General features: G+C 47.7%; 3 protein-coding genes across 6 annotated transcripts; all 3 read right to left on the bottom strand.

The window, feature by feature from the left end:
* Positions 1-19,570: 19,570 nt before the first annotated feature.
* LOC127000564 (cuticle protein 7-like) lies at positions 19,571-20,864 on the bottom strand. The gene is made up of 3 exons (XM_050864382.1): positions 20,830-20,864; positions 20,278-20,418; positions 19,571-20,141 (listed from the first exon to the last, which is right to left on the bottom strand). The coding sequence occupies exons 1-3, from the start codon at positions 20,839-20,841 to the stop codon at positions 19,830-19,832; spliced, it is 465 nt and encodes a 154-aa protein (XP_050720339.1). The 5' UTR covers positions 20,842-20,864; the 3' UTR covers positions 19,571-19,829.
* Positions 20,865-29,118: 8,254 nt separating this feature from the next.
* LOC127000565 (pro-resilin-like) lies at positions 29,119-30,918 on the bottom strand. Its single transcript, XM_050864383.1, has 3 exons — positions 30,892-30,918; positions 30,313-30,453; positions 29,119-29,724 (listed from the first exon to the last, which is right to left on the bottom strand). Exons 1-3 carry the CDS (start codon positions 30,901-30,903, stop codon positions 29,413-29,415), a joined length of 465 nt encoding a protein of 154 aa, XP_050720340.1. The 5' UTR covers positions 30,904-30,918; the 3' UTR covers positions 29,119-29,412.
* Positions 30,919-34,048: 3,130 nt separating this feature from the next.
* Positions 34,049-51,809, bottom strand: LOC127000557 (uncharacterized). 4 transcript variants are annotated; one of them, XM_050864328.1, is made up of 4 exons: positions 51,782-51,809; positions 51,265-51,405; positions 50,669-50,848; positions 34,049-34,314 (listed from the first exon to the last, which is right to left on the bottom strand). In XM_050864328.1, exons 1-4 carry the CDS (start codon positions 51,791-51,793, stop codon positions 34,141-34,143), a joined length of 507 nt encoding a protein of 168 aa, XP_050720285.1. In that variant the 5' UTR covers positions 51,794-51,809; the 3' UTR covers positions 34,049-34,140. The 4 variants fall into 4 exon arrangements, with proteins under 4 accessions (XP_050720285.1, XP_050720283.1, XP_050720287.1 ...); XM_050864326.1 differs by lacking the exons at positions 50,669-50,848; positions 51,265-51,405; positions 51,782-51,809 and adding exons at positions 35,217-35,357; positions 45,902-45,930 and having other exon boundaries at positions 34,049-34,494; XM_050864330.1 differs by lacking the exons at positions 34,049-34,314; positions 50,669-50,848 and adding an exon at positions 42,629-43,032.
* Positions 51,810-70,000: the final 18,191 nt, after the last annotated feature.

Genomic DNA, 70,000 nt, shown 5'->3' with positions numbered 1-70,000 from the left:
GGAAGGGAAGAAGAGGGAAGGGAAGGGAAGGGAAGGGGTAAGAGATGAAGGAGAAGGAAGGGAATTGTTAGCGAAGAGGATGGGGAGGGGAGAGAGGAAGGAAACTGGTATGGGATATATAGGGGAGGGAAGGGATGGGAAAGGAAGGGAAGGGTAAGAGATGAAGGAGAAGGAAGGGAATTGTTGGCGAAGAGGATGCGGAGGGGAGAGAGGAAGGTAGCTGGTATGGGGTGTGTAGGAAAGGAAGGGAAGGGAAGGGAAGGGGAGGGGAGGTAAGAGATGAAAGGGAGAAGGAAGGGAATTAATAGGGAAAGGTAAGAAGTAGTGAGGGGATGAGAAAGGGAGAGAGGAAGGGAACTCGTATGGGATGGGTTAGGAAAGGTAGGGAAGGGAAGGGAAGTGAAAGGGAGGTAGTAGAAGGGAAGGAGAAGGAAGGGAATTAATAGGGAAAGGTAATGAGGATGAGGAAGGGAAAGGAAGGGAAGGGGAGGTAGGAGAAGGGGAAGGGCAGGAGTAACAGGTCAAAGAGAAGGAAGGGAATTAATAGGGAAAGGTAGTGAGTGGATGAGAATGGGAGAGAGGAAGGGAACTCGTATGGGATGGGTTAGGAAAGGGGAGGAGTAACAGGTCAAAGAGAAGGAAGGGAATTAATAGGGAAAGGTAGTGAGTGGATGAGAATGGGAGAGAGGAAGGGAACTCGTATGGGATGGCTTAGGAAAGGGAGGGAAGGGAAGGGAAGGGAAGGAGTAAAAGATGAAGAAAAAGGAATGGAACTGATAGGGAAAGATAGGACGTAAGGAGAGGATGAAAAGGGGAGAATATGAAGAGAAAGAAGGTGAGAATGAGGCAAAGAGAGCAGGATAGGGTGAGGAGAGGGTGAAAATTGGAAGAGGAAAGGGCGGGGTGAAGGGTGAGGGAGGAAGGAAGGGGAGGTGAAGGGAAGAGAAGGGGAAAGAGGTGAGAGAGGAAGGAACAAAGAAAGGGAAGACTAGGCTAGGAGAGGGAGAGAGATGCATGTTGGTGTGGAAGGAGGAGGAGGAGGAGGAGGAGGCGGCGGAAAAACAATAGTAGAGAGGAAGAAACGAAGAAAAGAGAAATAGAAGGGAGGAGAAGGAGGAGGACCCTTGATGATGATGATGATGATGATGATGATGATGAGCTAAAAGCAAACATTAACTACATCAGAATCGTTAACAAACCTCCACCATACACCTGTACACTTCTACTTTCCTCTTTCCTCTCTCTCACCTGTACCTTCACTAACCCACTTCCTCTTCGTACCATTCCCTTGATTAATAAAAAAAGGAGGAGGAGAAAGGGATGGGAGATGGTCAGTATGGGCAGTATGGGAATGGTGATGGATTGAGGTAATGGGCAGGTGGGATAATGGGAGGGAAAGGGAGAGGGGGTATGGTACAAAGGAAAAGGAATTAAGTAATGGAAAAGAAGGAAAGTTAGAAGAAATATAAAAGGGAAAGTGTGAGAGAGGGGAGGCAGGAGGGAGGGAGAGGAGGTGAGAGAGGGAGAGGCTGTGAGAGTGAGAGCGTGGAGGGGTGTGTGTGGGGGTGACAATGAAACTAATCGCCCCCCTCCCCCTCTGTTCCCCTCCGCCCCGCCCCCTTCCCCCGCCCCGACCTGATTTTTCCACTTAATGAAGTTGACCCAGTTCCGTGCACGCTGAGAAAATGATGTTGTTGTTGTTGTGGTTGTGGTGGTGGTGGGGAGGGTGAAGAAGAGGTTGAGGAAAGGAAAAAGAAGAGGGAAAGGAAAGGAAAAGAATTTGGATGTAGGAAAGGGGACGTGAAGGGAAGAAGAAGGAAGAATAAGGGGAAGAGGAAGGAAGAGTATGATGGAAGGAAAAGAAAGGGAAAGAAAGGGATATAGAGGGAGTGAAGGAACGGGAATGTGGAGGCAGAGAAGGGAAAAGTAAGGGCAAAAAGAAGGAAGAGTGTGATGGAAGGGAAGGAGGGAGAAAGGAAAGATAAAAGAATGGAGTGAAGGAATGGATGGGTTGTTGATAGATGTGGAGAAAGTAAGGTGAAGAGAAGAGGAAGGGAAAGAAAGAGAAAGGAAAAGGATAAAGATAGCATGAAAGGAAGGGAGGTGTGGAGAATGAGGAAGGAGGGGTAAGGGAGGGAGGAATTAAGAAGGAAAATAAATGATAAAGAATAGAAGCAAGAGTTGAATTTACAGGTGTGAAGAAAGAGGAAGGAGGGGTAAGGGAGGGAGGAAGGAAGAGGAGAATGTGTTAATTAAAAAGGAAAAAAAATGATAAGGAAGAGAAGCAAGAGTTGACTATACATCTACTTCTTACTGTACCTGAAGTGACATAAACCATAGAACTGACTTACCTTGTATATCCAGACAAAAAACAAGCACTTCTTAAGCCCATATTACAAGCATTGCTATTACCATTATTACGCCACACCACCTTATTTCGCGGTATTATAAGCTCTCCCTTCCCTCGGCCATTCCGTTGAGGTCAGTTCCAACGCTATCAATCAGCCAGAAGCCGGTCCCTATATACGAGCTTTCTGTGAACCACTTGTACGGGTTAATGATTTTCTGTGTTTAGTAATTGTATGAAGGAAATAGACAAGAAGGTAAAGTGGAAAGGAGAGTGCGATGGAAGGGAAAAAGAGAGGAAGGAATCACGAGCTCTCCCCTTCTCGACCATTCCCCTGAGGTCAGTTCCAACACTATAAGTCATCCAGCATATTCAGTCTCTGTGTTTAGTAATTGTATGAAGGAATAGACGAGAATAGAAGGTAAAGAGGAAGGGAGAGTAATGGAAGGGAAGGAGAGAAAGGAAAGGGAAAGTTTACTCCGGTTTCTTTCCTTTTTTTTCTTTCATATTTTTTCCAGTGTTTTAAAAGCGTTTTATTTTCTTTACTGTTTCAAAAGTTTTATCTTTTTTGTAACTTTTCACTCAGTATGGAATTTTCTGTTTCTTTGTGTTTCTTTACGTTTCCGATTTTTTTTCCAGTGTTTCAAAATGTTTCATCTTTACCATTTTTTACTCATTTTGGGATTTCCTTTCTTTGTTTTATTTGTCTAAGTTTTCGATTTTTTTCATTTCTTCCTTTGTTTTCCTCCAGTGTTCCAAAAGCGTTTCATTTTCTTTAGTGTTTCAAAACGTTTCATTTTTTACTATTTTTCACTCATTTTGGGGCTTCCTTTCTTCATTTTGTTTGTCTTAGTTTTCGATTTTTTTCATTTCCTTTTTCCTTTGGTTTTCTCCTGTGTTTCAAAAGCGTTTTATTTTCTTTAGTGTTTCAAATCGTTTCATCTTAACCATTTTTCACTCATTTTGGGATTTACTCTTTTTGTTTTGTTTGTCTTAGTTATTGATTTTTTTCAATTACTTTTTTCTTTCTGTTTCTTTCCAGTGTTTCAAAAGCGTTTCATTCTCTTTAGTGTTTCAAAACGTTTCATCTTTAACCATTTTTCACTCATTTTGGGATATACTTTCTTTGTTTTGTTTGTCTAAGTTATCGATTTTTTTTATTTTCTTCCTTTGTTTTTCTCCAGTGTTTCAAAAACGTTTCATTTTCTTTAGTGCTTCAAAACGTTTCATCTTTAACCATTTTTCATTCATTTTGGGATTTACTTTTTTGTTTTGTTTGTCTTAGTTATTGATTTTTTTCAATTAATTTTTTCTTTCTGTTTCTTTCCAGTGTTTCAAAAGCGTTTAATTTTCTTTAGTGTTTCAAAACGTTTAATCTTTTACATTTTTTTTTCTCTCTGTTTCGAATTTCATGCCTCTGCGTTCTCATGTGTTACCGATTTCCTCCTTCGCTTTTTTTTCCTTCTTATTTTTTTCCTCCTCCTCCTCCTTCTCCTTCTCCTCCTCTTCGATATTGCAGTTTCCTCTCTTTGTGTTTCATCAAGTTCACGTTTTTTCTCTCCTCTTTAACCTTTTCATTTCCTCTTACACATTTTTTTCCTTCCCTCTTCGGAGTAACAATGGGTGGCCCTCCTTCTTTCTTTCTTTCTTTCTTTCTTTGTGTCTTTCTTTCTTTCTTTCTTTCTTTCTTATTTTTCGTCTCCCCTCCTCCCGCCCTAATAACCTTCCTCCTTTATTCCTTCTTCCTTTCTTTTCTTTCTTTCGTGTTGTTTTATTTTCTTTTTCTTTGTCTTTCTCTTTTTTTTCTCTTTTTCTCTTTATTTTTTTCTTTCTTTATCTTTTTTATTTTTCCTATTTTCTTTTCTTTTTTTACCTCCTTCGATTCCTCTCCATTTTTCTCTCCCTCCCTCCTTCCTTCCCTCCCTCCTTTCTCTTCCTTCTTACTTTCCTTTTTTCTTTTTTCTTTCTTCCGTCTCTTCCATCCTTTTTCCCTTCTTTCTCTCTCCCCCCCTCCTGCCTCCCTATCTCTATTCCTTTCTTCTTCCCTTCCTTCCTCCTTTCTTTCTTTCTTTCTTCCTTCCTTTATTTATTTCTTACTTTCTTACTTTCGTGAATAAAGGTTTCAATCAATCTCTCTCTCTCTCTCCCCTTGACCTGACCCAACACACTGCAAACACAAGTCCGTCAAAGAAATGGGTCATCTCTATGGTTGACCTTGCTTTCTTTCCTCCTCCTCCTCCTCCTCCTCCTCCTCCTCCTCCTCCTCCTCATTCTTCTTCCTCCTTCATCCATTGTTCATCTGGTCTTAATTCTTGGTCTTGTTTTTTTCTTTTCCTTTTTCTTTTTCTTTTTTTTGCTCTTGTTCTTTGTTTTTCTTTTTTATCTTTCATGCTTTTTCCTTCCTTCCTCTTTTACGCATTATCTCCTTCCTCCTCTTCCCTCCTTTCTCTTATCTTCCTATCACTTGCCTTCCCTCTCCATTTTCCTCCTCTTCCTCACTTTCCTCTCCCTTCCTCTCCCACTCCTCACTTTCCTCTCCCTTATCACTCCCTTCCTTACCCTCCCCATCTTCGTTTCAACCTTCCTCTCTTCCCTCCCTCCCTTCCTCCATCTCCTTTCTTTTCCTCCCTCCACTCCTTTCTCTTTCCTTCCTTGCCTCCTTTTCTCTCTTCCTCTCCTTTCCTTCCTCTCTCTTCCCTCCCTTTCCATTTCTCCTTCCTCCCTTCTCTCCCTTTCCTTTCCTTCTCTCTCCTCCCTCTCTCGCATTTTTCCTCGTCCTTTTTCCCTTCTCCCCTGCTCCCTTCCCTTTCCTCCCTTCCCTTCTCCTCCCTCCCGTTCCTTCTTCCTCCTCCTCTTCTTCCTTTCCTCCTTTTAATTCCCTCCTACTCTGTTATTAGAAGTCACCAGACCGTATCAATCCTCCTCCTCCTCCTCCTCCTCCTCCTCCTCCGGGCAATCAGTCACGGTCATCAGGTCTTCGTGGGTCATCTTAGGTCATCGGACGCTTTCTTGACCTCGCCACCTGACCTCAATGACCCTCTGGTGGTGGTGGTGGTGGTGGTAGTTGTGGTGGTGGTTTTGTGGTGGTGGTAGTGGTTGTGGTGGTGGTGGTGGTGACGACGGTGGTTGTTTTATTACTCTTCTTTGATCAATCTTCCTCCTCCTCCTCCTCCTCTTCCGTCTCCTCCTCCTCCTCCTCCTCCATTATCGGTCGCCATCTTGCGGCCTTGGCGTGGTTGCCGCCTTTTACAAGCATTTGCTTTTGTAGTGTTTGTAATGGTTCTCTCTCTCTCTCTCTCTCTCTCTCTCTCTCTCTCTCTGCCGGTGGTCCGTTTTTCTTCCTTTTTTCCGTTTTTTGTTTTCTTTTCCTTTCTTCTTCTTCTTTTTCTTCTTCTTCTTCGTTTTATTTTTTTTCTTCGTTTTATTTTTTATTTTTCTTCTTCTTCTTCTTCTTCTTCTTCTTCTTCTTCTTCTTCTTCGTTTTATTTCTTCTTCTTCTTCTTCTTCTTCTGCTTCTTCTTCTTTTTCTTCTTCGTCTTCTTCTTATCTTTATAAATATTACGTCTTTTCGTACGTGGAATTTCTGTAATTGTTTCACCATCACCTCCTCCTCCTCCTCCTCCTCCTCCCCTCCTCCTCCTCCTCCTCCTCCTCCTCCTCCTCCTCCTTCTTACATCATCACAATTGTCACGGTCATCAGTTTTTCCCACACTAAATAAAGGTGTCGTGTAAGAGAGAGAGAGAGAGAGAGAGAGAGAGAGAGAGAGAGAGAGAGAGAGAGAGAGAGAGAGAGAGAGAGAGAGAGAATGAGTATAATTAGAGAGGCAAAATAATCAATACACGACATAATAATTGAGAGAAAAAAAAGAGACAGTAGGATGAAGAAAAAGATGACTTGTGAATGAAAAAAAAATAATGACAAGAAAACAGAGAAAAAAGAAAACACGTTGCTGGTGGAATAAGACTGATGATGACGATGATTGATTGTAATTTCGCGAGTGAGACTGAAGAAGGAATATTAGAAAAATGGATAAAAGAAGATAAAAGACAAGAAATAAGAGAAGCAACAACAACACATTGATAGATAATGGCAAATAATGATAAGGAAAGGATAATTAAGAGGAAATGATGAAGATAGAAAAAATAAGATAATTAGAAAAGGATAGAGAAACGAGACTAACGAGAAGTGAAAAGATATGTTGCTAGTAAACGAAAATAATAATTGTTGATAACGAAGATTGATATAATGCGAGGAGATGGAACAGATGGAAATACAAACAAACAAACAAACAAACAAACCCAGCAACAAAAACAAAAAGAAACGAAACTAAATATAAAGATGAAAATAAGTTGCCAGTAATAAAGATGATACTAGCTGATGATAATAACAAATAGCAGATGCCGAGGAGGAAGAAGAGGAAGAACGCACGAAGATGGAGGAGGAAGATAATGTTAGAAAAAAAATAGTTAAGTTCGAACGATGAAAATGCGTAGATAATGATGACTGATATGAAGATGAAGAGGAGAGGATGAAAAAAGGTGAATATGAAAAAAAAGTAAGTTAAATAAGATATAAAGGGCAATGAAAAATATAAAGAAATATATGAAGATTGAAGTAGTCGGGTATAAAGATGAAAAAACGTAGATAATGATGACTGATGTTATGAGGCAGAGGAGGAAGGAGAGGAAGAAAAAAGAAAGATAAATATGGAAAAGTAAGCTACGCGAGATATGAAAATCAAACAAAGAAAGAAATATATAAAAAATAATAGATGAAAATAGTTGGATATGAAGATGGAAATACACGGAGAGAGGAAGATAAAAAATGGAAGATGAATATTAAAAAAATCAGTCAAACAAGATATGGAAAAACTAGAAAAAGAAAGAAATATATAAAAGAAGATTAATGATAGGAAATTTAATGGTATACAGTAACATGTCCTCACTCATTAAAAGATTACAAACAGAAGACCGAAGGAGACAAACGTATCATAGAACGTAATGAAAGTAAACAAAACAAAGAAAGAAATATATATAAAAAAATAGATAAAAATACTTGGATATGAAAATGGAAATACACGGAGAGAGAAAGGAAGATAAAAATGGGAGATAAACATTAAATAAGTCAGTCAAACAAGATATGGAAACACTGAAAAATAAAGAAATATATATAAAAAATTAATGGTAGGAAATTTAATGGTATACAGTAAATTGTTCTCTCTGATTAAAATAATACAAACAGAAGACCGAAGGAGACAAACGTATACGAGAATGTAATGAAAGTAAATTGCTCTGGTAAAGGAGAGCAAGACAGATGAAGGTAAACTAAACAAAACCAAACAGTGGAAAGTTAATACACACAGTTACATGTTCTTGAGCCTTCGAAGGGGTTAAAAGAGTGAAGAAAGAGAAAAGGAGATACACGTTAAATAATGATATAATGAGAATAAATATTGAAGAAAAGAGGGAATAAAAGAAGAGAAGGAACAGAGGAAGAAAAAAGGGAAGGAGGAAAGGAGACAAAAGTTAGATAATTAATATATTGAGCGTAAGAAAAAAAAGAAAAGGTGGAATAAAAAGGAGAAAAAAGAAGTAAAAAGAAAAGGAGACAAGAGTTAGATAATAAAATAATGAGTAAAATTGTAGAAGAGAGGGAATAAAGAAAAAAAAAGTGAAGAAAGAGAATAGGAGACAAACAAAGGCAATAAAAGAAAACAAGCGTTGAATAATGACATCATGAGAATAAAAACAGTAGAAATGAGCGAATAAAAGAAGAAAAGGAGCAATAAAGAAAACGGAAGACAAACGTTAAGGTATAAAATAATGAAACTAAAAATAACAGAAAACACGACAGGTGAGAGTGAAGTAATTTGAAGTGATGCAAGGTTGAAATTACGGTAACATGTCCTCGTATGGTCTAAAAAAAGAAAAAGAAATGAAAGACAGACAAAGGTAAAATAATAATGTAAAAACAGTGGAAATTAAAGAGAAGAAGACAGGTGAAGGGAAGATAATGTAACTTGCTCTCCTCGTAAGGTTGGTAATATATAAAACGAAAAATAGAGTAGATAAAGATAATAACAAAGTAAAAAAAAATGACGATAGACGAAGATAAAAAAAAGATGAATAGAAAATACACAAAAAAACAACAACGAAGAACATTATGGGTACAGTAAGAAAAGAAAAGATACATAGAAAACAAAAGAAGACAAACAATAGGTGAAGACAGAGAGATGACAAAATGAACATAGAGAAACAAGGTGAATATTATTGGCTTACTTAAGAAGATAAACACGAAGACGACCAAGAGAAGACAAAAAAAAAAAAAAAATAGAATAAGATATGAAAGTAAAAGTGAAGAGGAAAACGAGACCAAGAAAGACAAACAAAAGACGAAGACAGAAAGATGACAAAATGAACATAGAGAAATAAGGTGAATATTATTGGCTTACTTAAGAAGAAGATAAACACGAAAACAGCCAATAGAAGACAACAAACTATAATAAGGTAATGCAAGTAAAAAGGTGGAGGAAAACGAGACCAAGAAAGATAACGAAAAAAATTGAAAGATGACAAAATGAACATACAGTAACATGAGTACTATTGGCATTGTTAAACAGAAAACAGAAAAACAACAACAACAGGAGGAGACAAACAGATGATTAGGTAATGAAAGTGAAAGTGTAAAGCAAATGAGAGCAAGAAAGATGAAGATAAAGATTAATGATAAGAGAGACAGAAACACCGGAATTAGGGAAAGAGAGAAAAAGGGAGAACGGAAGGAAGGAAGGAAGGAAGAATATGGTGATGACAAGATGAGCATACAATATCAAGATGAATATTAAAGGAAGGAAGAAATGAATGAATGAATGAAGGAAGGAAGAAAGGAAGGAAGGAAGGAAGGAAGAAAATGGTGATGACAAGATAAGCATACAATATCAAGATAAATATTAAAGAAAGGAAGAAATGAAGGAAGAAATAAAGAAAGGAAGGAAGGAATGAAGAAATGAATGAAGGAAGAAAATGCTGATGATAAGATAAGCATACAATATCAATACGAATATTAAAGGAAGGAAGAAATGAATGAATGAATGAAGGAAGGAAGGCAGAAATGAATGAAGGAAGAAAGAATATGCTGATGACAAAATGAACATACAGTAACACGAATATTATTGGCATAGTTAAGAAGGAGACAAATAGAAGAACAAGAGAAGACAAAACACAACATAACGAGGCAATGAAAGTAAAAGTGTAAGGAAAATGAGAACAAGAAAGATGAAGACTAATGATAACAAAGACAAATAACGTGCAGGAAAAAAAATAAAAAAATAAAATAAAAATAAAAAACAAAATACATAAATAAGATATAAAAAGCGACAATTGTTACTCTTATGGAAGTCAAGAAAGTGAGAGTTTTAATATAAATAAATAAACAAATAAATGATAAAAGGAGGAAAATGGATAAACGTAAATAATAAAAAAATAATAAAAAACTTCAATGCAAAAGAGAATGAAGAACACAGGGAATAAAATGCGTTGTAAAGAGACGTAATAACCTACAATTTACCTCCCCCCCTTCTCTCTCTCTCTCTCTCTCTCTCTCTCTCTCTCTCTCTCTCTCTCTCAAGAATCATTACAACACATGACTGAGGAAACAAATGTAACGTTTTTTTTTATTATGGTTTTATTTGATTGGAGGAGGAGGAAGAGGAGGAGGAGGAGGAGGAGGTAAATAGGGCAGGGCCAAGTCTGAGAGAAGAGGAGAGAGAAGATGAGAAGAGGAGAGGAGATGAAGAGAAGAGAGGAGGAGGAGGAAGAGAGAAAGGGAGCATAGAAGGAAGAAGACTAAAGAAGAGAGAGAGAGAGAGAGAGAGAGAGAGAGAGAGAGAGAGAGAGAGAGAGAGAGAGAGAGAGAGAGAGAGAGAGAGAGAGAGAGAGAGAGAGAGAGAGAGAGAGAGAGAGAGAGAGAGAGAGACTAGCAAAGAGGAAGAGGAAAAAGAGGAGGAGGAATCAAGTAAAAAAAATGAAGAAAGGAAGAAGTGAGGGGGAGAGGAGTGGTGGAAAGGAAGAAGAAGGTTAGAGGAGGAGGAGGAGGAGGAGGAGGAGGAGGAGAAAGTAAATAGAGCAGCTTCTCCTTGTATTGAGTGGCGTCGTGTGTGTTTGTGTGTCTGTGTGTGTGTGTGTGTGTGTGTGTGTGTGTGTGTGTGTGTGTGTGTGTGTGTAGAGGTGTTTTTTCTTCTCGTTTATCTATATTTATTAAAGGAGGTGCATTGTTTGAAGCCAGGGGAGCGGAGAGAGAGAGAGAGAGAGAGAGAGAGAGAGAGAGAGAGAGAGAGAGAGAGAGAGAGAGAGAGAGAGAGAGAGAGAGAGAGAGAGAGAGAGAGTTTACAGACGTTCACTAACCACATACAAAAAAAAATAAGGTTGAAGATTTTATAGTGTATACCCTTAAAACAACGTCTTAGGAATTCCTCTGGACGTTTTCTTCGATGGAGGAGGAGGAGGAGGAAGAGGAAGAGGAGGAGGAGGAGGAGGAGGAGGAGGAGCAGGTGGCGAGCAATTTATTTCTTTTTTTTTCTCCCATTGGTCTGGTCTTTCTCTTACCGCATCAGCAAAAAAAAAAAAAAAAAAAAAAAAAAAGGAAAATATAATATACTTGCCGAGTCACCACCTTGAGTGTCGATTACTGTCTGGCGAGATGATGATGATGATGATGATGATGATGATGATGATGATGATGACAGTGATGGTGGTTATCGTTTGTCTCGTTAATCAGTTCATCGCACCAACACTCGAACGTTGACGAAGATGAAGAAGGAAAAAAAAAAGATAAAAGAAAAGGTGTTTGATTCGACTATCCAAGAAATGTTTTGTAGGCGATAATATTAGACCTGTGTGTGTGTGTGTGTGTGTGTGTGTGTGAGAGAGAGAGAGAGAGAGAGAGAGAGAGAGAGAGAGAGAGAGAGAGAGAGAGAGAGAGAGAGAGAGAGAGAGAGAGAGAGAGAGAGAACAAGTTACTTTACCTGTTGAACTAAAAAAATCTCACCCAGGTAACAGGTGGTGATGGTGGTGATGGTGATGATGGTGGCGGTGGTGGTGGTAGTGGTGTTGGCGGTGGTAATAGTAGTAGTAGTAGTGGTGGTGGTGTTGCGTCATGGAAGAGGAGGAGGAGGAGGAGGAGGAGGAGGATGGTGCGGTGATACATAGCTGCGACGTGACCTGGGTGTGGAAGGAGGAGGAGGAGGAGGAGGAGGTGCCATTGGCCGAGGAGTGAGAAAAAAAAAATAGAATATGAAGTGGCGTAAGAAAAACTAGTAATAAAAACAACAACAGAAGGAGGAGGAGGAGGAGGAGGAGGAGGAGGAGGAGGATGTCTGTGAAAAGGTGGAAGTAGAAGATGGGATAATGTAGGAAGGGCGTAAATCTGGAGGAGGAGGAGGAGGAGGAGGAGGAAGTCATTCATCACTTAGTCTTTAAGAGGAAGTAGGAAGGTGTGAGGGAGAAGGAGGGAGGTAAGGAGGGAGGGGGTAGAAGGGAGGAGGGGTGGAGGCAGGGGTAAAGGGGTAGGGGGGGAGGGGCGCTCAGGTGTGTATGTCTCACCTGTCGAGACAGCGTTTAAAGACACGCAACATCTTCAGGGAAACGTTTATTTATTTATTCATTTATTTATTTATTTATTTATTTATCTTTTTTCTTTCATTTTCTTTCTTTCATTTTCTCTTTTTTTATTTATTAATTTATTATTATCATTATTGTCATTGTTGTTATTAGTTTGTATGTGACTTATTTGTACTGTTACTATTTTTTGTTTACGATGAATAACACGTTCACATACAAACAAACAAAGAAAGAGTAAACAAGAGTAGGAGAAACACCACCACACACAACGCCATCATAAACAAGTCATCCATATTTTTATTCTGTTATTATTTTTACGACGAGAATTACAAAAAAAAACAAAAACCCTACAAAAAAACAAAACCATAACGTAGCAACAAAAACTAACAAAAAAGGAGATAGGATACACCATTACCAACACATCTTTATTCCTTCACCTACTCCTTCAGATCTTCCTTTCTATACCACTCATACCCTCCTGCTTTCCACTCCCTTCCCCACCAATAAAAACAAAACAATAAGCAAAAACCGGGACACCTCTATTACCAACACATCTCTATTCCTTCACCTATTCCTTCACCTCTTCTTTTCTACACAACACATCCCCTCCTGCTTTCCACTCCCTTCACCCCTAAATAAAAACCAAACAAAAAGCAAAAACCGGGACACCTCTATTACCAGCACATCTATATTCCTTCACCTACTCCTTCAGATCTTCCTTTCTATCCCACTCATACCCTCCTGCTTTCCACTCCCTTCCCCCCTAAATAAAAATCAAACAAAAAACAAACAAAAACCGGGACACCTTTAATACCTACAAATCTATATTCCATCACCCTCTTCAGCGCTTCCTTTCTATACCACACATCCCCTTCTGCTACCCACTCCCTCCCCCCCTAAATAAAAACATAACATAAACAAAACAAAAACCGAGACCCTCCATTACCAACACATCTATATTCCATCACCCTCTTCAGCGCTTCCTTTCTATGCCCCACAACCTTCAACAACAAAACAACAACAACAACAATTCTAAGACCACTATTACCAATACATTTATATTCCATTACCTACCTTCACCGCCTATTTGCTATGCCCAACACCCACCCATGCATTCCTCGGTGTGTGGCTGCTGTGGGGGTGTTATAGAAGCCGCCGACGCCTCGCTATAGTGTCGATATGCAGCGCGGGGCAAGGCCAGGAATAACAGGCCAAGCTAACGCCGTATCTATTAACGAGAGCGCCAGTACCTCGCCCAGGGTCAAACTGTGCAAAGCCTTCTCCGTCCGTCCCTTTCTTTCCTCCTCTGGTTAGGTTGATCGTGCTGAGAGATGGTAATGGAGAGAGAGAGAGAGAGAGAGAGAGAGAGAGAGAGAGAGAGATTGTGATGGGAGTAGTTTTAGTTGTTATTTAGCTGTTTTTAGCATTATCTTCTCTCTCTCTCTCTCTCTCTCTCTCTCTCTCTCTCTCTCTCTCTCTCTCCATAAAGAAAATCGTATCGCAGTCAAGTAAACAAAGTAAGGTTAGAATACGGCGGAGAATCCGGTCCCGAGGAGGGTGAAAGGTGTGTGTGTGTGTGTGTGTGTGTGTGTGTGTGTGTGTGTGTGTGTGTGTGAAGGAGGTCAGGGTGTGTGCGTGTGTGTGGGTGGGTGTGTGGGTGGAAGAATTGGCTGTGCAGGTTAGAGGAGGAGGAGGAGGAGGAGGAGGCGGCGTTGATAAATGAGGGGAAGAGGAGCGGTAGAGAAGAGATATGATAAACTTGAAACATAAATATTGATGATGATGATGAGGAGGAGGAGGAGGCTGCGGCTATTCAGTGTGTGTGTGTGTGTGTGTGTGTGTGTGTGTGTGTGTGTGATTATGTTTCCCTTTCTGGGGATGTAAAATGGTGTAGATGCGACTAACAACCTTTTTGCGTTCTTCACCCACGGTCTGATCACATGCTGGACTCATGACCTCCAGCCACTAGCCTCCCTGAAGGACCTTTCTTGAGCTCAGTGGATCTATGGGTACATCTGGAACCTCACACAAAACTCACTCCCATATGTCTTCCGTCTTGCTCAAGGGTGGGACAGTAACCGCTTTTGTGGGCGAGAAACTCTTCGGGCTGAGCAAGGGTCGAAGCTCAGCCTGTAGATTAGCGTTCGAGCTGGTTATCAGATAGACGATTGAGAGTTAGTGACAAAAAATGTGATTGGTTGAAAAATACAATTAGAAGAGAGAAGGAAACAAACACGAAAAAGAGGGAAACGATAGGAATATAGGAAAACATTAAAATAGAAGATGATAGCTGGACAGGGAAGGAAAAGTCTATGTTATCTAAATGTAAGTAAGCTTAATTGGGTGAAAGAATAGGTGGGAGGGGGAGTGGGTGGAGGGATAGATGGGAGGGGGAGTATATGGAGGAATAGATGGGAGGGGAAGTAGGTGGAGGAATAGATGGGAGGGGGAGTGGGTGGAGGGATAGATGGGAGGGGAAGTAGATGGAGGAATAGATGGGAGGGGGAGTGGGTGGAGGGATAGATGGGAGGGGAAGTAGATGGAGGAGTAGATGGGAGGGGAAGTAGGTGGAGGAATAGATGGTAGGGGGAATAGGTGGAGGAATAGATGGGAGGGGAAGTAGGTGGAGGAATAGATGGGAGGGGGAATAGGTGGAGGAATAGATGGGAGGGGAAGTAGGTGGAGGAATAGATGGGAGGGGGAATAGGTGGAGGAATAGATGGGAGGGGGAGTAGGTGGAGAAATCGGGTCAGTGGGTGAGACAATCCACTTAAACTTCATCTAAATGTATGTGTAAGTGTGGATATAAGTTAATGAGTGGAGAAGTGGATAAATGTATAAGTGGAATGTGTTTTTTAAGTAAAAGTATATAAGTGGGTGGATCTAAAAATGGGTAGTAATGGGTGGAACAAAAGTATTTTAAGTAGTGTGTGCGCAATAAGTGGAGCAGCGAGTGTATCTTTAAGTGGAGTGAATCTTGAGTGGAACAGTGCATGGGGTTTTAATGTAAGTGGGAGGAGGAGTGGGTGGGGGAATTATGTAGAATGGAAGATTGGGAAGTGGGTTATATTGTGAGTGGGTGTGAATGTAGTGGGTGTAGAGGTGGACGGAGGAGCAAGTATAGGTGGAAAAATGGACAGTAAGTGGAAGGTATAGTGGGTGTCGAAGTAGGTGGATGGATTTTCATGTACGTGGGTGTTAGTGTAGTGGGTATAGAGGTGGACGGAGGAGCAAGTATAGGTGGAAAAATGGACAGTAAGTGGAAGGTATAGTGGGTGTCGAAGTAGGTGGGTGGATTTTCGTGTACGTGGGCGTTAGTGTAGTGGGTGTAGAGGTGGACGGAGGAGCAAGTAGGTGGAAAAATGGACAGTAAGTGGAAGGTATAGTGGGTGTCGAAGTAGGTGGGTGGATTTTCGTGTACGTGGGCGTTAGTGAAGTGGGTGAAGAAGTGGGCGAAAAAGCAAGTAGGTGGAGAAATGGACAGCAAGTGGAAGGTAGTGGACTCAAGTGAAGTGGGTGTTGAAGTAGGTGGGTGGATTTTCGTTTAAGTGGGTATAGAAGTGGGCGGAGAAGCAAGTACCGTAAGTGGAAAAATGGACAGCAAGTGGAAGGTAATGGGTTTAAATGTAGTGGGTGTAGAAGTAGGTGGGTGGATTTTCGTGTACGTGGGTGTTAGTGTAGTGGGTGTTGCAGTGGGGGGAGAAGCAAGTGGGTGTAAGGGTGCGTGTAGGGAAGCCCGACCGAGGACACCACTTGTTACGCGGTTGAGAAAGTGAATCGGATTTTAGCGTAGAAAGTGAATGAGAGTGAGAGTGACCGTGTGTGTGTGTGTGTGTGTGTGTGTGTGTGTGTGTGTGTGTGTGTGTGTGTCTGTGTGTGTGTGTGTGTGTGTGTGTGTGTGTGTGTGTGTGTGTGTGTGTGTGTGTGTGTGTGTGTGTGAGATAGACGACAATTTTTGATCTGGATTTAGAGGACACCGCTCTCTCTCTCTCTCTCTCTCTCTCTCTCTCTCTCTCTCAGTTTAAGAGAGAGAGAGAGAGAGAGAGAGAGAGAGAGAGAGAGAGAGAGAGAGAGAGAGAGAGAGAGAGAGAGAGAGAGAGAGAGAGAGAGAGAGATCTTGGCCTACAGAATTCCACTTATTTAAATTGCAAAAAAAGGAAAAAATGTTTAAGCGTGAGAATTGTGTACGTGATAGAACACACACACACACACACACACACACACACACAAACAGACTTCACGTTGCATAAGTCGAACAAGAGAGGCAGATGTTGCGTCATTGAGTTCACATTCGCTCTTCTTTACTGGTGCTCCGCCCTTCGTAATGAGGAGGAGGAGGAGGAGGAGAATAATAATCAGATCGTTACCGAAAAAGGAATAATTGAAAGAAGGAGAGAATGATGATGATGAAGATTAGGAGGAGGAGGAGGAGGAGAAGGAGGAGGAGGAGGAGGAGGAGGAGGAGGAGGAGGAGGAGGAGGAGGACAATCAACCAAATCACAGGCGAAAAGGAATCAGTGAAATAAGTGGAGGAGGAGGAGGAGGAGGAGGAGGAGGAGGAGGAGGAGGACATATTTTGTTTCTTTTACTTTCTCATTGTTTCTCTGCGTTTCTCCGCCGAAGGAAAGAAAAGGTTAAGATGAAGGAAAAACGAAGAAGGAAAAGGAATAAAGAAAAAGAAAAGCAAATGAGTAGGAAGACATGGAAGATAGCTAGATAGGTAGATAGACAGATAGATAGATAGACAGACAGAACTGAAAGATAGTAAACAGAAAGAATGAGACAGGAATAAATAAAGAAAACGTATAATAAGCAAAAAGAGGAAGACAATAACAAAGAAAAAAAAGATCGAAAGATGAAGAAAAAACGAATTGGGATTAAGAAAAGGAATATGAAAGAATAGAAAATAATGTAAAAATAAAAAAGGAACAGAGAGAGAGAGAGAGAGAGAGAGAGAGAGAGAGAGAGAGAGAGAGAGAGAGAGAGAGAGAGAGAGAGAGAGAGAGAGAGAGAGAGAGAGAGAGAGAGAGAGAGAGAGAGAGAGAGATAACAATAACATCGAGAAAGAGAAAACAATAACATCATCTTCATCAGCAATAACAACAACAACAACTCGGGCGCCAGGTGATTCCAACAGCTAATTAGTATTCACCTGCACAGCCTCCCCGTGTGTGGCTCAGGTAAACACTCCCGGGCAGACACACGCACCTGAGGACCTAGACGTTGGTTCCTTCTTGACTTGATTTCGTTTTTTCTTTACCTGCTAATTGTTTTTTCCTGTCCTTGTTTTATCTCTTTCGTTTGTGTTGGAGAAATAGTGTTTTGTTGAGGTGTTTTGGTGTCCTGCGTCTGGGGTTAGATTGGGTTTGTTAAGTGATTAGGTCGGGTTAGGTTAAGTTAGGTTAGTGTAAGTGTTAGGAGAGGTTAGGTGAGGTTACGTAAGTGATGGGTTAGGTTAGGTTAGGTTAGTGGAAGGGTTAGGAGGGGTTAGATTGGGTTAGTTAAGTGATTAGGTCGGGTTAGGTTAGGTTAGGTTAGTGGAAGGGTTAGGAAGGGTTAGATTGGGTTAATTAAGTGATTAGGTCGGGTTAGGTTAGGTTAGGTTAGTGGAAGGGTTAGGAGAGGTTATGTATGGTTAGTTAAGTGATGGGTTAGTTTAGATTAGGTTAAGGGTCAGGAGGGGTTAGATTGGGTTAGTTTTTTTTAATATTTTTTTTTTACGTCGCGGCCTATTGCGCCGATAGGCTTCTTCCCGGTGGATCCTGATGGTCGGTCCAAGGCTTCTTTCCGGTGGGTCCTGATGGTTGGCCCAGCCCGTTCTGGCGCAGGCGAGTGTTTATAGAGGCGCCATCTTGCATTGGCTCATGCTGCCCTCCCGGAGCTCATCCTTGATCCTAGAATCTAGAGTCTGGGTTGATAGGTGGTCTTCTGGACAGCATGTAGGTAGTTTTAAGCCACTCGGCGGCGGCTGAAAAATCCCAGCTTGGTGGCACCGGTCGGGGATTGAACTCGCGTCCTCCTGAACGCGGGGCCGTCTCGCTATCAGTTCAGCCACCGCCTCCCCAAAGTGATAAGGTCGGGTTATATTAGGTTAGGTTAGTGGAAGGGTTAGGAGAGGTTATGTATGGTTAGTTAAGTGATAGGTTAGTTTAGATTAGGTTAGTGTAAGGGTTATGAGGGGTTAGATTGGATTAGTTAAGTGATTAGGTCGGGTTAGATTAGGTTAGGTTAGTGGAAGGGTTAGGAGGGGTTAGATTGGGTTAGTTAAGTTATTAGGTCGGGTTAGGTTAGGTTAGTGGAAGGGTTAGGTGGGGTTAGATTGGGTTAGTTAAGTGATTAGGTCGGGTTAGGTTAGGTTAGTGGAAGGGTTATGAGGGGTTAGATCGGGTTAGTTAAGTGATTAGGTCGGGCTAGATTAGGTTAGGTTAGTGGAAGGGTTAGGAGGGGTTAGTTAAGTGATGGGTTAGTTCACGTTAGGTTAGGTTATTATATTATGTTTGCGGTTTTTTTTTCTTGTCTTTTTTTTTTTTTAGCCTTTGTTCATTTTGGGGTTTGTTTTTCATGTAATTGTTTTGGTCGTTTTCTTCCTTAATAATGTTGGAGGTGTTTTTTCCACTTCGTTTTTTTAATCTATTTTTTTTTTGTCTGTCTTCTGCTTTTCTTTAATCACTACTTTGCTTTTTATTTCTTGCTTATTTTTTTCTTTTAATTATGTTTAGTCTTGTCTGCTTTAGGTTAGCGACTATCATTACTCTCCTCATGTTTTTTTTTTTTTTTTACTTCTCTTCTGTGTGTGTGTGTGTGTGTGTGTGTGTGTGTGTGTGTGTGTGTGTGTGTGTGTGTGTGTGTGTTCAAATAATATATAAAAGTGACCCTCGCTTTCCACTACATTTTCTCTCATCGCCACTTCCATTAGATTATCATTTACTTAGTCTCATTATTGTTTTATTATTATTACTGCTGTACGTGCTTGACCTCCAGTGTGTGTGTGTGTGTGTGTGTGTGTGTGTGTGTGTGTCCATTAGCTACAAGTTTAATATTCTCAACAAGGCCATGAATGAATTGCTTGATGATATGAAAGTGCTGCGTGATCTTCAAGTGCATCATCATCATCCTCATCCTCATCATCATCATCCTTATTGTTATTATCATCATCATTCTCATCATTATCATAGACTCATTCTCGAAGACACAGAAAAAAAAGTATGTCAAAGTGTCGTGTAAAAGATATTGACGTTAATGATTGGGAGAGAAAAAAATATTGCCGTTCTTTTCTTTGCTTTTTCGTTTTGTTGGCGCGCTGTCTTGTGCTGTGATGGGCCGGCGGGATGGTATTAGTTATAGAAAGAAACAGAAGAAGAAGAAGAAGAAGAAGAAGAAGAAGAAGAAGTATTGTGCGTTGCTGCCGTGTGGAGGGACAGAGTGGCGTGTAGGTGTCGGGTCACGGTGTGTGTGTGGGCACTTGTGTGAGGCGTTGTGGGTGGAGGGCTGTTGGGAGGAGCTGTGTGGACCGAGGGAGCGATGGCGGCGTGTGGGGGAGGGTGTGAGGTGTGAGCAGGTAGGGGACGGGCGTGAAGAGCGTAGTAGGTCAATAAGTAAGAGCTGTGTTGATGATAAGTTATTATTGTGGCTTTGAATGCAATAAATAATGGTTAGTGGATGCTGTCGGCGGCTGTGGGCGGCGGAGGTCATCGAGCTCGACTGCTGCTGCTGCTGCTCTCACAACATGATTCTCGATGGCGGCCTGGCCCCCGAACACCTGCCGGGGGTCACGGCGCCCTGCCCGCACCGCCCGCCGCCTCAGGAAGATTCCGTCTCGTATGTACAGTGATGGGAAGACGCAGCGCTGCCACCGTCAGGGTTATTACCCGTAGGCGGGGGTGGGGGGGCCGTAGGTGGGGGCGGGGGTGCCGTAGGTGGGGGCGGGGGGGCCGTAGGAGGGTCTTGGGGAGCCATATCCCTGCTGGGGGTACTGAGCCTCGCCCTGGTAGGTGACCTGCGCCACGAAGCCGGAGTCGCCGTTGACGGTGTAGTCGACGCGCTGGAGGCGGCCGTCGGGCAGCTGCACGTAGTAGGAGCCCTGGGTGTCGTAGCCGTCGCGGGACTCCTGGTGGCCGTAGTCGTTGCCGGAGGGCGCGTCGTTGACGGCCCACTCAAACTGGTACTGGGGGCGTGCCTGTGGGGGGGTGCGGTTAGTGTGGGGCAAGATGACAGGTGTGTACATGTACAGGCCTTGTAATACAAGTCACAGGTGTGTACATGTACATGTGGTCAGCGTGTACACGTGTAAATCTTGTGGCCAGGACACTCACCGTTTGCTGGGGCTGGCTGTAGGAGGGCCGTGGGGTGCCGTAAGTGGGCTGAGGGGTGCCGTAGGTGGGCTGGGGGGTGGGCGGCCTGTAGGGCCTGTGGTCGGCGAGGGCGACGGCCACGAGGGCGGACACGAGGACGAGCTGCGGGAGAGAAGGATGTGCAGGTTATGGTGTTGGTGTGTGGGAGATGGTGGGGTGGTGATGGTAGTGCTGTGGGGCGCCGGGGCGGTGTGTGAGAGTGTCGGGGCAGTGTTTGGGGGTTGGTGATGGTGGGGCGTTGGAGGCGGAGTGAGGTGGTATTAGTGTGGTGCCGGTGAGGCGGCGGAGGAGTGTTGGGTCCTTAGGGTCGTTTCGTGTTGTAACTAAAATCTCCAGTGTCTCGACTGATGATTTTGATTGGCATGAACCTCGGTTAAGCATCGCGGGAAGAGTTGTGTCGGGATGACTTGACGTTGAGAACAGGCATTCGTGTAAAAAATGCCTGCGCCACCATCGGCTGGGTCCATCCCAATGCCTGATCGGCTCATATGATCCTCAAGTAGCGACCATTACCTTGAGAGACATGTCGAGGGCTGCGGGAGGCGGTGACTGCTGCCTTATCGTTCTCACCCGTGACTTTTATAGCGGCGGCGGCGGCGAATGGTGACGTCACGAATGCCGAGAGGGAAAGTGGTTATTGTGTGATACGAAGAACGAGGGAGACGAGTGTAACAAGGGAGGGAGGGAGGGAAGGAGGGAGGGAGAGGGAAGGTTGGGAGGGAGGGAAGCATGCACAGGGTGTAGAGAGAAGCATGCAGTGAGGAAGGAAAGAATAAAGGGAGGGAGAGAGGGGCCCTCTACACACGTGATGACATGCTCCACTTTCCCTTGTGTCCTGGTGGAGGGTGACGGTCCAACAGCAGCAAGCCTTCTGCAGCCCTCCCCCCCCCGCCGCACATGCCCCTTACACTCCATCCTTCCTCGTCCTCGTCTTGGCGGGGGCTTCGTGGTGCAGTGGTTAGCACACTCGGCTCACAACCGAGAGAGCCCGGGTTCGATCCCCGGTCGGAGTGGGAAAAATTAAGGCGGCTTTTCTGATACCCTACGCCCCTGTCCACCCAGCAGTGAATGGGTACCAGGTATTAATCGTGGGTTGTGTCCCGTCTCCTGGGATCTGCTCCCTTCTTCTTGACCACAGATGTTGCGCCGACTAAACGAAACTTTCCAACTTCCTCGTCTTGGCGTATCACTGTCCAGCTCAGCCACCTTTTCCGTGTCCCGGAGCTCTTTTCGCCGTGTCCTAGAACTGAACCTGGGATAAAGTCTCCTCAAGCTGCACCACCATGGCTGTTGCCTGGTCCACTTTGACAGGTTGAGGCTAATTCTAACCGCGCTGCCGGCAGCTGTGTCCACATCCAGTGCCTCCGCGCGGGCCGAGCCAAATTAGTAGGAGTCTGCCAATTTCTATAGTATTATTTCTTCAAGAAGAAATATGTTAGAAAAAAGCATGTCAGTAGAAATAACTTTTGAAAGCTATAATGTTCCCTGTTATTTACTTAAGTCACCCTTTGTTCGTGATCCCATCGTGCCCACACCGGCAGAACAGTTTATTAGTGCCCAACACGGAGGCCCAGCCGGTCCCCGCGACGCCTCTGCACGCCTATTGTGTTATCTTCACTTCCCGTCCATCAGACTCCGCGCCTCGCCACCCAGCTCCTTATCCTGGCGGCGTTGTCGTGTTTCTTGTCCCCGTCTGTCTCCGTCGCGGGGCATTCTTTTGCCACCCAGCAAGCCAAACCCCTGGCTCGGACTTCCCCGCCCCGCCCCCCTGAGATATCTCTTTACCCTCCGGGGGCCCCAGGCTGTGGTTTCCCCGGCCCCGCCCCGCCCCTCCCTGCTGTTGTGCTGCAGCGATCATCCGCCGCCGGAAGGGAGTGCATGTGTTTGCTTATGAAAATTGCTGTGAGCCGCGGCCATCACTCTGAGGCTCAGCCGACCACAGACATGACGGCACGCACGCTGAAGGTGAATGGAGGCCAGACCGTCATGCATGCGTCCCCTGCGGCGCCGCGAGGCCCCGCCCCTCCCAGCGGCGTGATGGACCCACCGCCACAGTGATGCTCGCGGGCCCTCAGCCTCACCTCACCACCCAACTGCCTGGACCTGGCTGTTCACGTACCGGAAAAATGACCGGCGCCTTTGTACCCCGTACCCAGTACCCTTGTCCGGACTAAGGCGTATAAGGGGCCGCCACGGACATGAGCTTTCCTGAGGGGGAGGCAAACCGTGTCCGGGGGGTGGCGGTGGGGCCGTGCCTGGGCCTCGGTTGTGTCTTGGCGGAGACATGCATTGTCCAGGGAGGTCCAGGCTGCCGCGAAAAGATGGAGGCTTTGGCCGCGTGACAACGGACCAGAAGGGAAACGAGGTGTTGGCAGCGAAAGCCCCGCCACGAGGAGCGACGCCCATGCCTCGAGTTGCAGAGTGGCGTGAGCGCGCAAGTCTGGAGAATCACGTGGTGATGCTCTTAGCGGTTTGTCGACCTTCGCGGCAACTTGTTTCCCCGAGATTTCAAAACAACGCAGCACACCCACAGTCATTTTTAAGTCCAAAAGTTGCAAGCAAAGTGTTTTGGCGGTCAAGTTTAGAATCAAATGTAGAATATTATTATTGTTGTCATCATAGCTGGTCTTACCCCATAGTCTGCGTGTCTGATTGAATCTCTCCTTTTTCGAACATGTACTTATGAAAAACGTTATTACCGGACGGCCTTGATGCTTGAGGTCACGTGAGCTGAACGCCATAACCTCAGTGCTGTTGCCTCATGTTTAGGTGTAACGCCTCACGGTTTGTGCCGCTAGTATTCAAGGTGGGCTGAAGGGCTGACAGGTGCTTGTGGGGTGAGGCTGTTTCTCATCATTTTATATTCTTTGTCGTCTCCTCAACATTATTATTACTCTTTTCCTCCTCCTCCTCCTTGGTCTGGTGGTTAGCACTCCCAGCCACGAATACGCTGGCCTGGGTTCGAATCTTGCCGTCGGCGCGCAGCCAACCCAACTGTTCATTCTCCTTTCGGGGTGGTAGATAAATAGGTACATGGGGAAACCTGGGGAAGGTAAACTTTGGTAACCCGGATGTTGAACATCCTCTGTGTCCCGGGGTGATGGGTTCCCACTCACCACATGCCCAAGGGCCAGTGCGACGGAGATGAGCACCGAGGCCACGAGCAGCTATAGTGTATGTTCCCAAATTTACCTTTACCTATTCCGTGGCCTTAAACTACAGACCAATCAGCTTGACCTCAGTGGCGAAAAAAATTCTCGAGAAGATCAGAGACAAACTCGTTAAGTTTTTTGAAGACAACAACATTATTTCCGATGCTCAGCACGGTTTCAGAAATAAGCGTTCATGCTTGACCAACTTACTGGATTTCTTCCAAGGTATCTAAGAAAACTGGGATAATCATATCCCCAGTGATGTTATATATCTAGACTTTCAAAAAGCCTTTGACAAAGTGCCACACGAAAGACTCCTCATGAAACTTAAATCGGCGGGGTTAGGCGACAATCTGACAGCGTGGATCAAAGACAGGCTCACTGGAAGAAAACAACGAGTTGTACTCAACGGACTGGCCTCCGAGTGGCTCCCGGTCACAAGTGGAGTGCCACAGGGGTCAGTGCTGGGGCCCATACTCTTCATTATATATCAACGACCTAGAACTAGGATTAAAATCCACTCTTTCAAAATTTGCCCACGACACAAAGGTGGGACGGGAAGGCCCTCACGACGGCAGACTGCGAAATTATCCAGAGAGACCTGGACCAGATCACTCAGTGGTCAGAAAAATGGCAGATGTCCTTCAACTCTACCAAATGTAAAGTAATGCATATCGGATCCAGAAACAGCAACCACACATACCACATGGGTGACGAACCACTACAGGTAGTGCAAGAGGAAAGAGACCTCGGGGTCACCATCAGCAGTGACTTGAAACAAACAAAACACTGCAAGTCTGCTGGTAAGAAAGCCAATACAGTGCTCGGGTTCACAGCGAGGAACTTCGAATACAAGACGCCGGGAGTTATCTTATCCTTGTGTAATTCGCTGATAAGGCCCCACCTGGAATACGCCGTGCAATTCTGGTCTCCAAATTACAGGAAAGACATTGAATTACTTAATTACTTGAGAGAGTACAACGTGTGCATCGTGGTTACGAACTACTCCGAATTGTTATGTCTCTCTCTGAACCGTAACTTCAGTGACGTGTGTGAGGGCAGAGACAGAGAAGTGTGTACCTAGCGTTCTGCTGACGCAGCGCGCGGCCCTTCCTGCTCCGTGAGCGTCAAGTCAGCACCCAGCCACACCTGAGGGCAACGCCCCGCCTCGCACAACCCACACACCCCGCGCGCCCCGCCTCGCACAACCAAGTTTCCTCGGAGGTGTCTCGGCACTTGTTTCTTTCTACGACACAACTATAGTCGTAGGTGCGCGCATATCTTCGCCAGGCAACTCGGACCTTGAGGGTGACTGGTGGGCGTGTATTGTCTGCCCGCCGCCCCTCCCACCACCGCTACCAGCCGACGGACGGCAGACCCTGCCACCCCTGCAGCCCTGCCCCAGCCACCGGCGAGGCGAAGGACGCGAGCGTGCTGAGTAGTGGGGTATCGAGTTGCTGTCTTCGAGTTTTTTTATCACATTTTAGCTGACACTATACATTAATACGGTTTCCGTAATTACATCACTTGTAACATGATTTCATTTGAATCACTATTATTATGTTCACGTGTTTAGGCGTGTGGGGCCGTATCTAATCTATTAGATTTTTCAGCTGTTGATTTTTCTGGCATGTGGATGTTTAATATTTTTCTTGAGTAACATTGTTACGCATTTTATGTTTAGTCATTCATTTTATTTTCTCCTTTCTTTTGTGTATTTTATTGCACAGTGGAGAAGTTTTGTTTTGCTAAGCCTCACTCATTATTCTTTTTCCTCTTTTTTATGCATTTTAGAAGCATCAGGGGGGAGTGAGCACATACTTAGCAGTGAATGATTATTACTTTACTTATTTTTGCAGCGATATTTTTTTTCTTTTACCATTTTACTCCTCATTTTACTAGTAACTCTCTTTAATGGCCGTGAAACCTGACCCGAAGTTACAAGCTCTCACTGAGGACTAGAAGGAGTGGGTAAAGGAAAATGAACAGTGACGTCAAGGATAGCGGTAACTGTCATGAAAGGAGTTGTAGCATTCTTAAAATGGTGCATCCTCCTTCTTCTACGCTGCATGAGCAACCAAGAGGTATTTACTTACCTTACTAATCCCACAATTAATGGCTTCTGCCCCTAATCACCCGCTAACAGCAACAGCAGTTAGGCCTTTCGCAGGTAGTAGGGAGGCAGATTATTCGGCCAGGGACTTCTAGTTTCAAAGTGAGATTGTCATGGACATATCATTCGTGTCAGATCCGGGAGATAAAATATCTCTCAGTCGCTCGAAGGTCAATCCCGCGGGAACGGGAGCACGGCCCTCATAAACAGGAGCGCGTTCACTGGACGGAAGGATTATGATGCGTTTCGGTCACTTTTTCTTGAAACATTTGGGGAAGATGGGCAACACAGCCTCGTAAAGGGTGTAAATTTTGCTGTGGACACTGTGCAAACGAGTGGCCTTTTTAACAGGCCAGTGGACGCCTATAGGCTATCTACTGATTTGATCTCGTGTTTTAAACAAGGAAACTGGACAGATGGAGAAACCATTTCTGTAGCTAATCCTAGATTATTACTAGAATTCCTTGTGTACATGATTGTCCTTAAAGTTCCTCTTCGGAGGAGTGCAGTATCCCTTGACTACAGCCCCTCTGACAACCTACACGGTTTTATCAGCCAACTTTTATGGCACTTAAAGTAATTTTGGGTCCTTTTTGAAACTTCTTTTGCCGTCGACACGTTCGTCGGAGAGGGGGGCCTTCGACCCTCTGACCTAAACCTTTTTGGGTGTCACCAGCGGTAAAAAAAAAAAAAAAAAATCCTTGGTGTGTTCTTTTACCCGTGGTTTAGGCAGAAATATTCAGATAAATAGGTGGACGGAAATTTGAGCTTTACGATCTATTTTTTTTTAATACACAGAATGTGCTTAGTGATCGTCTTCAAAGACTAGCGCCGGCTTGAGGTTCAGCCTGACGCTGCTTTGTGTATCTTTCCACCACACGACTATAACCTGCATCTTCGCATTTACTAATTTATATTTGGTTCCTGAGCTTTTGCCTGCATCTTTTTTTCATGCGAGAAGGGGAGTGCTTCAGTAATACTTTTCACTCTAACCCACTATTTTCTTTTATTGCTGAGTTGATGCAAGGCAGTCAGTCTTCTTAATTTAATTGGAGCCGTAATAACCGAGGGTGTAGACTAACATAGGGATAGGTACTTTTTAACCTTGAACCTCATGTGCTTCTGCTTGAAACAGACATTTTTCTTTGCAATGACAAACTTAAATAAACTTGAGCAGATGCTGTCCCTAACTTTTATTGTAACTAGCATGTGAATACCTGTAAGCTTTGGAAGTAAGCAGACAAGTCTTGGTTACCCCTTTGCTTGCCATACCACTGTTACCCGTTACGGGAATTATTTTTGGCGTCACAGATGTCAGTCATCCACGTTCGTTACGATCGAGGGATAGGTGGAAATTTGTCTTTTTAATTTGGTTTATTAATGCTGGGATTACTTTAATCAATTATGCTGGAGTTATATATATTTCAGTGAGATTTGTTACAACAGTGATTTCACAACTTGGTGACAGGATTTTCTTTTATAGTACTGTAGACCTGAAAAACGGAGTATTAGGAGTTAGTGGTGGTGACTGCCGATGCTTCTAAGGTTCTCCAGACTTGTCCTTGTTATCACATTGTAACTATTAGGAGACTCTACGGATAAAATTACCTCTTTTCACACAACCTTATCTATTGTTGTAAAACCCCACCCGTCTCGAAGGCGTGCCGCGGGTAACGACACTGGCAATTAATTGTCACGCAACGGATGAGTGTTTCTCTGCGACAGTTTTGTGTCAAGGTGTGACTTGAAGGTTCAGTGTGTAGCAGATCTTCTTCAAGGATTTTTCCTTTTTCTTTTTACTATTCCAAATAGCTCCATTGCCATGTATCCTAATGACAATTTAGTCAATTTATTTTTCTAGGATGTATCATGTAAATAACTATTCGAGCTATAATTTTGTTTTCTCGGAATAGTACTGAGCTTCCACGTCCACGACTCTAGCCCTGTTTACCTCGCCACGTATGTACTTTGCCCATTTCTTGTTACTTCCATGATTATTTTTATTATCATTGGCATTTCCCGATGTTGTATCGTTAGGCGGGCTCTGACTTGTATATATTTTTTTAATGCAACCATAACAGGACCTCGTTTAACTAGTACACATTGTGCGACTGTAACATGGGTAGGTACACTGCTTTTAAAGGTCAGGTGAGCCGCGAGGTCGCGACTTTTAGGGAACCGAGTGATGTAATGTGTAAATTATAATGTACATGTGAATGTATGACTGTACGTGTGGCGACACCCGGTCGGTGTCGCACAACAGGATGTTTAACAACACGTCGTGCTCTTGGCCGTGGGAAGCTGTGATGAACTGACACTAGGATCAGCAAATGATAACTTTCATCAGCCGTCATCAACCGGAGGCCCCACCCTTCCGGACGAACTACAAGCAAATAAAACCGAGCGAACAAAGCGAAGACGGGGGAGAAGACGAGAGAAGATAGCGGGTAGCGGGCGGGCGAGTGGTGCTCGCCGGCCCCGGGCACGTTGGTGTGGCTGTCTCTGGTGTGCGTGTGATTCGCTCACGTAAACTTTAAACTTTTGTGTACAACTGTTAATATAGTTAAAATACATTTTGTATTTGTACTTACCCTGTGAGAGAGAGAACTAAAGTGAACTAAAGTGAACTTATAACGGCTACCGCTCGGCCACACATCACTTAACTAAAAGGCTATTGTGTTATCTCACTTACTACAATCAACTTGTGAAGCAGGCCATGGTAACACCGGCCCTGTGACGAGTGAATAACAGGTCGCGCCTTAAAAATAACACTTAACACAACTACGTTAAAAATAACGCTTCAAAGTCGTTAACAAGATGATACCATCACTGAGGACGAAACCTTACGAAGAGCGACTCGAGTGACTCAGCCTCTTCACGCTGGAAAAGAGACGACTGCTGGGAGACATGATACAAGTCTTCAAGTACCTGAACAGGCTCAGCAATGTTGATCACTCCAAACTCTTTACCCTACAAACTAACCCGAGGACAAGAAACAATGGAAAAACAATTCAAGCAAAGCGATGCAATACCGACATCGGCAGGAGTTTTTTCTCGAATAGAGTTGTTCGCCACTGGAACAGCCTTCCTGCAGAAGTAGTTAGCGCAGAGACAATCAACTCCTTCAAGAAACGCATTGACCACACTTTGCTGCATCGGGAGTGAACTGAATGTATCCAAGAGTAGGTACACAAGTGCTTTAATCCTTCCCTCAAGCCACTCCTGTGACTGACGGGATGATTAAATCACTGAAAGAAGGCAGCCTTGTAATGAGCCAACAGGCTTTCTGCAGCCTGCTCGTCCATGTTTCCATGTTTCCTCCTCCTCCTCCTCCTCCTCCTCCTGGCAGAAGCAGTGTGTCTCGCCGCATCATGAACGCTATGAGAACAGCCCCGAGGATATGTCTGAGGCAGAGCACTCAGGGAAGGCGAGGCGTGTTGCAGCTCGTGGTGGGTAGGCGACTATGGGATGGGCCGGAGGGTGACAGGCAGAAGGCGGTGCGAGGGTGGTGGTGGAGGGTATTGTGCAGGTTAGGGCATGCAGTGACGGGGGGAATAGGAAGGGTGAGAACTCTGTGCATGACAAATGGATGGCAAGGTGTTCCTCGGGACGGAAACAAAATGGTCGCCGTTACGGACCGGGGCTGACCGCCAGTTCCCTTCATGAAGACCAAAGGCTCTCGAGTGCCTGGAGACTATAAAACCGAGATGGATGAAAGAGGAAGGGAAGGCATGTGGTGCGTTTTACGTTTATTGCATCTTAGGAGCGGGAAGCAGCAGTGACCTATTTACAATGATGGAAGGACGCGGGCATCGTCAGGCGTGGGCGGCATTACCCGTAGGCGGGGGTGGGGGTGCCGTAGGTGGGGGCGGGGGTGCCGTAGGTGGGGGCGGGTGGGCCGTAGGAAGGTCTTGGGGAGCCGTATCCCTGCTGGGGGTACTGAGCCTCGCCCTGGTAGGTGACCTGCGCCACGAAGCCGGAGTCGCCGTTGACAGTGTAGTCGACGCGCTGGAGGCGGCCGTCGGGCAGCTGCACGTAGTAGTTGCCCTGGGTGTCATAGCCGTCGCGGGACTCCTGGTGGCCGTAGTCGTTGCCGGAGGGCGCGTCGTTGACGGCCCAGTCAAACTGGTACTGGGGGCGTGACTGTTCGGGGGGGAAGAGAGGGAGGCGGTGAGTGTGAGGCAAGATGACAGGTGTGTACATGTATAGGCCTTGTACAAGTCACAGGTGTGTACATGTACAGTCCTTGTACAAGTCACAGGTGTGTACATGTACATGCCTTGTACAAGTCACAGCTAGGTGTGTATGTACAACCCTTGTACAAGTCACAGGTGTGTACATGTACAGGCCTGTACAAGTCACAGCTAGGTGTGTACATGTACAATCCTTGTACAAGTCACAGGTTTGTACATGTACAGGCCTTGTACAAGTCACAGCTAGGTGTGTACATGTACAACCCTTGTACAAGTCACGGGTGTGTTAGATACACGGGAGCTTAGGGTCAAAGGAGCTGCCTCGTACAGGCCTACCGGCCTCTTGCAGACTCCTGCGTTCTTATGTTCTTATGTTCTTATGTACAGGCCTTGTACAAGTCACAGGTGTGTACATGTACATGCCTTGTACAAGTTACAGCTAGGTGTGTACATGTACAGGCCTTGTACGAGTCACAGGTGTGTACATGTACATGTGTTAAGTGTGTACACTTGTAAGTCTCGTGGCCAGGACACTCACCGTCTGCTGGGGCTGGCTGTAGGACGGGGCGGGTGCTCCGTAGGAGGGCCGTGGTGTACCGTAGGTGGGCTGGGGGGTGGGTGGCCTATAGGGCCTCTGGTCGGCGAGGGCGGCGGCCACGAGGGCGGACACGAGGACGAGCTGCGGAAGAATGAGGCGGTGAATAAGGTCATGGTGGTGAAGGTGTATGGGAGGCACTGGGGAGGTGATGGCAGTGTTGTGGGGGCCGGATTGGTGCGTCAGGGTGTCGGGGCGGTGTGTATATGGTGTTGCAGGCGGGTAGAGGTGTTAGGGTGGCGCTTGAAGGACGAGGGAGGAGTATTGGGAGCTGAGAGGAATCGGGTGTAGCTTTTTAATAAGGAGAGTTTTTGTGCCACTTGGTAATGTAAAATCTCGAGTGTCTTGTTATGCCGCCCTGACTGGCTGATTGCGATTTTAGAGAGCGCGGTGTTGGAGATAGAAGACTCTGGTAACATAACCGAACTTAACAGAAGCTCTTCCGTAGGCTGGCGGGCATGCATCCTCGACGCCTCATTTAGTTGTTGGTTGGCTTACATGAACCTCGAGTGAGACGATTACCTTGAGGGCCATGTCGGGAGCTGCGGGAGGCGGTGACTGCTGGCTGATGATCTTCGCTTGTTATTTTATACCGGTGGCGGCGGCGAGCTGGTGACGTCACGAGTGCCGTGAGGGAAAGTGGTTATTCTCTGACACGAAGAACGAGGGAGCGAGGGAGGGAGGGAAGAGAGGATGCAGTGTAGAAGCAGTGAGGGAGGGAAGGAGGGCAGGAGGGGGCGAGGGAGGGATGGACGGAAGGGTCATGAGCAGTGGTTCGCAAACTTTCCTGATTGCGAACCTAAGTACAGTCTTGACCTGGCCTGGCGACCCTAGATGCGTGAACATGTAGACTTGTGTTTATATCCAATTATGTTATACTTTCAGATAGTTACGATTTCATCCTCCGCCTCCTCGCTGTCTGCTCGGCGGACGAGTGTCATACATGAATGCTACTCGTATGCCGTGCCGTAGTGTATATGACTGGGTGCTTCATTACAACGCAGCGAATCTTCATGCTATCCTACTGATGTAATTCAACTATTGAAATGAATTTAAATTAATAAATTTAAATTCGACCTAATGGTGGTCTAAAAAATTTGCCATTATTGTATGTTTTGATTATAATTATGACTTTTTTTCCAAGACCTTCCAACGACCCTCAGAAACACTCGCGTCCTCATTTGGGTCGCGACCATGGGTTTGGGAACACTGGTATAGAGCCTGTGCAAATAATTGATTAAAGAAAGGATGGAGGGAGGGACGGAGGGAGGAAAGGATACACAGGGCACAGAGAAGCATGGTGTGAGGGAGGAGAGGCAGGGAGCGGGTGAGGGGGAGGCAGCGCGACGCTCAGCCACGCATCAGCATCAGGAGCAGGACACGCTCCAGTTTTCCTTTTTTCGTGGTGCATCGAGGCAGACGCTTCCCCGCAGCGCGCCTGTTGCCCGTCACGCTCCCTCCTCTCCTCCACACGGTGCTGTCCCCCGCCTCGCTTCCTGCATGCCGCCAGTCTTTCCCGCTGCTCGGCCTTATACAGTTGTCCGTGGATCAGATCTGTCTTGCCCTGCCCTGTGACAACACTTAAATATCCGATCTTGTAAAGCTGCAGCTCTTGCTTAATCCGCCTCTTTCTGCTGCCCCGCCTGCAGGCCTCAGTAGTCCAGCACCGCTGCTTCATCGCGCCGCGTCTCACCACCCTTGTCGTTTCCTCGCCACAGCGCCCTCCGCGTGCATCTTTTGGCATCTTCACTTTTTCATGATGCGACTCAGCGCCCCTCCCCACAGCTCCCCATGCCCCCGTATTGTTGTGTCACCTGTCCCAGTCACCTCCCGCACCGGGGCAACACCCTGGCACCCTGCAGCCCCAGTCCTTTGCTTGAGCTCCCCGCCCCGCCCCGCCCCGCCCTAAAACATCTCTGTCAATCAAGAGCCTCAGCCCTCGGTCCAGGCGGCCCTTTCCCTCCACACTCCTTGATATATCTCTTTGTCCATGCCTCGTCCCGAGCCACTGTTTACACCCTCAGCTCCAGGCTGTATTTTTGCTCGGCCCCGCCCCGCCCTGCTGTTGTGCTGCAATCAGCAGTTGCCGCCTGAAGGGAGTGTTTGCTAATGAAAATTGTTGTGTGAGCCGCAACGACCGCTTTTAGGCTCAGCTGACGGCAGACATGACGCCGTGCAATGTGGAAGCGAATGGCGGCCTGAAAAGGGGAGAGGCCGTGCATGTCTCCCCTGCCGCACCTCTCCACTTCTTACCCCCCCCCCCCCCACCCATACACACACACACACACACACACACACACACACACAGGCGTGACGGGCCACACGCCGCCGCGGTGCTCACGTGTCCTCAGCTGAACATGCCCTCAGCTACCAGGCCCCGCCCGCTGACCCCTCACAGCGCCACGACCCACACCCGGCACCGCGCCGGCTTGACGCAGGGAACCACGTGGCTGCCGCAGCTGCAGCCTTCCTGGGTGGAGGCAGACGCTGTCTGGAAGACAATTACTGAAGTGTGTATTACTTATTTTGTCGACAGATGAAGTAGCCAGTCAGTGCTTCCTGAGGCGGCGACGTGCACCACGGCGTCACTTACCGTGGCCAGACCCCCAGCCATGGATAAATATAAATTAATTTATTGCACGTCCTTTAATATAACATAATACAATGACAGACCCAACCGACGGCAAGCCTCGGTTGTTTGATGAGGTTTAAGCCGCTCAAGTCTGGTGTCTTGAAGGAGTTAGTCTTCTTGTGGTTTTGTCCCGACCTTCGCGGCCACTTGGATTCTCGGTGATCTATCTATCTATCTATCTATCTATCTATATAGATATATATATCTCTATCTCTATCTCTATCTATCTATCTATCTATATCTATATCTATATCTATATATCTATATCTATATCTATCTATCTATCTATCTATCTATCTATCTTTCTTTCTCTCTCTCTCTCTCTCTCTCTCTCTCTCTCTATCTATCTATCTATCTATATCCATATCTCTCTCTCTCTCTCTCTCTCTCTCTCTCTATATATATATATATATATATATATATATATATATATAAATCGAAGCAGACTGACTGCTGTTGGTAAGTCAAAAGTTGTCGGTCAAGTTTTGTCTCGTATGCAGAAAATTATCAAATTGTCAAACTTTTTTTTTTGCTCTTATGGCGTCATTCTTTCCTTGTACATGTATTTAAAAGTATATTTCCACACGGAGGCCTTTGAGCTTCAAGTTATGAAGGTTCTAGAAGCCATCGCAGGTGTAACTTCAAGAAGAGGGATGTTTGCCGGCACTGGTTCAGGAAGGCAGCCGCGGCGCGTGTCCCGGGCGGCCGGCGAGGTGGTGTGAGGCTGTAGTACAGTATAGTGTGACGGGGACTCCGGGCTACTCAGGGAGGAAAGTGAGGTTCTTCTCCCCCTCCTCCTCCTCCTCCTCCTCATCATCATCATCATCATTATCACCTTCATCTTGATCTTCATCCTCATCCTCATTCTCATCATCATCCTCATTATCTTCATGTTCTTCATTGCGGTATGTTGTGGGTTACTGATTAAAGAATCTGACCGCGCCTCTACACACTGAGGCTCACCATCCAGAAGCTCCATGAAAGGCTGAACGCTTGGCGGGAGGACAGACGAAAACATGGAGTTCGGTGAAGAAAGAAATTCAGTTTTTCTTTTATATTTATTGCGTATTGGGAGCAGCAGCAGCAGTGACCTATTTACAATGATGGAAAGACGCGGGCATCGTCAGGCGTGGGCGGCATTACCCGTAGGCGGGGGTGGGGGGGCCGTAGGTGGGGGCGGGGGGGCCGTAGGTGGGGGTGGGGGGGCCGTAGGTGGGGGCGGGGGGGCCGTAGGTGGGGGTGGGGGGGCCGTAAGAGGGTCTTGGGGAGCCGTATCCCTGCTGGGGGTACTGAGCCTCGCCCTGGTAGGTGACCTGCGCCACGAAGCCGGAGTCGCCGTTGACAGTGTAGTCGACGCGCTGGAGGCGGCCGTCGGGCAGCTGCACGTAGTAGTTGCCCTGGGTGTCGTAGCCGTCGCGGGACTCCTGGTGGCCGTAGTCGTTGCCGGAGGGCGCGTCGTTGACGGCCCAGTCAAACTGGTACTGGGGGCGTGACTGTTGGTGGGGAAGAGAGGGAGGCGGTGAGTGTGAGGCAAGATGACAGGTGTGTACATGTACAGGCCTCGGACAAGTCACAGGTGTGTACATGTACAGGCCTTGTACAAGTCACAGGTGTGTACATGTACAGGCCTTGTACAAGTCACAGGTGTGTACATGTACAAGCCTTGTACAAGTCGCAGGTGTGTACATGTACAGGCCTTGTACAAGTCACAGGTGTGTACATGTACAGGCCTTGTACAAGTCACAGGTGTGTACATGTACAGGCCTCGGACAAGTCACAGGTGTGTACATGTACAGGCCTTGTACAAGTCACAGGTGTGTACATGTACAGGCCTCGGACAAGTCACAGGTGTGTACATGTACAGGCCTTGTACAAGTCACAGGTGTGTACATGTACAGGCCTCGGACAAGTCACAGGTGTGTACATGTACAGGCCTTGTACAAGTCACAGGTGTGTACATATACAGGCCTTGTACATGTCACAGGTGTGTACATGTTCAGGCCTTGTACACGTCACAGGTGTGTACATGTACAGGCCTTGTACAAGTCACAGGTGTGTACATATACAGGCCTTGTACATGTCACAGGTGTGTACATGTACAGGCCTTGTACACGTCACAGGTGTGTACATGTACAGGCCTTGTACAAGTCACAGGTGTGTATACGTACAAGTGTTAAGTGTGGACACGTGCAAGTTTCGTGGCCAGGACACTCACCGTCTGCTGGGGCTGGCTGTAGGACGGGGCGGGGGTGCCGTAGGTGGGCCGTGGGGTGCCGTAGGTGGGCTGGGGGGTGGGCGGCCTGTAGGGCCTGTGGTCGGCGAGGGCGGCGGCCACGAGGGCGGACACAAGGACGAGCTGCGGGAGAAGAGGATGGAGATGAAAAGAACATAAGAATGTAAGGAGTCTGCAAGAGGCCGGTTGGCCTATACAAGGCAGCTCCTGTACACTCAACCCCACCTTACCTCACCATCCATGGCTTTATATAACCTCTTCTTGAATGTATCTACGGTATTGGCACCCACAACATGGCCCCCAAGCTTGTTCCATTCATCTACCACTCTATTGGTGAACCAATTCTTGCCTATGTCTAACTTAAAACCATTGCTACGCGTCCTACCTGTCTCTTTTACTATCAAAATCTTATTGACATCCTCTTTATTAAAGCCCTTCATCCATTTATAGACTTCGATCAAGTCTCCTCGCAGCCTTCGCCTTTCTAGAGAGTGTAGATTTAAATGCTTCAGCATGTCTTCATAAGGGAAGTTTCTCACCCCCTGAATCATCTTTGTCATCCTCCTCTGTACAGATTCTAACATCTTGATATCCATTCTATAGTAGGGGGACCAGAACTGAACTGCATAATCGAGATGAGGTCTAACTAGTGCTAAGTAAAGTTTGAGGATGACTTCAGCGCTCCTATTGCTTACGCTCCTAGAGATGAAACCAAGTACTCTGTTTGCCCGATTTTCAGCCTGAATGCATTGAGCCCTAGGACGGAGGTCAGCGCTCACTAAGACTCCTAAGTCTCTCTCACGCCCAGACCTGCTTAGAGGAGTGTCATTTAAGGAGTAATTGTGTGAGGGGTTATTCCTGCCTACACTCAGAATGCTACACTTCCCGTCATCGAATTCCATCTGCTACTTACCCGCCCAATCATATAGTCTGTCAAGCTCATCCTGGAGAACGGTAGTGTCCCTGTCTGATTGTATTACTCTACCGATCTTGGTATCATCTGCGAACTTACTGACATCACTACTAATTCCTGTGTCCAAGTCATTGATGTAAATAATAAAGAGCAGAGGACCCAGCACCGACCCTTGTGGGACTCCACTCGTAACACTGCCCCATTCAGATTTTTTACCATTGATTTGCACTCTCTGCTTCCTACCACTAAGCCACGCCCTGATCCATTTCAAAACTTTCCCATCTACGCCGTGAGCCTGTAATTTTAGTAATAGCCGGTGATGAGGGACTTTGTCGAACGCTTTACTGAAATCTAGATACAATATGTCATAGTTTTCATCTCGGTCAACCGCCTCGATTACTTTAGAGTAGAAGGACAACAGGTTAGTAAGGCAAGACCTACCCTTTGTGAACCCATGCTGTGAATCATTAATTAAACTATGCTTTTCTAGATGATCCCGAATGCTCCCGGCTATAATTGACTCCAACATCTTTCCTACAACTGATGTTAAGCTAATTGGGCGATAATTTGAGGTGGCTGACTTGTCTCCCTTTTTGAAAATCGACGTCGTGTATAGTTCGGTGGAGAGGCAGTGGAAAGCAGTTAGAGTGGCTGTAGGGTGTTAGATGTCTTCTGGGGGAGGCAGAGTAGGGGGTGCCTGTGTAGGGATGGCTTCTAGGAGCCTTGTCTAGAGATTTGGTGACTCAAGTGAGGGGTCTGTTAGAGGCAGTGCGGGGAGACTTTGTGGGTGTGGAATGGTGACTGAGGGACTTTGGGCTTGTGTGTGTATGTATATATGTTTGTGATGTGTTGGACCAGGGGCATACAAGTGTGAGGCGCGGAGCCAATACCTTGAGGGCCATACTGCTGTTCTTCAGTGACTGCTGGCTGCTCTTTATCGGCGGCCGCTTTTATAGGGACGACGGCAATGTGCGGTGACGTCACGAGGGCCGAGGAGGAAGGCAGAGGTGTTATGTTTGAAGGAAGAGCGAGGGAGGTAGAGTGGAGTGGGAGGGAGGGTGTGGCGGGAGGAAGGAAGGAAGGTGTGGTGGGAAGGAAGTGTGGAGGGAGGATTAGGTGGGGGAAGTTATAAGTGGTGGAGGAAAGCAGAGGAATTACGTTTGAACGGAAAGTCAGGGAGGTGAAGTGGAGTGGGAGGGAGCGGGTGGCGGGAGGAAGGGAGGAAGGTGTGGTGGGAAGGAAGTGTGGGGAGCGGGGATGGGAGAAAGTCTGGATGGTGAAGGAATGCGTGGAGGCGACAGTTAATAGCGTGGCCTTAGCAAGAATACCGCATGGTTACGATCCAACCCGATTTAGAATAGATCTCAGACGGGATTACATTCTTGGAGGCATTTATATACTACAGCCCGAGGGTAGAGTTTAGAAGATACATAAAAATATATTACACCGCAAATATAACCTGAACGTGAATTTTAAAGAGTATTTGTAGATTATATTATCCAACCCGCTTTATACTATATAGTATATCAAACAGGATTACGTATTTGAAGGGGATTATCTATTACAACCCGATTGAATACCTTAGAAGATACATAATGAGGTATTAGAACGCGATTTTATTTTAGATCAGATTAATTATTATCAAGAGAATACCAGTAAAAGTATCATGAAGTAGTGTTCGTTGCCACTGATATTGATTTATGTTATCGTTATTACCTAAAATAATAAAATAATGTTCAGATGTTTAGGGCGCCTCATTGTTCCCTACCCAACGAGGAGAGTAAAGGCGGCTATGGTGACAGTGTGATGATAATAATTAGAATAAAGATGATGAGAGAAATGTGTACTTTTTTTACGGCAAAGGAAGCAGCTAAAGAGTAAACAACAAAACAAAAGAAACGCGAGAAGAGAGGTCAAGAGTAATAAGATAATAAAGATAATAGTACATAGTAAAAAAATATATATCACAATGGTCTGTTTCATAGTTCTGCCTCTGGTATGTATATTGATCGAGGCTAATATTTTAACTGGATATTTTTAGTCTATGTCTCGAGTAGAATAAATAAATGCATAAAACGTCTTTTAGTTTGTTATGATGTGTTTAAAAAGAAGCAAACGTTAACAGGCATTCATCTTTATTCTTGTGGATATCATTCTATTTCTTTTTATTGTTTTTATCTTTCTGCTCTTGGCCTTGTTCTTCCTGTTCTTGTTCTTCTTTTTCTTCTTGTTCTCGTTCTTTTTGTTGTTCGTCTTCTTTTTCCAGTGCTTCTTGTTGTTCTTGTTCTTACTTTCATCTCTGTTGTCATTATTACTTCTCTTTGGGTGGGGACTCTGCTTCTTCCCTCTCACAAGTTAGGACACTTACCCCGTCAGCCGCCCCGCCCCTGGGCCCGGATCCACAAAGGCTTAGTGCGTAGTTTTGGGCCCTTAGTTCGTAGTTTTGTGAACATCGAGATTCACAAAGCTCGCTTGGCAATAACTACCAACTAATCGATGACGTCACGGGTTAGCGCGCGGATCTACAAACGTTTACCGCGCTCTGTGTGACGCTAAATTTGTTGTTAAATAACTACTGCCTCGGAGCTGACGGTAACGCTAACAATATTATCATATTTACGTATAAATGCTTATAAATCGCGTTTTTCAACTTGAAATATAACTTTGCGAGAAGAGGAGGCCCATTTCTTTATAAAATGATGAGATATACACCCTTTGAGAGGTATATGATAAGTGTGGGCGGTATGGCAACACCCGGCCGGGGGATTGCCAGACCTCCCTCCTCTGCCTGCCGTGGAGGATGGCTTGGCGACGAGGAAAAGTTGCCGAACTTTATGTAATTTCTGATTTACTAGGGAGAATTCTGCGTTTTCCTTCTTTATGTAGATACAGAAAGCGTTAATTTACCCATACATGTCAACAGAACGATCTTACAACATATAATAGCGAAGAAATCTGAGGCATAAAAATGCCCAGGCTCAATTCTGCCCGAGGCTCAATTTTGTCGATGACAGGGGCCTATATTTTTCCTTCCCCTGTCATTATTAATGAACCTCAGGTGTCGCAACTTGGTGTGAACATGCCCTAAGTATTCACATGTGGAAATATATTGATGTAAATGTGATTGGTATCCTATTTTCTGAGAAAAATGAATGTGCGATCATGGGTGTCGGAGCGCTGCTGGAGGATGGCTTGGCGACGAGGAAAAGCTGCCGAATTTTATGTAATTTCTTATTTAATTAGGCATATTTTGACATGGTCTTTGTCATCATAATAAAGGATGATGATCATGCTAGTTCTAGACGCCATATCAGTCGAAAAGAACCCCACATACACGAGCTTGAGCCAGAGGCATGTGGATGCCCGAGGCTCAATTTTGCCCGTGACACCGCCCCCATCCGTGGAGGGACCATGGACCTTTGTCGGGTGACAGCTAGCCCATGAGTTGGGCTGCAGATATGGCAAGACAGTCTTAATTTTCCCTATTCCTTCCTTCCGTCCTTCGTTCTGTCTGCCTCGTTATCTTCCTATATTTCTATTTGCTTTCTTCCTGCCTCAGTCTCCTCCGTATCTTCTTTGTCGTATGCCGTGCCGTAGTGTATATGACTGGGTGCTTCATTACAACGCAGCGAATCTTCATGCTATCCTACTGATGTAATTCAACTATTGAAATGAATTTAAATTAATAAATTTAAATTCGACCTAATGGTGGTCTAAAAAATTTGCCATTATTGTATGTTATGATTATAATTATGACTTTTTTTCCAAGACCTTCCAACGACCCTCAGAAACACTCGCGTCCTCATTTGGGTCGCGACCATGGGTTTGGGAACACTGGTATAGAGCCTATGCAAATAATTGATTAAAGAAAGGATGGAGGGAGGGACGGAGGGAGGAAAGGATACACAGGGCACAGAGAAGCATGGTGTGAGGGAGGAGAGGCAGGGAGCGGGTGAGGGGGAGGCAGCGCGACGCTCAGCCACGCATCAGCATCAGGAGCAGGACACGCTCCAGTTTTCCTTTTTTCGTGGTGCATCGAGGCAGACGCTTCCCCGCAGCGCGCCTGTTGCCCGTCACGCTCCCTCCTTTCCTCCACACGGTGCTGTCCCCCGCCTCGCTTCCTGCATGCCGCCAGTCTTTCCCGCTGCTCGGCCTTATACAGTTGTCCGTGGATCAGATCTGTCTTGCCCTGCCCTGTGACAACACTTAAATATCCGATCTTGTAAAGCTGCAGCTCTTGCTTAACCCGCCTCTTTCTGCTGCCCCGCCTGCAGGCCTCAGTAGTCCAGCACCGCTGCTTCATCGCGCCGCGTCTCACCACCCTTGTCGTTTCCTCGCCACAGCGCCCTCCGCGTGCATCTTTTGGCATCTTCACTTTTTCATGATGCGATTCAGCGCCCCTCCCCACAGCTCCCCATGCCCCCGTATTGTTGTGTCACCTGTCCCAGTCACCTCCCGCACCGGGGCAACACCCTGGCACCCTGCAGCCCCAGTCCTTTGCTTGAGCTCCCCGCCCCGCCCCGCCCCGCCCTAAAATATCTCTGTCAATCAAGAGCCTCAGCCCTCGGTCCAGGCGGCCCTTTCCCTCCACACTCCTTGATATATCTCTTTGTCTCCAAGGAGCCCCGTCCATGCCTCGTCCCGAGCCACTGTTTACACCCTCAGCTCCAGGCTGTATTTTTGCTCGGCCCCGCCCCGCCCTGCTGTTGTGCTGCAATCAGCAGTTGCCGCCTGAAGGGAGTGTTTGCTAATGAAAATTGTTGTGTGAGCCGCAACGACCGCTTTTAGGCTCAGCTGACGGCAGACATGACGCCGTGCAATGTGGAAGCGAATGGCGGCCTGAAAAGGGGAGAGGCCGTGCATGTCTCCCCTGCCGCACCTCTCCACTTCTTACCCCCCTCCCCCCATACACACACACACACACACAGGCGTGACGGGCCACACGCCGCCGCGGTGCTCACGTGTCCTCAGCTGAACATGCCCTCAGCTACCAGGCCCCGCCCGCTGACCCCTCACAGCGCCACGACCCACACCCGGCACCGCGCCGGCTTGACGCAGGGAACCACGTGGCTGCCGCAGCTGCAGCCTTCCTGGGTGGAGGCAGACGCTGTCTGGAAGACAATTACTGAAGTGTGTATTACTTATTTTGTCGACAGATGAAGTAGCCAGTCAGTGCTTCCTGAGGCGGCGACGTGCACCACGGCGTCACTTACCGTGGCCAGACCCCCAGCCATGGATAAATATAAATTAATTTATTGCACGTCCTTTAATATAACATAATACAATGACAGACCCAACCGACGGCAAGCCTCGGTTGTTTGATGAGGTTTAAGCCGCTCAAGTCTGGTGTCTTGAAGGAGTTAGTCTTCTTGTGGTTTTGTCCCGACCTTCGCGGCCACTTGGATTCTCGGTGATCTATCTATCTATCTATCTATCTATCTATATAGATATATATCTCTATCTCTATCTCTATCTATCTATATCTATATCTATATCTATCTATCTATCTATCTATCTATCTATCTTTCTATACCTATCTATCTATCTGTCTATCTATCTATATAGATATATATCTCTATCTCTATCTCTATCTATCTATATCTATATCTATATCTATATCTATATCTATATCTATCTATCTATCTATCTATCTATCTATCTATCTATCTATCTTTCTCTCTCTCTCTCTCTCTCTCTCTCTCTCTCTCTCTCTCTCTCTATCTCTATATATATATATATATATATATATATATATATATATATATATATATATATATATCTATCTATCTATCTATCTCTATCTATATCTCTCTCTCTCTCTCTCTCTCTCTCTCTCTCTCTCTCTCTCTCTCTCTCTCTCTATATATATATATATATATATATAAATCGAAGCAGACTGACTGCTGTTGGTAAGTCAAAAGTTGTCGGTCAAGTTTTGTCTCGTATGCAGAAAATTATCAAATTGTCAAACTTTTTTTTTTGCTCTTATGGCGTCATTCTTTCCTTGTACATGTATTTAAAAGTATATTTCCACACGGAGGCCTTTGAGCTTCAAGTTATGAAGGTTCTAGAAGCCATCGCAGGTGTAACTTCAAGAAGAGGGATGTTTGCCGGCACTGGTTCAGGAAGGCAGCCGCGGCGCGTGTCCCGGGCGGCCGGCGAGGTGGTGTGAGGCTGTAGTGTGACGGGGACTCCGGGCTACTCAGGGAGGAAAGTGAGGTTCTTCTCCTCCTCCTCCTCCTCCTCCTCATCATCATCATCATTATCACCTTCATCTTGATCTTCATCCTCATCCTCATTCTCATCATCATCCTCATTATCTTCATGTTCTTCATTGCGGTATGTTGTGGGTTACTGATTAAAGAATCTGACCGCGCCTCTACACACTGAGGCTCACCATCCAGAAGCTCCATGAAAGGCTGAACGCTTGGCGGGAGGACAGACGAAAACATGGAGTTCGGTGAAGAAAGAAATTCAGTTTTTCTTTTATATTTATTGCGTATTGGGAGCAGCAGCAGCAGTGACCTATTTACAATGATGGAAAGACGCGGGCATCGTCAGGCGTGGGCGGCATTACCCGTAGGCGGGGGTGGGGGGGCCGTAGGTGGGGGCGGGGGGGCCGTAGGTGGGGGTGGGGGGGCCGTAAGAGGGTCTTGGGGAGCCGTATCCCTGCTGGGGGTACTGAGCCTCGCCCTGGTAGGTGACCTGCGCCACGAAGCCGGAGTCGCCGTTGACGGTGTAGTCGACGCGCTGGAGGCGGCCGTCGGGCAGCTGCACGTAGTAGTTGCCCTGGGTGTCGTAGCCGTCGCGGGACTCCTGGTGGCCGTAGTCGTTGCCGGAGGGCGCGTCGTTGACGGCCCAGTCAAACTGGTACTGGGGGCGTGACTGTTGGTGGGGAAGAGAGGGAGGCGGTGAGTGTGAGGCAAGATGACAGGTGTGTACATGTACAGGCCTCGGACAAGTCACAGGTGTGTACATGTACAGGCCTTGTACAAGTCACAGGTGTTTACATGTACAGGCCTTGTACAAGTCACAGGTGTGTACATGTACAGGCCTTGTACAAGTCACAGGTGTGCACATGTACAGGCCTTGTGCAAGTCACAGGTGTGTACATGTACAAGCCTTGTACAAGTCGCAGGTGTGTACATGTACAGGCCTTGTACAAGTCACAGGTGTGTACATGTACAGGCCTTGTACAAGTCACAGGTGTGTACATGTACAGGCCTTGTACAAGTCGCAGGTGTGTACATGTACAGGCCTCGGACAAGTCACAGGTGTGTACATGTACAGGCCTTGTACAAGTCACAGGTGTGTACATATACAGGCCTTGTACATGTCACAGGTGTTTACATGTACAGGCCTTGTACACGTCACAGGTGTGTACATGTACAGGCCTTGTACAAGTCACAGGTGTGTATACGTACAAGTGTTAAGTGTGGACACGTGCAAGTTTCGTGGCCAGGACACTCACCGTCTGCTGGGGCTGGCTGTAGGACGGGGCGGGGGTGCCGTAGGTGGGCCGTGGGGTGCCGTAGGTGGGCTGGGGGGTGGGCGGCCTGTAGGGCCTGTGGTCGGCGAGGGCGGCGGCCACGAGGGCGGACACAAGGACGAGCTGCGGGAGAAGAGGATGGAGATGAAAAGAACATAAGAATGTAAGGAGTCTGCAAGAGGCCGGTTGGCCTATACAAGGCAGCTCCTGTACACTCAACCCCACCTTACCTCACCATCCATGGCTTTATATAACCTCTTCTTGAATGTATCTACGGTATTGGCACCCAGAACATGGCCCCCAAGCCTGTTCCATTCATCTACCACTCTATTGGTGAACCAATTCTTGCCTATGTCTAACTTAAAACCATTGCCACGCGTCCTACCTGTCTCTTTTACTATCAAAATCTTATTGACATCCTCTTTATTAAAGCCCTTCATCCATTTATAGACTTCGATCAAGTCTCCTCGCAACCTTCGCCTTTCTAGAGAGTGTAGATTTAAATGCTTCAGCATGTCTTCATAAGGCAAGTTTCTCACCCCCTGAATCATCTCTGTCATCCTCCTCTGTACAGCTTCTAACATCTTGATATCCATTCTATAGTAGGGGGACCAGAACTGAACTGCATAATCGAGATGAGGTCTAACTAGTGCTAAGTAAAGTTTGAGGATGACTTCAGCGCTCCTATTGCTTACGCTCCTAGAGATGTAACCAAGTACTCTGTTTGCCCGATTTTTAGCCTGAATGCATTGAGCCCTAGGACGGAGGTCAGCGCTCACTAAGACTCCTAAGTCTCTCTCACGCCCAGACCTGCTTAGAGGAGTGTCATTTAAGGAGTAATTGTGTGAGGGGTTATTCCTGCCTACACTCAGAATGCTACACTTCTCGTCATCGAATTCCATCTGCTACTTACCCGCCCAATCATATAGTCTGTCAAGCTCATCCTGGAGAACGGTAGTGTCCCTGTCTGATTGTATTACTCTACCGATCTTGGTATCATCTGCGAACTTACTGACATCACTACTAATTCCTGTGTCCAAGTCATTGATGTAAATAATAAAGAGCAGAGGACCCAGCACCGACCCTTGTGGGACTCCACTCGTAACACTGCCCCATTCAGATTTTTTACCATTGATTTGCACTCTCTGCTTCCTACCACTAAGCCACGCCCTGATCCATTTCAAAACTTTCCCATCTACGCCGTGAGCCTGTAATTTTAGTAATAGCCGGTGATGAGGGACTAAGACTCCTAAGTCTCTCTCACGCCCAGACCTGCTTAGAGGAGTGTCATTTAAGGAGTAATTGTGTGAGGGGTTATTCCTGCCTACACTCAGAATGCTACACTTCTCGTCATCGAATTCCATCTGCTACTTACCCGCCCAATCATATAGTCTGTCAAGCTCATCCTGGAGAACGGTAGTGTCCCTGTCTGATTGTATTACTCTACCGATCTTGGTATCATCTGCGAACTTACTGACATCACTACTAATTCCTGTGTCCAAGTCATTGATGTAAATAATAAAGAGCAGAGGACCCAGCACCGACCCTTGTGGGACTCCACTCGTAACACTGCCCCATTCAGATTTTTTACCATTGATTTGCACTCTCTGCTTCCTACCACTAAGCCACGCCCTGATCCATTTCAAAACTTTCCCATCTACGCCGTGAGCCTGTAATTTTAGTAATAGCCGGTGATGAGGGACTTTGTCGAACGCTTTACTGAAATCTAGATACAATATGTCATAGTTTTCATCTCGGTCAGCCGCCTCGATTACTTTAGAATAGAAGGACAATAGGTTAGTAAGGCAAGACCTACCCTTTGTGAACCCATGCTGTGAATCATTAATTAAACTATGCTTTTCTAGATGATCCCGAATGCTCCCGGCTATAATTGACTCCAACATCTTTCCTACAACTGATGTTAAGCTAATTGGGCGATAATTTGAGGTGGCTGACTTGTCTCCCTTTTTGAAAATCGACGTCGTGTATAGTTCGGTGGAGGGGCAGTGGAAAGCAGTTAGAGTGGCTGTAGGGTGTTAGATGTCTTCTGGGGGAGGCAGAGTAGGGGGTGCCTGTGTAGGGATGGCTTCTAGGAGCCTTGTCTAGAGATTTGGTGACTCAAGTGAGGGGTCTGTTAGAGGCAGTGCGGGGAGACTTTGTGGGTGTGGAATGGTGACTGAGGGACTTTGGGCTTGTGTGTGTATGTATATATGTTTGTGATGTGTTGGACCAGGGGCATACAAGTGTGAGGCGCGGAGCCAATACCTTGAGGGCCATGCTGCTGTTCTTCAGTGACTGCTGGCTGCTCTTTATCGGCGGCCGCTTTTATAGGGACGACGGCAATGTGCGGTGACGTCACGAGGGCCGAGGAGGAAGGCAGAGGTGTTATGTTTGAAGGAAGAGCGAGGGAGGTAGAGTGGAGTGGGAGGGAGGGTGTGGCGGGAGGAAGGAAGGAAGGTGTGGTGGGAAGGAAGTGTGGAGGGAGGATTAGGTGGGGGAAGTTATAAGTGGTGGAGGAAAGCAGAGGAATTACGTTTGAACGGAAAGTCAGGGAGGTGAAGTGGAGTGGGAGGGAGCGGGTGGCGGGAGGAAGGGAGGAAGGTGTGGTGGGAAGGAAGTGTGGGGAGCGGGGATGGGAGAAAGTCTGGATGGTGAAGGAATGCGTGGAGGCGACATTTAATAGCGTGGCCTTAGCAAGAATACCGCATGGTTACGATCCAACCCGATTTAGAGTAGATCTCAGACGGGATTACATTCTTGGAGGCATTTATATACTACAGCCCGAGGGTAGAGTTTAGAAGATACATAAAAATATATTACACCGCAAATATAACCTGAACGTGAATTTTAAAGAGTATTTGTAGATTATATTATCCAACCCGCTTTATACTATATAGTATATCAAACAGGATTACGTATTTGAAGGGGATTATCTATTACAACCCGATTGAATACCTTAGAAGATACATAATGAGGTATTAGAACGCGATTATATATTAGATCAGATTAATTATTATCGAGAGAATACCAGTAAAAGTATCATGAAGTAGTGATCGTTGCCACTGATATTGGTTTATGTTATCGTTATTACCTAAAATAATAAAATAATGTTCAGATGTTTAGGGCGCCTCATTGTTCCCTACGCAACGAGGAGAGTAAAGGCGGCTATGGCGACTGTGATGATAATAATTAGAATAAAGATGATGAGAGAAATGTATACTTTTTTTACGGCAAAGGAAGCAGCTAAAGAGTAAACAACAAAACAAAAGAAACGCGAGAAGAGAGGTCAAGAGTAATAAGATAATAAAGATAATAGTACATAGTAAAAAAATATATATCACAATGGTCTGTTTCATAGTTCTGCCTCTGGTATGTATATTGATCGAGGCTAATATTTTAACTGGATATTTTTAGTCTATGTCTCGAGTAGAATAAATAAATGCATAAAACGTCTTTTAGTTTGTTATGATGTGTGTAAAAAGAAGCAAACGTTAACAGGCATTCATCTTTATTCTTGTGGATATCATTCTATTTCTTTTTATTGTTTTTATCTTTCTGCTCTTGGCCTTGTTCTTCCTGTTCTTGTTCTTCTTTTTCTTCTTCTTCTCGTTCTTTTTGTTGTTCGTCTTCTTTTTCCAGTTCTTCTTGTTGTTCTTGTTCTTACTTTCATCTCTGTTGTCATTATTACTTCTCTTTGGGTGGGGACTGCTTCTTCCCTCTCACAAGTTAGGACACTTACCCCGTCAGCCGCCCCCCGGATCCACAAAGGCTTAGTGCGTAGTTTTGGGCCCTTAGTTCGTAGTTTTGTGAACATCGAGATTCACAAAGCTCGCGTGGCAATAACTACCAACTAATCGATGACGTCACGGGTTAGCGCGCGGATCTACAAACGTTTACCGCGCTCTGTGTGACGCTAAATTTGTTGTTAAATAACTACTGCCTCGGAGCTGACGGTAACGCTAACAATATTATCATATTTACGTATAAATGCTTATAAATCGCGTTTTTCAACTTGAAATATAACTTTGCGAGAAGAGGAGGCCCATTTCTTTATAAAATGATGAGATATACACCCTTTGAGAGGTATATGATAAGTGTGGGCGGTATGGCAACACCCGGCCGGGGGATTGCCAGACCTCCCTCCTCTGCCTGCCGTGGAGGATGGCTTGGCGACGAGGAAAAGTTGCCGAACTTTATGTAATTTCTGATTTACTAGGGAGAATTTTGCGTTTTCCTTCTTTATGTAGATACAGAAAGCGTTAATTTACCCATACATGTCAACAGAACGATCTTACAACATATAATAGCGAAGAAATCTGAGGCATAAAAATGCCCAGGCTCAATTCTGCCCGAGGCTCAATTTTGTCGATGACAGGGGCCTATATTTTTCCTTCCCCTGTCATTATTAATGAACCTCAGGTGTCGCAACTTGGTGTGAACATGCCCTAAGTATTCACCTGTGGAAATATATTGATGTAAATGTGATTGGTATCCTATTTTCTGAGAAAAATGAATGTGCGATCATGGGTGTCGGAGCGCTGCTGGAGGATGGCTTGGCGACGAGGAAAAGCTGCCGAATTTTATGTAATTTCTTATTTAATTAGGCATATTTTGACATGGTCTTTGTCATCATAATAAAGGATGATGATCATGCTAGTTCTAGACGCCATATCAGTCGAAGAGAACCCCACATACACGAGCTTGAGCCAGAGGCATGTGGATGCCCGAGGCTCAATTTTGCCCGTGACACCGCCCCCATCCGTGGAGGGACCATGGACCTTTGTCGGGTGACAGCTGGCCCATGAGTTGGGCTGCAGATATGGCAAGACAGTCTTAATTTTCCCTATTCCTTCCTTCCGTCCTTCGTTCTGTCTGCCTCGTTATATTCCCATATTTCTATTTGCTTTCTTCCTGCCTCAGTCTCCTCCGTATCTTCTTTGTCTTCATCTTAAGCATGTTCGTAGGTAACAAGACATCGAACGGCAAAGCTACCTTGACCAAAATGTGCAGCAATGAAATAATTGAATTCGTAGATTATGATTTAGTACAGTTTGCCTTAAAAGGAAGAAAAATGGGAAAAGAGAATGGGTTTCTTGAACCAGCAGCTGGAGGGGCCTCCCTAGGCTTGGCTGACGGTTCTGTAAACGTGCTTGCGATTCGCTGCAAGGCCAATGACGTCATCAACCAATCAGCGGCCTCGCTGACTTAGCGCGGCTCTAACTACCATCTAAGGTTTGCTTCGTGAATCTGACGCTAACGTCGGTAGCTAAATCAGTAGTGCGTAGTTATGTTAGTTCGTAGTTAGTGAGTATTTTTGTGAATTCGGGCCCTGAGCTGTGTCCTGCCCCGCTCCGCTTAGCAGCCCCACTCTCCTCTCCATCACCTAGAACTACTATCCTGCCCTGACGCAATGTATCATCCCATCTATACCATCCTCATCCTCATCCATCCCAGCCAGTACCCGAAGTCCCCACCCCGCCTTTCAACCCTGCCCCGCCCCGCCCCTGGAATAGCGAGTGTTGTCTGAAGGAAATAAATGTGTTGCCTGTGGGAATTAGTGAGAGTGGCGACGATGGCTTGGAGAATCATCTGACCGCACTCTTGCACGGCGAAGGTGAATGGCGTGAGGGGGGGCGAGGAGTACGGGGGGTGGGGGGGGGGGGGAGCGTGCCTGCAACCTCCCCTCACCCCCCTTTCTACACCTCCGCCTAGCCCCCCTACTCCCTTGTGACCCATTTGCCTGAACACCCTCCCTGTTACACCCCTGACCACAACCTCCCCGGCTACCCCCTCTCCTGTTACTTTGCGTGTTCAGAAGTAAGGCAATATAGTGTTTTCACGAAGGACTTTGCGAACGGATGTAGGAGAAAATATTAAAGGTGGACATTTTTATTATTTCTCACGGTGACGAAGCTACGACCTTTTACTTTGTGGTAGGCTTGGGAACTACTTTATTATTTTATTATTTGTTATTTTCTTTTTAGGTCGAAGTGGTCTTTAGATGATCTTTTTTCTCCGTCGCTCGTCGCAAAAAATATCATGCGTCATTTTCTGGAAACTCGCACGGCTTTCATTATTGTTATTTTTTCTAATGTTAGTGATAAATGGTGTTCGCCGATAGTGAAATCTTGTACCTCTGGAGTCGTTTTGTAATATTGCGTCCTACTGACTTGTAAATGTTTCCTGTACAGCAGTTTGTGTTGAAATTTGTTGATCATTGATGAGAAACGCGATGGTCATGTTTGTTTTCTCTGTTAAACTTTCTTGTTCTCGTTCTTGCTCTTGTTCTTGTTCTAGTTTTTCGTGTTCGTCTTCTTTTTTTTTTTATCTCTCGACGTCTTTGCCATCCTACACTTGTTATTTTTCTTTTCTTTTGATTTTTAACGAATATATAAATGAATGAATGAATGAATGATTGAATAAATTGACTGACTGGATGAATATATGTATGAGTAAATGAATGACTGAATGAATGCATGAATGAGTCAGCCTTGAGGGTTCACCGCGTCCAAGCTCCAAGGTCACAGGTTGGCGGGGTGCGCGGGTGATATGACGGGGCTGGGGCTGGCTGGGGCTGGGGCTGGCTGCCGGGTGAGCAGCGTGGGGGAAGCCGAGCGTCGCGCCGCAGCCCTCGTGGAGCCAGACACAGACAGCCGCCGCAGGAATGTTGTGGGAACCCCCCGAGGCAGGTGTGTGGCGAGGAGCAAGGGGCGGGGGCGTGGCGGGGCGGGGCGGGCGGGACTTGTCTGTGGTGGTCAGTGAACGGCTGTTGACTCGCAGGGTGGTGAGGGTTGTGCTCGCGACGGCAGGGCGAGGTGGGGTGGGAGAGGCTTTATATTTTGTCGTTATCTTTTATTGCATTTTTGGAGCAGCAGCAGCAGCAGTGACCTATTTACAATGATGTAAGGACGCGGGCATCGTCAGGCGTGGGCGGCATTACCCGTAGGCGGGGGTGGGGGCGGGGGGGCCGTAGGAGGATCTTGGGGAGCCGTATCCCTGCTGGGGGTACTGAGCCTCGCCCTGGTAGGTGACCTGCGCCACGAAGCCGGAGTCGCCGTTGACGGTGTAGTCGACGCGCTGGAGGCGGCCGTCGGGCAGCTGCACGTAGTAGTTGCCCTGGGTGTCGTAGCCGTCGCGGGACTCCTGGTGGCCGTAGTCGTTGCCGGAGGGCGCGTCGTTGACGGCCCAGTCAAACTGGTACTGGGGGCGTGACTGTTGGTGGGGAAGAGAGGGAGGCGGTGAGTGTGAGGCAAGATGACAGGTGTGTACATGTACAGGCCTCGGACAAGTCACAGGTGTGTACTTGTACAGGCCTTGTACAAGTCACAGGTGTGTACATGGGCAGGCCTTGGACAAGTCACAGGTGTGTACATGTACAGGCCTCGGACATGTCACAGGTGTGTACATGTACAGGCCTTGTACAAGTCACAGGTGTGTACATGTACAGGCCTTGGACAAGTCACAGGTGTGTACATGTACAGGCCTTGTATAAGTCACAGGTGTGTACATGTACAGGCCTTGTACAAGTCACAGGTGTGTACATGTACAGGCCTTGTACAAGTCACAGGTGTGTACATGTACATGTGTTAAGTGTGGACACGTGTAAGTCTTGTGGCCAGGACACTCACCGTCTGCTGGGGCTGGCTGTAGGACGGGGCGGGGGTGCCGTAGGAGGGCCGTGGGGTGCCGTAGGTGGGCTGGGGTGTGGGCGGCCTGTAGGGCCTCTGGTCGGCGAGGGCGACGGCCACGAGGGCGGACACGAGGACGAGCTGCGGATGAGGAAATAGTGAGGTGACGTGGGCGTGAACGGAGGCCTCTGTTGGGGGGTGAGGCCTTTGTGAGAAGATTGGGGGCGTGAGGGGACGTGTTAGTCTGGGGCGGTAATGAGAAGACGTGGGGGTGGGAGGGTGGGGGGAGTGGCGAGGCATGAGCATATCGACACCAGACCTCAACCTCAAAAGTGAAGCAATATTAAAAGAAAGAAAATAAGTCTGCTACAAAACAATAAGGTCACGCCCCGCTCAGGAGGCTCATAAACATGCAGGTGGGGGCCGATACGAGGCTTTCCCACGCCCTCTGCTGGACAGGGCTGGAGGGGCTGAGGGGGCAGGTGTGTGTGCTGTGTGGGGGGCGGGGAGCCAGTACCTTGAAGACCATGTTGGGGGCTGTGGTGCTTGAGAAACTGATGGCTGTTCTGTCGCTCCGGCTGGTTATATACTCTGGCGGCGGTGGTGGTGGTGGTGGTGGCGTCACGAGGGCCGAGCTAAACAGTTGCTCATGACGGGAAAATACAGGGAGGAGGGAAGTGGAGGGAGGGGTAGGTGGATTTAGGGAGGAGTCGGGAGGAAGAGTGTGGAGGATAGATGGGTCACGTGAGGAGGAAAGAGTGAGGGAAAATGAAAGATTGAGGTAGGGAGGAAAAAAGAATGGATATAGGGAGGAAAGAAGAATGGATATAGGGAGAAGAAAAGGCGTGAATGAAAGAGGGCAGAAAGAACTGAAGGAGGGAGAAAAGAAGAAAATTAATGTATGGGGAGAGAGACGGGAGGGTAGTAAAGAGAGGGAAGGGGAAGGAAAGGGTAAGTCAGATGGAGGAGAGAGAGAGGATGAAAACAGAAAAAACATAAGGAGTCTGCAAGAAGTCGGAAATCCTACACAGTCATATCTCCTGCATATTCAACCTTACCCACCACCTACCTATCTTGCCTATCCATGAATTATCCAACCTTTTCTTGAAGTCATCTCTGTTCCTCCCATTAACTACTCTTGCTAAATGAATTCTTACTTGTGTCTATGTGGAGTCTCAGTGAACTTATCTAACCTTTTCTTGAAGTCATCTCTCTTCATCCCATCCACTACTCTTGGTAAACAAATTCTTACTTGTGTCTATGTGGAGTCTCAATGTATCTAACTTAAACCCATTGCTACGTGTCCTGTTCGTCTCTCTTATCACCAAAACCTTATTGACATCACCCTTATTAAAGCCCTTCATGCAATCACAACCTAGAGTAAAGTGTCCTTGACCCCTTCGCCTTCCAAGAGAATTTTTTTTTTTTTTTACAGCAAAGGAGACAGTTCAAGGGCACACAAAAAACAAACATTAATAAAAAAAAAGCCCGCTACTCACTGCTCCTAAAAAGAATCCAAAGAGGTGGCCGAAAGATAGGTCAGTTTCGGGAGGAGAGGTGTCCTGATACCCTCCTCTTGAAAGAGTTTAAGTCGTAGGCAGGAGGAAATACAGATGAAGGAAGAGTGTTCCAGAGTTTACCAGCGTGAGGGATGAAAGAGTGAAGATGCTGGTTAACTCTTGCATAAGGGGTTTGGACAGTATAGGGATGAGCATGAGTAGAAAGTCGAGTGCAGCAGGGCCGCGGGAGGGGGGGAGGCATGCAGTTAGCAAGTTCAGAAGAGCAGTCAGCGTGGAAATATCGATAGAAGATAGAAAGAGAGGCAACATTGCGGCGGAATTTGAGAGGTAGAAGACTATCAGTATGAGGAGGAGAGCTGATGAGACGAAGAGCCTTAGCCTCCACTCTGTCCAGAAGAGCTGTGTGAGTGGAGCCCCCCACACATGAGATGCATACTCCATACGAGGGCGGACAAGGCCCCTGTATATGGACAGCAACTGTGCAGGGGAGAAGAACTGGCGGAGACGGTACAGAACGCCCAGCCTCGAGGAAGCTGATTTAGTAAGAGATGAGATATGAAGTTTCCAGTTGAGATTTTGAGTTAAGGATAGACCGAGAATGTCTAGTGTTGAGGAAGGTGATAGCTGGGTGTTGTCAAAGAATAGGGGATAGTTGTTTGGAAGATTGTGTCGAGTGGATAGGTGGAGAAACTGTGTTTTTGAGGCGTTGAAGGACACCAGGTTCTTCTTGCCCCAATCGGAAATAATAGTAAGGTCTGAGGCTAAGCGGTCTGCAGTCTCCAGCCTTGAGTCGTTAAGTTCCTGAAGGGTGGGTCTTCTATTAAAAGAAGTTGAATAATGCAGAGTGGAATCATCAGCGTAGGAATGGATAGGACAGTTCGTTTTGGAAAGAAGATCATCAATGAACAACAGAAAAAGAGTGGGAGATAGGACAGAACCCTGTGGGACACCACTGTTAATAGATTTAGGGGAAGAACAGTGACCGTCTACCACGGCAGAAATAGAACGGTCAGAGAGGAAACTGGAGATAAAGGTACAGAGAGAAGGATAGAAACCGTAGGAGGGTAGTTTAGAAAGCAAAGATTTGTGCCAGATCCTATCAAAAGCTTTTGATATGTCCAGCGCAATAGCAAAAGTTTCACCGAAACGGCTAAGAGAGGATGACCAAGAGTCAGTTAAGAAGGCTAGGAGATCACCAGTAGAACGGCCCTTGCTGAACCCATACTGGCGATCAGATAGAAGGTCAGAAGTGGAAAGGTGCTTTTAAATCTTCCGGTTAAGGATTGATTCAAAAGCTTTAGATAGACAAGAAAGTAAAGCAATAAGACGGTAGTTTGAGGGATTGGAGCGGTCACCCTTCTTAGGTACAGGCTATATGAAGGCATACTTCCAGCAAGAAGGAAAGGTAGATGTTGACAGGCAGAGGGGAAAGAGTTTGACCAGGCAGGGTGACAGCACGGAGGCACAGTTTTTAAGGACAATTGGTTAGTCGGAGAATAGATTTGGCACGATTTCGGGCAGAAATGTAAAGTTCATAATTAGCATTAGTTTGAAGGCTCTGGTACCTAATGCAGGTACCAGGTTTAAACATTTAAGCCAATCCTTATACGTGACGTTTCTCAATTTGTGAATCATCTTTGTCACCCTCCTCTGCACAGATTATTAGGGAGGAGGCGTGAAGAAGAGAGAGGGAGAGAGAGGGGAAGGGAGGAGGCGTGAAGGAGATAAATGGAAGGAAAGAGGAAAGGAGAAAATTATTGCATGAAAAAAGGGAAAGGGAGGGAAGAGGAGAGGAGATGAAGGAGGCTTGAAGAAGAGAGAGGGAGAGAGGGCGCGTGAAGGAAAGAGATTAAAAAGAAAGATGAAAGGAGGAAATTGATGTATAGTAAGAGGAATAGGGCCCAAAGAGGAGAGGGAAAGGGGGCAGTGAATGGAAGGAAGGAAGGAAGGGGGATGTGTCACAAAGAGAGAGGGAAGGAAAGAGCTATGGAGGAAATTAATATATGGAGGCGGAATTGGGGCACTGGGGCATCAGTAAAGGAGATAAAAGTGAAGAAGAAGAAGAAGAAGAAGAAGAAGAAGAAGAAGAAGAAGAGGAAGAAGAAGAAGAAAAAGAAGATGATGGTGATGATTAAGAAAGAGAGGGCATGGAGAGTACCCAGAGAAGAGTCCTGCGGGAGGTCGGCGTGCCCCACCTGCGGCACACAGGAGTGCCGACAAACTTCAGCCTGGACTGGTGGATAGGGGAAGGATTGGTAATGGGACTGGTGGATAGGGTAAGGATTGGTAATGGGACTGGTGGATAGGGGAAGGATTGGTAATGGGACTGGTGGATAGGGGAAGGGTTGGTAATGGGACTGGTGGATAGGGGAAGGATTGGTAATGGGACTGGTGGATATGGGAAGGGTTGGTAATGGGACTGGTGGATAGGGGAAGGGTTGGTAATGGGACTGGTGGATAGGGGAAGGATTGGTAATGGGACTGGTGGATAGGGGAAGGGTTGGTAATGGGACTGGTGAATAGGGGAAGGGTTGGTAATGGGACTGGTGGATAGGGGAAGGGTTGGTAATGGGACTGGTGGATCGGGGAAGGGTGGGTTATGGGACTGGTGGATAGGGGAAGGGTTGGTAATGGGACTGGTGGATAGGGGAAGGGTTGGTAATGGGACTGGTGGATAGGGGAAGGGTTGGTAAAAGGACTGGTGGATAGGGGAAGGATTGGTAATGGGACTGGTGGATAGGGGAAGGATTGGTAATGGGACTGGTGGATAAAGGAAGGGTTGGTAATGGGACTGGTGGATAGGGGAAGGATTGATAATGGGACTGGTGGATAGGGGAAGGATTGGTAATGGGACTGGTGGATAGGGGAAGGATTATTAATGGGACTGGTGGATAGAGGAAGGATTGGTAATGGGACTGGTGGATAGGGGAAGGGTTGGTAATGGGACTGGTGGATAGGGGAAGGATTGGTAATGGGACTGGTGGATAGGGGAAGGGTTGGTAATGGGACTGGTGGATAGGGGAAGGATTGGTAATGGGACAGGTGGATAGGGGAAGGATTGATAATGGGACTGGTGGATAGGGGAAGGGTTGGTAATGGGATAGGTGGATAGGGGAAGGATTGGTAATGGGACAGGTGGATAGGGGAAGGGTTGGTAATGGGACAGGTGGATAGGGGAAGGATTGGTAATGGGACTGGTGGATAGGAGTAGGATTGGTAATGGGACTGGTGGATAGTAGAAGGATTGGTAATGGGACTGGTGGATAGGGGAAGGGTTGGTAATGGGACTGGTGGATAGGGGAAGGATTGGTAATGGGACTGGTGGATAGGGGAAGGTTTGGTAATGGGACTGGTGGATAGGGGAAGGATTGGTAATGGGACTGGTGGATAGGGGAAGGGTTGGTAATGGGACAGGTGGATAGGGGAAGGATTGGTAATGGGACAGGTGGATAGGGGAAGGATTGGTAACGGGACAGGTGGATAGGAGAAGGATTGGTAATGGGATAGGTGGATAGGGGAAGGATTGGTAATGGGACTGGTGGATAAGGGAAGGGTTGGTAATGGGACAGGTGTATAGGGGAAGGATTGGTAATGGGACTGGTGGATAAGGGAAGGGTTGGTAATGGGACTGGTGGATAAGGGAAGGGTTGGTAATGGGACTGGTGGATAGGGGAAGGGTTGGTAATGGGACTGGTGGATAGGGGAAGGGTTGGTAATGGGACTGGTGGATAGGGGAAGGATTGGTATTGGGACTGGTGGATAGGGGAAGGGTTGGTAATGGGACAAGTGGATAGGGGAAGGATTGGTAATGGGACTGGTGGATAGGGGAAGGGTTGGTAAAGGGACTGGTGGATAGGGGAAGGATTGGTAATGGGACAGGTGGATAGGGGAAGGACTGGTAATAGGACTGGTGGATAGGGGAAGGGTTGGTAATGGGACTGGTGGATAGGGGAAGGGTTGGTAATGGGACTGGTGGATAGCGGAGGGATTGGTAATGGGACTGGTGGATAGGGGAAGGGTTGGTAATGCGACTGGTGGATAGGGGAAGGGTTGGTAATGGGACTGGTGGATAGCGGAAGGATTGGTAATGGAACTGGTGGATAGGGGAAGGGTTGGTAATGGGACTGGTGGATAGGGGAAGGATTGGTAATGGGTCAGGTGGATAGGGGAAGGATTGGTAATGGGACTGGTGGATAGGGGAAGGATTGGTAATGGGACTGGTGGATAGGGGAAGGATTGGTAATGGGACTGGTGGATAGGTGAAGGATTGGTAATGGGACTGGTGGATAGAGGAAGGATTGGTAATGGCTCTGGTGGATAGGGGAAGGGTGGGTAATGGGACTGGTGGATAGGGGAAGGATTGGTAATGGGACTGGTGGATAGGGGAAGGATTGTAAATGGGACTGGTGGATAGGGGAAGAATTGGTAATGGGACTGGTTGTTAGGGGAAGGTTTGGTAATGGGTCTGGTGGATAGGGGAAGGGTTGGTAATGGGACTGGTGGATAGGGGAAGGGTTGGTAATGGGACTGGTTGATAGGGAAAGGACTGGTAATGGGACTGGTGGATAGGGGAAGGATTGGTAATGGGACTGTTGGATAGGGGAAGGGTTGGTAATGGGACTGGTGGATAGGGGAAGGATTGGTAATGGGACCAGGATGGGGAAGGTTGGTAATGGGAGTGGTGGATAGGGGATGGGTTGGTAATGGGACTGGTGGAGAGGGGAAGGTTTGGTAATGGGACTGGTGGATGGGGGAAGGATTGGTAATGGGAATGGTGGATAGGGGAAAGGTTGGTAATGGGACTGGTGGATAGGGGAAGGCTTGGTAATGGGACTGGTGGATAGGGGAAGGGTTGGTAATGGGACTGGTGGATAGGGAAGGATTGGAAATGGGACTGGTGGATAGGGAAGGATTGTAATGGGACTGGTGGATAGGGAAGGGGTTTGTAATGGGACTGGTGTATAGGGGAAGGTTTGGTAATGGGACTGGTGGATAGGGGAAGGATTGGTAATGGGACTGGGGGATAGGGAACGGATTGGTCATGGTACTGGTGGATAGGGTAGGGTTAGTAATGGGACTGGTGGATAGGGGAAGGGTTGGTAATGGGACTGGTGGATAGGGAAAGGATTGGTAATGGGACTGGTGGATAGGGGAAGGATTGGTAATGGCACTGGTGGATAGGGAAGAATTGGTAATGGGACTGGTGGATAGGGATGGGTTGGTATTGGGACTGGTCTATAGGGTAAGGTTGGTAATGGGACTGGTGGATAGGGGAAGGGTTGGTAATGGACTGGTGGATAGGGAAGGTTGGTAATGCGACTGGTGGATAGGGAAGGTTGGTAATGGGACTGGTGGATAGGGGAAGGATTGGTAATGGGACAGGTGGATAGGGGAAGGATTGGTAATGGGACAGGTGGATAGGGGAAGGATTGGTAATGGGACTGGTGGATAGGGGAAGGGTTGGTAATGGGACTGGTGGATAGGGGAAGGGTTGGTAATGGGACTGGTGGATAGGGGAAGGATTGGTAATAGCACTGGTGGATAGGGGAAGGGTTGGTAATGGGACTGGTGGATAGGGGAAGGGTTGGTAATGGGACTGGTGGATTGGGGAAGGATTGGTAATGGGACTGGTGGATAGGGAAGGATTGGAAATGGGACTTGTGGATAGGGAAGGATTGGTAATGGGACTGGTGGATAGGGAAGGTTGGTGTGGGACTGGTGGATAGGGGAAGGTAATGGGACTGGTGGATAGGGAAGGATTGGTATGGGACTGGTGGATAGGGAAGGATTGGTAATGGGACTGGTGGATAGGGAAGGATTGGTAATGGGACTGGTGGATAGGGGATAAGTTGTAATGGGCCTGGTGGATAGGGGAAGGATTGTTAATGGGACTGGTGGATAGCGGAATGATTGTTAATGTGACTGGTGGATAGGGTAGGGTTGGTAATGGGACTGCTGGATAGGGAAGGTTGGTAATGGGACTGGTGGATGGGGAAGGATTGATAATGGGACTGGTGGATAGGGAAGGGTTGGTAATGGGACTGGTGGATAGGGAAGGATTGGTAATGGGACTGGTGGATGGGGAAGGTTGGTAATGGGACTGGTGGATAGGGAAGGGTTGGTATGGGACTGGTGGATAGGGAAGGATTGGTAATGGGACTGGTGGATAGGGGAAGGTTGGTAATGGGACTGGTGGATAGGGGAAGGATTGGTAATGGGACTGGTGGATGGGGAAGGGTTGGTAATGGGACTGGTGGATAGGGAAGGATTGGTAATGGGACTGGTGGATAGGGAAGGTTGGTAATGGACAGTGGATAGGGAAGGATTGGTAATGGGACTGGTGGATAGGGAAGGCTGGTAATGGGACTGGTGGATAGGGAAGGATTGGTAATGGGACTGGTGGATAGGGAAGGATTGGTAATGGGACTGGTGGATAGGGAAGGATTGGTAATGGGACTGGTGGATAGGGAAGGTTGGTAATGGGACTGGTGGATAGGGGAAGGATTGGTAATGGGACTGGTGGATAGGGAAGGGTTGGTAATGGGACTGGTGGATAGGGGAAGGATTGGTAATGGGACTGGTGGATGGGGAAGGGTTGGTAATGGGACTGGTGGATAGAAGGGTTGGTAATGGGACTGGTGGATAGGGAAGGATTGGTAATGGGACTGGTGGATATGGGAAGGTTGGTAATGGGACTGGTGGATAGGGGAAGGGTTGGTAATGGGACTGGTGGATAGTGGAAGGATTGGTAATGGGACTGGTGGATAGGGAAGGATTGGTAATGGGACTGGTGGATAGGGAAGGGTTGGTAATGGGACTGGTGGATAGGGGAAGGTTGGTAATGGGACTGTGGATAGGGGAAGGATTGGTAATGGGACTGGTGGATAGGGAAGGGTTGGTAATGGGACTGGTGGATAGGGGAAGGTTGGTATGGGACTGGTGGATAGGGAAGGATTGGTAATGGGACTGGTGGATAGGGAAGGGTTGGTAATGGGACTGGTGGATAGGGAAGGGTTGGTAATGGGACTGGTGGATAGGGAAGGATTGGTAATGGGACTGGTGGATAGGGAAGGATTGGTAATAGGACTGGTGGATAGAGGAAGGATTGGTAATGGGACTGGTGGATAGGGAAGGGTTGGTAATGGGACTGGTGGATAGGGAAGGTTGGTAATGGGACTGGTGGATAGGGAAGGATTGGTAATGGGACTGGTGGATAGGGAAGGGTTGGTAATGGGACTGGTGGATAGGGGTAGGATTGGTAATGGACTGGTGGATAGGGAAGGGTTGGAAATGGGACTGGTGGATAGGGTAAGGTTTGGTAATTGGACTTGTGGATAGTGGAAGGATTGGTAATGGGACTGGTGGATAGGGAAGGGGAAGGATTGGTAATGGGACTGGTGGATAGGGGAAGAGGTTGGTAATGGGACTGGTGGATAGGGAAGGGTTGGTAATGGGACTGGTGGATAGGGGAAGGTTGGTAATGGGACTGGTGGATAGGGGAAGGGTTGTGGTGGATAGAGGAAGGATTGGTAATGGGACTGGTGGATAGGGAAGGGTTGGTAATGGGACTGGTGGATAGGGAAAGGTTGGTAATGGGACTGGTGGATAGGGAAGGATTGGTAATGGGACTGGTGGATAGGGAAGGATTAGTTATGTGACTGGTGGATAGGGGAAGGGTTGGTAATGGGAGTGGTGGATAGGGGAGGGGTTGGTAATGGGACTGGTGGATAGGGGAAGGATTGGTAATGGGACTGGTGGAGAGTTGTAGGGTTGGTAATGGGACTGGTGGATAGGGAAGGGTTGGTAATGGGACTGGTGGATAGGGAAGGATTGGTAATGGGACTGGTGGATAGGGGAAGGATTGGTAATGGGACTGGTGGATGGGGAAGGATTGGTAATGGGACTGGTGGATAGGGAAGGATTGGTAATGGGACTGGTGGATGGGGAAGGGTTGGTAATGGGACTGGTGGATAGGGGAAGGGGTTGGTAATGGGACTGGTGGATAGGGAAGGGTTGGTAATGGGACTGGTGGATAGGGGAAGGATTGGTAATGGGACTGGTGGATAGGGTAATGGGACTGGTGGATAGGAAGGGTTGGTAATGGGACTGGTGGATAGGGGAAGTGGTAATGGGACTGGTGGATGGGGAAGGGTTGGTAATGGGACTGGTGGATGGGGAAGGATTGGTAATGGGACTGGTGGATGGGGAAGGATTGGTAATGGGACTGGTGGATAGGGAAGGATTGGTAATGGGACTGGTGGATAGGGAAAGGTTGGTAATGGGACTGGTGGATAGGGAAGGATTGGTAATGGGACTGGTGGATAGGGGGAAGGATTGGTAATGGGACTGGTGGATAGGGAAGGTTGGTAATGGGACTGGTGGATAGGGAAGGATTGGTAATGGGACTGGTGGATGGGGAAGGGGTTTAATGGGACTGGTGGATAGGGAAGGATTGGTAATGGGACTGGTGGATAGGGAAGGGTTGGTAATGGGACTGGTGGATGGGGAAGGATTGGTAATGGGACTGGTGGATGGGGAAGGTTGGTAATGGGACTGGTGGATGGGGAAGGGTTGAATGGGACTGGTGGATGGGGAAGGATTGGTAATGGGACTGGTGGATAGGGAAGGTTGGTAATGGGACTGGTGGATAGGGGAAGGGTGGTTAATGGGACTGGTGGATAGGGGAAGGTTGGTAATGGGACTGGTGGATAAAGGTTGGTAATGGGACTGGTGGATAGGGAAGGATTGGTAATGGGACTGAGTGGATGGGAGGAAGGGGTTGGTAATGGGACTGGTGGATGGGGAAGGATTGGTAATGGGACTGGTGGATGGGGAAGGATTGTAATGGGAATGGTGGAGAGGGGAAAGGTTGGTAATGGGACTGGTGGATAGGGGAAGGATTGGTAATGGGACTGGTGGATAGGGGAAGGAATAGTAATGGGACTGGGGGATAGGGGAAGGGTTGGTAATGGGACTGGTGGATGGGGAAGATTGGTAATGGGACTGGTGGATAGGGAAGGGTTGGTAATGGGACTGGTGGATGGGGAAGGGATTGGTAATGGGACTGGTGGATAAATGGACTGGTGGATGGGGAAGGATTGGTAATGGGACTGGTGGATAGGGAAGGATTGGTAATGGGACTGGTGGATAGGGAAGGATTGGTGTGGGACTGGTGGATAGGGGAAGGTTGGTAATGGGACTGGTGGATGGGGAAGGATTGGTAATGGGACTGGTGGATAGGGAAGGATTGGTAATGGGACTGGTGGATAGAAGGAAGGATTTGGTAATGGGACTGGTGGATAGGGAAGGATTGGTAATGGGACTGGTGGATAGGGAAGGTTGGTAATGGGACTGGTGGATGGGGAAGGATTGGTATGGGACTGGTGGATAGGGGAAGGGTTGGTAATGGGACTGGTGGATGGGGAAGGATTGGTAATGGGACTGGTGGATGGGGAAGGGTTGGTAATGGGACTGGTGGATAGGGGTGGATGGGACTGGTGGATAGGGAAGGATTGTAATGGGACTGGTGGATAGGGAAGGGTTGGTAATGGGACTGGTGGATAGGGAAGGTTGGTAATGGGACTGGTGGATGGGGGAAGGATTGGTAATGGGACTGGTGGATAGGAAGGATTGGTAATGGGACTGGTGGATGGGGGAAGGGTTGGTAATGGGACTGGTGGATGGGGAAGGGTTGGTAATGGGACTGGTGGATGGGGAAGGATTGGTAATGGGACTGGTGGATGGGGGAAGGATTGGTAATGGGACTGTTGGATGGGGGAAGGGTTAGTAATGGGACTGGTGGATAGGGAAGGGTTGGTAATGGGACTGGTGGATAGGGAAGGATTGGTAATGGGACTGGTGGATGGGGAAGGGTTGGTAATGGGACTGGTGGATAGGGAAGGGTTGGTAATGGGACTGGTGGATGGGGAAGGGTTGGTAATGGGACTGGTGGATGGGGAAGGGTTGGTAATGGGACTGTTGGATGGGGGAAGGGTTGGTAATGGGACTGACTAGGATGGGGAAGGGTTGGTAATGCGACTGGTGAATAGGGGAAGTTTTGGTAATGGGACAGGTGGGTAGGGGAAGGGTTGGTAATGGGACTGGTGGATGGGGAAGGGTTGGTAATGGGACTGGTGGTGGATATGGGGAAGGGTTGGTAATGGGACTGGTGGATAGGGAAGGGTTGGTAATGGGACTGGTGGATAGGGGAAGGATTGGTAATGGGACTGGTGGATGGGGAAGGGTTGGTAATGGGACTGGTGGATAGGGGAATGGTTGGTAATGGGACTGGTGGTTAGGGGAAGGGTTGGTAATGGGACTGGTGGATAGGGAAGGATTGGTGAAATGGGACTGGTGGATGGGGGAAGGGTTGGTAATGGGACTGGTGGATGGGGAAGGGTTGGTGGGGACTGGTGGATGGGGAAGGGATTGGTAATGGGACTGGTGGATGGGGGAAGGTTGGTAATGGGACTGGTGGATGGGGAAGGGTTGGTAATGGGACTGGTGGATAGGGAAGGTTGGTAATGGGACTGGTGGATAGGGAAAGGATTGGTAATGGGACTGATGGATGGGGAAGGATTGGTAATGGGACTGGTGGATAGGGAAAGGTTGGTAATGGGACTGAATTGGATGGGGAAGGGATTGGTAATGGGACTGGTGGATGGGGGAAGGGTTGGTAATGGGACTGGTGGATGGGGAAGGATTGGTAATGGGACTGGTGGATGGGGAAGGGTTGGTAATGGGACTGGTGGATAGGGAAGTTGGTAATGGGACTGGTGGATAGGGGAAGGATTGGTAATGGGACTGGTGGATAGGGAAGGGTTGGTAATGGGACTGGTGGATAGGGGAAGGTTTGGTAATGGGACTGGTGGATGGGGAAGGGTTGGTAATGGGACTGGTGGATGGGGAAGGGGTTGGTAATGGGACTGGTGGATGGGGAAGGATTGGTAATGGGACTGGTGGATGGGGAAGGGTTGGTAATGGGACTGGTGGATGGGGAAGGGTTGGTAATGGGACTGGTGGATGGGGAAGGAGTTGGTAATGGGACTGGTGGATGGGGAAGGGTTGGTAATGGGACTGGTGGATGGGGAAGGGTTGGTAATGGGACTGGTGGATGGGGAAGGGTTGGTAATGGGACTGGTGGATGGGGAAGGATTGGTAATGGGACTGGTGGATGGGGAAGGGTTGGTAATGGGACTGGTGGATAGGGAAGGATTGGTAATGGGACTGGTGGATGGGGAAGGGTTGGTAATGGGACTGGTGGATAGGGGAAGGGTTGGTAATGGGACTGGTGGATGGGGAAGGGATTGGTAATGGGACTGGTGGATGGGGAAAGGGATTGGTAATGGGACTGGTGGATAGGGGAGGATTGGTAATGGGACTGGTGGATGGGGGAAGGAGTGGTAATGGGACTGGTGGATGGGGAAGGGTTGGTAATGGGACTGGTGGATGGGGAAGGGTTGGTAATGGGACTGGTGGATAGGGGAAGGGTTGGTAATGGGACTGGTGGATGGGGAAGGATTGGTAATGGGACTGGTGGATGGGGAAGGGTTGGTAATGGGACTGGTGGATAGGGGAAGGATTGGTAATGGGACTGGTGGATGGGGAAGGGTTGGTAATGGGACTGGTGGATGGGGAAGGGTTGGTAATGGGACTGGTGGATGGGGAAGGGATTGGTAATGGGACTGGTGGATGGGGAAGGGTTGGTAATAGGACTGGTGGATAGGGAAGGATTGGTAATGGGACTGGTGGATGGGGAAGGGTTAGTAATGGGACTGGTGGATGGGGAAGGATTGGTAATGGGACTGGTGGATGGGGAAGGATTGGTAATGGGACTGGTGGATAGGGGAAGGGGTTGGTAATGGGACTGGTGGATGGGGAAGGGTTGGTAATGGGACTGGTGGATGGGGAAGGATTGGTAATGGGACTGGTGGATAGGGAGGGTTGGTGATGGGACTGGTGGATAGGGAAGGGTTGGTAATGGGACTGGTGGATGGGGAAGGATTAGTAATGGGACTGGTGGATAGGGAAGGAGTTGGTAATGGGACTGGTGGATAGGGAAGGGTTGGTAATGGGACTGGTGGATGGGGAAGGATTGGTAATGGGACTGGTGGATGGGGAAGGGTTGGTAATGGGACTGGTGGATGGGGAAGGGTTGGTAATGGGACTGGTGGATGGGGAAGGGATTGGTAATGGGACTGGTGGATGGGAAAGGATTGGTAATGGGACTGGTGGATGGGGAAGGATTGGTAATGGGACTGGTGGATAGGGAAGGGATTGGTAATGGGACTGGTGGATGGGGAAGGGGTTGGTAATGGGACTGGTGGATGGGGAAGGATTGGTAATGGGACTGGTGGATGGGGAAGGGTTTGGTAATGGGACTGGTGGATGGGGAAGGATTGGTAATGGGACGGGTGGAGTGGGGAAGGATTGGTAATGGGACTGGTGGATAGGGGAAGGGTTGGTAATGGGACTGGTGGATAGGGGAAGCGTTGGTAATGGGACTGGTGGATAGGGGAAGGGTTGGGAATGGGAATGGTGGATAGGGGATGGGTTGGTAGTGGGACTGGTGGATAAGATAAGGATTGGTAATGGGACTGGTTGATAGGGGAAGGGTTGGTAAAGGGACAGGTGGATAGGGGAAGGATTGGTAATGGGACTGGTGGATAGGGGAAGGGTTGGTCATGGGACTGGTGGAGCGGGGAAGGATTGGTAATGGGACTGGTGGATGGGGAAGGATTAGTAATGGGACTGGTGGATGGGAAGGATTGGTAATGGGACTGGTGGATGGGGGAAGGGTTGATAATGGGACTGGTGGATGGGGAAGGATTGGTAATGGGACTGGTGGATGGGGAAGGATTGGTAATGGGACTGGTGGATGGGGAAGGGTTGGTAATGGGACTGGTGGATGGGGAAGGATTGGTAATGGGACTGGTGGATGGGGAAGGGTTGGTAATGGGACTGGTGGATGGGGAAGGTTAGTAATGGGACTGGTGGATGGGGAAGGGTTGGTAATGGGACTGGTGGATGGGGAAGGATTGGTAATGGGACTGGTGGATTGGGAAGGATTGGTAATGGGACTGGTGGATAGGGGAAGGGTTGGTAATGGGACTGGTGGATAATGGAAGGATTGGTAATGGGACTGGTGGATAGGGGAAGGATTGGTAATGGGACTGGTGGATATGGGAAGAGTTGGTAATGGGACTGGTGGATAGGGAAGTTGGTAATGGGACTGGTGGATGGGGAAGGGTTGGTAATGGGACTGGTGGATAGGGGAAGGGTTTGTAATGGGACTGGTGGATAGGGGAAGGGTTGGTAATGGGACTGGTGGATGGGGGAAGAAGTTGGTAATGGGACTGGTGGATGGGGAAGGGTTGGTAATGGGACTGGTGGATGGGGAAGGATTGGTAATGGGACTGGTGGATGGGGAAGGGTTGGTAATGGGACTGGTGGATGGGGAAGGGATTGGTAATGGGACTGGTGGATGGGGAAGGGTTGGTAATGGGACTGGTGGATTGGGGAAGGTTTGGTAATGGGACTGGTGGATAGGGGAAGGATTGGTAATGGGACTGGTGGATAGGGGAAGTATTGGTAATGGGACTGGTGGATAGGGGAAGGGTTGGTAATGGGACTGGTGGATAGGGAAGGATTAGTAATGGGACTAGGTGGATAGGGAAAGGTTGGTAATGGGACTGGTGGATAGGGAAGGATTGGTAATGGGACTGGTGGATAGGGAAAGGTTGGTAATGGGACTGGTGGATAGGGAAGGGTTGGTAATGGGACTGGTGGATGGGGAGGGTTGGTAATGGGACTGGTGGATGGGGAAGGATTGGTAATGGGACTGGTGGATGGGGGAAGGATTGGTAATGGGACTGGTGGATGGGGAAGGGTTGGTAATGGGACTGGTGGATGGGGAAGGGTTGGTAATGGGACTGGTGGATGGGGAAGGTTGGTAATGGGACTGGTGGATGGGGAAGGGTTGGTAATGGGACTGGTGGATGGGGGGAAGGATTGGTAATGGGACTGGTGGATGGGGAAGGGTTGGTAATGGGACTGGTGGATGGGGAAGGTTGGTAATGGGACTGGTGGATAGGGGAAGGATTGGTAATGGGACTGGTGGATGGGGAAGGGTTGGTAATGGGACTGGTGGATGGGGAAGGGTTGGTGTGGGACTGGTGGATGGGGAAGGGTTAGTAATGGGACTGGTGGATGGGGAAGGATTGGTAATGGGACTGGTGGATAGGGGAAAGGGTTAATGGGACTGGTGGATAGGGAAGGGTTGGTAATGGGACTGGTGGATAGGGAAGGATTGGTAATGGGACTGGTGGATGGGGAAGGGTTGGTAATGGGACTGGTGGATAGGGAAGGTTGTTGGTAATGGGACTGGTGGATAGGGGAAGGGATTAGTGTGGGACTGGTGGATGGGGAGGATTGGTAATGGGACTGGTGGGATAGGGAAGGTTGGTAATGGGACTGGTGGATGGGGAAGGATTGGTAATGGGACTGGTGGATGGGGAGGGTTGGTAATGGGACTGGTGGATGGGGAAGGGATTGGTAATGGGACTGGTGGATAGGGAAGGGTTGGTAATGGGACTGGTGGATGGGGAAGGATTGGTAATGGGACTGGTGGATGGGGAAGGATTGGTAATGGGACTGGTGGATGGGGAAGGATTGGTAATGGGACTGGTGGATGGGGAAGGATTGGTAATGGGACTGGTGGATAGGGGAAGGATTGGTAATGGGACTGGTGGATAGGGAAGGGTTGGTAATGGGACTGGTGGATAGGGAAGGATTGGTAATGGGACTGGTGGATGGGGAAGGATTGGTAATGGGACTGGTGGATAGGGAAGGGTTGGTAATGGGACAGGTGGATGGGGAAGGATTAGTGGTAATGGGACTGGTGGATGGGGAAGGGTTGGTAATGGGACTGGGTGGATGGGAAGGGTTAGTGGGACTGGTGGATGGGGAAGGGTTGGTAATGGGACTGGTGGATGGGGAAGGATTGGTAATGGGACTGGTGGATGGGGAAGGATTTGGTAATGGGACTGGTGGATGGGGAAGGGTTGGTAATGGGACTGGTGGATGGGGGAAGGATTGGTAATGGGACTGGTGGATGGGGAAGGATTAGTAATGGGACTGGTGGATGGGGAAGGGATTGGTAATGGGACTGGTGGATGGGGGAAGGGTTGGTAATGGGACTGGTGGATGGGGAAGGATTGGTAATGGGACTGGTGGATAGGGAAAGTTGGTAATGGGACTGGTGGATGGGGAAGGATTGGTAATGGGACTGGTGGATAGGGAAGGGTTAGTAATGGGACTGGTGGATGGGGAAGGGTTGGTAATGGGACTGGTGGATGGGGAAGGATTGAAATGGGACTGGTGGATGGGGAAGGTTGGTAATGGGACTGGTGGATGGGGAAGGGTTGGTAATGGGACTGGTGGATGGGGGAAGGGTTGGTAATGGGACTGGTGGATGGGGAAGGGTTGGTAATGGGACTGGTGGATAGGGGAGGGTTGGTAATGGGAATGGTGGATGGGGGAAGGGTTGGTAATGGGACTGGTGGATGGGGAAGGATTGAGTAATGGGACTGGTGGATGGGGAAGGATTGGTAATGGACTGGTGGATGGGGAAGGATTGGTAATGGGACTGGTAGAGAGGGGAAGGATTGGTAATGGAACTGGTGGATAGGGGAAGGGTTGGTAATGGGACTGGTGGATAGGGGAAGGATTAGTAATGGGAGTGGTAGATAAGGGACGGGATGGTAATGCGACTGGTGGAGAGGGGAAGGGTTGGTAATGGGACTGGTGGATAGGGGACGGGTTGATAATGGGACTGGTGGATAGGGTAAGGTTTGGTAAGGGGACTGGTGGATGGGGAAGGGTTGAGTAATGGGACTGGTGGATGGGGAAGGGTTGGTAATGGGACTGGTGGATAGGGAAGGATTGGTAATGGGACTGAATTGGATGAGGGGAAGGGTTGGTAATGGGACTGGTGGATAGGGAAGGGGTTAGTGTGGGACTGGTGGATGGGGAAGGATTGGTAATGGGACTGGTGGATGGGGAGGTTTGAGGTAATGGGACTGGTGGATGGGGGAAGGGGGATTGGTGTGGGACTGGTGGATGGGGAAGGGTTGGTAATGGGACTGGTGGATGGGGGAAGGGGTTGGTAATGGGACTGGTGGATGGGGAAGGATTGGTAATGGGACTGGTGGATAGGGAAGGGTTAGTGAATGGGACTGGTGGATGGGGGAAGGGTTGGTAATGGGACTGGTGGATAGGGGAAGATTGGTTATGGGACTGGTGTATAGGGGACGGGTTGGTAATGGGACTGGTGGATAGGGAAGGGTTGGTAATGGGACTGGTGGATGGGGAAGGTTGGTAATGGGACTGGTGGATAGGGGGAAAGGGTTGGTAATGGGACTGGTGGATAGGGGAAGGGTTAGTAATGGGACTGGTGGATAGGGGAAGGATTCGTAATGGGACTGGTGGATGGGGAAGGATTGGTAATGGGACTGGTGGATAGGGAAGGGTTGGTGAATGGGACTGGTGGATGGGGGAAGAGTTGGTAATGGGACTGGTGGATAGGGAAGGGTTGGTAATGGGACTGGTGGATGGGGAAGGGTTGTTAATGGGACTGGTGGATGGGGAAAGGATTGGTAATGGGACTGGTGGATGGGGAAAGGGTTGGTGTGGGACTGGTGGATGGGGAAGGGTTAGTAATGGGACTGGTGGGGAAGGGTTGGTAATGGGACTGGTGGATAGGAGTGGGGGTAATGGGACTGGTGGATGGGGAAGGTTGGCGTAATGGGACAGTTGGATGGGGAAGGGTTAGTAATGGGACTGGTGGATGGGGAAGGATTGGTAATGGACTGAATGGATAGAGGAAGGGTTGGTAATGGGACTGGTGGATGGGGGAAGGGTTGGTAATGGGACTGGTGGATGGGGAAGGATGGTAATGGGACTGGTGGATAGGGAGGATTAGTAATGGGACTGGTGGATGGGGAAGGATTGAGTAATGGGACTGGTGGATAGGGTGGGTTGGTAATGGGACTGGTGGATGGGGAAGGATTGGTAATGGGACAGGTGGATGGGGGAAGGATTGGTAATGGGACTGGTGGATGGGGAAGGTTGGTAATGGGACTGGTGGATAGGGAAAGGGTTGGTAATGGGACTGGTGGATAGGGGAAGAGATTGGTAATGGGACTAATTGGATAGGG

Source organism: Eriocheir sinensis, chromosome 19, assembly GCF_024679095.1.
Source record: "Eriocheir sinensis breed Jianghai 21 chromosome 19, ASM2467909v1, whole genome shotgun sequence".
Lineage (NCBI taxonomy): Eukaryota > Metazoa > Arthropoda > Malacostraca > Decapoda > Varunidae > Eriocheir > Eriocheir sinensis.
This window is presented reverse-complemented; position numbering and strand designations above follow the sequence as displayed.

Excerpts from the sequence above, each read along its gene's own strand:
- LOC127000565 (XM_050864383.1), bottom strand. Across the intron at positions 29,725-30,312 it reads ACAGCCAGCCCCAGCAGACG|TCACGCCCCCAGTACCAGTT; the intron begins GTGAGTGTCCTG and ends CCCCCCGAACAG.
- LOC127000557 (XM_050864328.1), bottom strand. Across the intron at positions 50,849-51,264 it reads ACAGCCAGCCCCAGCAGACG|TCACGCCCCCAGTACCAGTT; the intron begins GTGAGTGTCCTG and ends CCCCACCAACAG. Across the intron at positions 34,315-50,668 it reads ACTCCGGCTTCGTGGCGCAG|GTCACCTACCAGGGCGAGGC; the intron begins GTCACCTACCAG and ends TTCGTGGCGCAG.
- LOC127000564 (XM_050864382.1), bottom strand. Across the intron at positions 20,142-20,277 it reads ACAGCCAGCCCCAGCAAACG|GCACGCCCCCAGTACCAGTT; the intron begins GTGAGTGTCCTG and ends ACCCCCCCACAG.